Raw genomic sequence first — 60,948 nt, forward strand, 5'->3', positions numbered from 1 at the left:
CTTTTATCATGAAGGGTGTTGGATTTTGTCAAATCTAACTTCTAACGAGAGGACCATCACACCTTAAAGTTTCACGTTTGACTAATTCAGTGTTGAGCAAGATGCGGGCCATCCACATTTCTGTTGACAAAGAGATTTACAATGTTGGCTTTCTTCCCCTTTGCTTTGGTTTTTATTTTATTTGTTGTTAGTTTAGTCTTTCCAGGAGAAAATTTTTTCTTCTATTCGCTTTTTAACAAACCATTATCAAGAATGTGTGCTGGATTTGGCCCATGGCATTTCTGTGAGTTTCGAGGGCATATGGTTCCTTCCTTCCATCTATATGGAGGGGAAATGGCTGCAGTTTTCTGGCATTGGACCAACATGCTTGCACAGAGAAGACGCTGGTTTGGCTTGCTGGCGTTTGTATGGGAGCTCTGCACATACACACATCTGTAACATTGACATGCGTTGCTCACGAAGTCCTCTGTTATCACAGCAGGGAAATATGTGGCTGAGTCTGTCCACATCAGTTCGTCCAGCTCACGGGCACACCTGCAGCCGCCCTTCCCACCGTCGGGTGATCAGCTGCATCTGAACAGCTTCTGCTCACACTAGAACAAGTGGAGACAGAATGGACACGTAAGAAAGGGGTGACGGAGCCACGGCAGAGGCCGCAAGGCAAGAATAAGAGCAGCTAGTGTGTGGGCTCCCGTGAGGAAGAAGAGGTGTGCGACCAAGACGATCCTTGAAGGCAGAGTCGCTGAGGCAGAGGAGAGGGGTTCCTATGCGCATACAGGGGACAGCCTGACTCTGTTGGCCCGCTCTGCCCCCCTCTTCCCCCAAAAGCCTGTTTACTGTATAACAGGTAAATTTACACATTTCAGGAATTTCCTGGGTTGTAACTGCTGTGCACATTTCTTCCACAGCCCCTGCAGACACTCCAGTGGCACCCACTGCAATGGGTTCCAGCCCCTGCCCAGCTCCCTCTGTGGGGAGCCTGGGCAGTACAAGCCTTTCTTGCTCCAGCTTCCTTATCTCACCCACGCAGACCTGCCAGGTCTTCCATGCTCCACACTAATCTTGTCTTAAGCTGGTCTGTGCCGGGATCTGGCTGCCCCGTGCCAGGGCCCTGGCTGCCATCTGTGTGGAATTCTTGGCCTCTCCATTGCGATGATTGGAGGTCCGCTCTAAGCCCCACATCTCTATCAGTTACTAAAGAGGCTTTTCTCACCCCTAATAAGCTTGGCGGGACCGAGAGTGCTTCCTGCTGGATCTGTCAGTTCCGCATGGCTTTCCGTTTTCCTGAGTCCTCGGATTTCTGGTCAGAAGTCAATGTGTGACAATAATAATAATAATAATAATAATAATAATAATAACAATAATATCCTTATAATGTTAGTAACATAACGTAGCATTTGTACAGGAACCCTTTCTAAAACCCCCAGGTTTCCACTGGAGGGACTGGTTTTTGCAGATGGGGAAACTGGGCCCTGATTGGCTGAGAGCCGAGAGCTGACCGAAAGTCTCTGCCTACACCGCCACCCACTTATTCCTACGCCTTCCCTGCAGTGGCCCAGTCGCTTCAACAAGTATTATGACTCTGGTATAAGGGGGACACCTGGAGAAAGCCACTACACAGTCGCCGCTGAGTCCTCTGGGGCTGCTGAGAAGTGCACATTCTAGAGACTGAATTCAGATCAACCAGGCTTGCATCTTTGGGTGGCAAGCTTTTTTTTCTCCACTGAACCACCTCACCGGCACATGCGAGAATTCTTTCTTCTCAGCTGATGGGGGGGGGCCTTTTCCCTTCCTATGTCTTTACAATTCTCTCCATCTCTCTCTTGCTTCAAAGGGGGGGGGGGAAGAACAGGTAGAGAGGGAAGGGAGGCCATGAGAGCCTATGTGAGTTCTGGCGGGAATGACATTGCAGATACTCCCTGGATGAGGGGGGCAATCAAGCTGAACCTTGACTCAGCTTTTCCAGGGGGACATGGTGGAGAGGCAGCTCCGTCTACCATAGGCATACCCTGGGATGAACAGTGTGAGCATGGCAAACCCACCACATGGGAGCCTGGGCAGCACAGTTGGGCGCCAACTTGAGAAGCTCTAGATCAAAGGGAAGAGCTGGGTTCTGCCATGTGAGACATTTCTGGGTTCTGTGTCCAGTACTTTTTCTCCTTTGGGTGGGTTAGGTTCCTCTAAGAGAGGCAGGGTTTGCATTGCCTCATGGCTTGAGGGGATACAGGCATCATGGAGAAGGAGCAGACAGGTCAGGAAGCTCCATGGTAGCAGAAGCATGACCCCTCACCTCACATCTTGGCTGAAAAGGAAGCAGAAAGTGAACAGGAAGTAGAAAGGGCTATAAAATCTCAAGGCCCACCCTAAGTGGCCCATTTCCTTCACCCAAGCTTCATCTAAGGTCTTCGGAATCTGTTTAAACAGATGATCAGTTGGGGATCAAGTGTTCAAATGTCAAACCTGTGGGGACGTTCCCTTTTCAAAAAACCACAGCGATGTCTTCCCGTTCATCCCAGTTGCCCTCGAGAGCAGCAGCTTGTCAGTTTTATTTGTCTTTTCCAAGAACTGGCTGGCTCTTAGATTCATCCATTTTTCTTGCTGTTTTTCTGCTCTCAGCTTAGCTTGGTCCCTCATCTTCATTATTCTCTCTCTCTCTCTCTCTCTCTCTCTCTCTCTCTCTCTCTCTCTCTCTCTCTCTCTCTCCCGGTGTGATGCATGCCTTGCTCAATCCCCAGAAACCAAAGATCGGATCCGTGATCTGGAAGCTCAGTTTGTTTCTAACAAAGTAATTCGTGCTATGGATCTCTAGTGTAACAGTTTATATTTCGAATGAATCTTTTCTTGTCTCCAGTTAAATGCTCCCACACATTTTAATATAGTAAATATGTACTCTCCCCTTCACCATGAGCAGGCCTGAGAGACCTTGTTTACCACAACAAGGTCAAGTGATAGGATCTAGGTGGAGTTACCCACCTTGGCTGCTCAGAACACAGAAGCAGAACTGCCCCTGGGCTTGCCTTGAGACATCTCTGACCATGACCTGGAACGGACTATGGATTATCCCACCCATCTGAAACTAGGAGGGGTTGTGGGTTGGGTCTTCCCCTTTAAATTGAGAGCTGAACATTAAAGCTTGGGGCCTTGATCAGAGAACTTTGTCTTGGCCTCATCTCTTCTTGCCCTCCTTCCCCCTTCAATTCCCAGCCCCCCTTTCAGGTGTACCCAGTTGATTTGTGGCCGCGGGCGGCTACATAAATACTCACTTTAATCCAGCTCACAATATTTCCACTTGAAGTCTTATTCTTGTTTTTGTTGTTGTTTGTTTTTGTAAAAGATTTACTTTTGTCTTTAATTTTGTATGTGCATATGTATAGCTATGTGTGGGCATGTGCATGGGTATACATGTCTCTGGAGATTAGCAGAGAGCCCCAGACCCCCTGTAACTGGAGTTACAGATGCTTGTGATCCACCTGATGTGGGTGAAGAGCACCGAGTGCTCAGCCCTGAGTTCTCCAGCCCCGAGGGTTTTGTTTGGTTGTTTTGTTTTATTTTGAAAACAAGTGTCTTACTCAATTTTCAAGTATTTGTAGATTATTTCAAGTGTTATTTTGTTGTATTCTACTATTTATTATGTACAGAGAACATGCTTTGAATAACTCACTATTTAAAAAGACATGTTAAGCTTTGTTCTAGACCATAGACTATGTTCTGTCTTAGTGAATATTCCACATTCACCTGAAAAGATACATCCTGCTGGTTGGAATGGGGCTATTTCATCAATCATATCTGCCCATCTAATTGCATCTCTCAGGTCATCTCTGTCCTTGCTACCTATGCTGGCTAGTCTTATGTCAACTGGACACAAGCTAGATCCTCTGGGAGAAAGGAACCTCAACTGAGAAAATTCGTCCATAAAATCTGGCCATAGGCAAGCCTGTTGGGCATCTTCTTAATTACTGAACGATAGGGGGGCAGCTCAGCCCATGATGAGTGGTGCCATCTCTAAGCTGAACAGGCCATGGTGAGCAAGCCAGTAAGCAGCACCCTCCATAGCCTCTGCATCAGCCCCTGCCTCCAGGTTCCTGTCCTGTTAGAGTTCTTGTCCTGACTCCCTTTGATAATGAAGCATGATGTGGAAGTGTAAGCTAAATAAGCCCTTCTCTCCCTAAGTTGCTGTGGCCTTGGTGTTTCATCACAGCAGTAGCATCTAAGGCACTGGGGTGGGGGCAGAAGGTTCAACCATGGCTGTGGACTTGATGGTTGGCCTTTTCAGGAGTGTGTTTTGCTTTGTGAATTCTGAGTTCTTCTTCAGATTCATGTATATTGTATTGTACCTTCTTGGTGACCAGTGCTGGCTCCCCATCCCTGCCAATCATTCTGTTCTACAGTCTACTTCACTTGATACCACACAAGCCATCAGACTTCCTTCCCAACCATGTTTGAATCTTTTTCTATATTATGTGTGGGAGCCCAGAGTGTGCACGCATCATGGTCCATGTGTAGATATCAGAGGATAGCCTGTAGGAAATGGTTCTTTCCCTCTACCGTGCTATTTGTGGGGATTGAGCTCAGGCTTGGCAGCAGGTGCCTTTATAGATTAGGCCATCTCTCTGGTTCCATATTTGCATCTAATGTTCTAACCCTTCTGCTTGCACTTTACAGTGGGTTTTCCACCTTATAGTGGGTTTCTTGTTACCAGCATATAGTTGAGTCTCTGTGGCTACCCCAGTTGGACATACTTTGCTAATTAATAGGTGAGTTTGGACTGTTTATATTTCATGCACTTTTGATGTTTGTATATTATGCTAATATCACAGGTTTGATTTTTGCTCATATCTGCTCTCTTGATCTCTCTAATCTGTTTTTATTTTAATTACTTGGGATTTTCAGAGTTCTGCCTTAGTCTATTGAGCTTGTCACCACTCCTCCTTTTGTGTTTTGATTTTCTTGGCTTTTAGTAACTGAAGCCCAAGCTCTCCTCGGTCTCCATCCTGCTGGCCTTCAGACTTGACTTACTTCATTGACTCTTAGACTAGGGCCGCCCCATTCCCTGTTCTCATGCCTGCTCCTGTGCCCTGAAGATTTCAGGGGTTTTGTTGGTCTTCATAATTATGTGTGGTAATTCCTTAAAATAAAATGTCTCAGTAGGAAGACTGGCTGCTCTCTGAGAGGACTCAGGCTCAAGTCCTAGTACTTACTTGTCAGCTTACAACCAACAGATCTAATGTCATCTTCTAATGTTCATGAGCACTATACATATGTGTTGCTTAGACATACATACAGGTAAAAACTCACACACAAAAATGAAATTTTAAAAATCTCTCCCTGTTGTGTGTACATACATATATATAGCATGTATGTGTCAATTTACTCTGTGTGCATCCTACTGGTTCTGTTCCCAAGTGATACTGGGTAGATACATATTTTGGTCCCTTGCTAGAATATAACTGTCTACCATAGAAACCTTGTCTTCATGGTCATGAAGTATGGACATGCATACATGTGCTAAAACATACATGGTAATAATCACACCCTCAACCAGCCCGTAAACAAATGCATTACTCTAGTCATAAACTCAGAGCAAATGAGAATGACTGTCTCCAGAGGAGTGACCAAACATCACATTCGACAGGCCTGGGCCCCTCCTTCAGATGCCACTCTCAAACATTTAGACCCCTCAGGACCTGCCGCCCACACCGAGGGACTCTGGTAGCATGGTGGCAAGACATCAGAGGGGAGAAAATGTCCATCTCTTAGTAGGTCTCTTCCAGCTCAGCCTCAAGACCAGAGACAGTGTGAAGCCTTACTTCCTGACCAGCACAGACTCTCAAATCAGATGTCCTCAGAAACAGCTCACACAGCTGTGTCAGCGGCTCAGTGTCTCCTGGGGGGGGGGGGGGGAACTCTGTCCTTCTCTAGGAATGTACCACAAAGACTCAGTACCTATAGGAGCTCAAAGCCAGTGGCATTTGAAGGCCAGGCAACCTGGAGATGTGACCAACAGGAACAGAGAAGTCTCCGTGGGAGCTCCACAATGAGGCCAGAGACTGGTACTGGGGTCTAGAGAACTGACGTGATGGTTGAGTGGTGGTGCTGGCTGCCTCAAAATGAGTCTTTTTGAATATCTAATAGAAGAATTGTATTTTTGTTATTTATTTTTATGTATTTTTGTGTGTTAACATAGTTACAGTGGTAATTAGCATCTTTGTGTATTTATTGAAAACCAGCACTAAGTCTGTATATTTACAGAAAAACGTGGTAGACACAGATAATAGCACAATTCCATGTTTGTGAACTGACAGTGTGGAAATCCAGCAATTATCACTACAGCTGTTTGTTAAAGTTGACAATAGATAAATAATGACCAGAAATCAATCTTTTCATTAAAATTCAAGAAACAAAAGATATCTAAAGGAATTTCATGGTTTCTTTAAGAAGTCTAGGCTGTTCCGAAAGAAGCAGTTTCTACTGCTGTGGTTCAAAATGATCTCTTTCCACAGATCTGGGTCAGAATAAAAGTGGTATGTTCTGATCAGGGCGCAAAGGATGTGGCTCCGTCTCATGCCCAAGACTCACTGTCCACCTTTCTCCACATACTTTTCATGATTAGGAAGAATGGGCATGCGTGCAGTTGCATGTGAGCCTACATATATTGCTCAGAGAGATGCATTCATATAGTCTCACACACGTGATCACGTGCATGTCCACATATATTTGCACACATCCGCACAGATGTATTCAGTCACACACATGGTCACGCATATGCCCAGTGACATTTGCACACATGCGCACAGATGTATTCAGACACGCACACACATGCCCACTTACATTTGCACACATGCACACAGATATATTCAGACAGTCTCACACTTAAACATACACTCACACAAAGAGATGCATTATAGTCTCAGCGACTCATGGTGCTTGATTCAAAGTGGATACCAGGGTCATTCTCTCTAACCAGAGGAACAATAGGTTTGCTCATGTCTTAGGTAACACTACTCATTCAACAATAAAAACCAAAGGTAAAACATGGACTTTCAGTTCATGTCTTAACTCCTTGGACACACCGAACTCAGTTATCTGCACCTGACATTATCTGTGATGTGGGCTTTTCCAACAGACCCAAATGCAGGAATCACATCTCAGCCCAGCAAGGCAAAGCACGCCTGACTTACCTCCCATGCATCTAGAAGAAAAACCAGAACTTACTGCTCTCAAGCAGCCATAGCAGAGGAATACCCCTGCCTGGGACGCACATCTCCAGAATGGATGATGTCTCTGGGTTCCACTTTCCCATGCTCATGCTCATGCTGGGTACATCCAGAGCCAGATGTGCCCAGAAAGAGCTTGTTGAGGGAGATCCCGGTTTCCAATTTTTTTTTTTTTTTAAACAGGGAATACAGGTACCTGAGTTACAAACCAGTCTCCACCTGAGGGCCATAGCCAGTGCAAGCCATTGCCTCCCAGCAGCCCCCTCTTACCCCTCTTCTCCCACACACACATGTGCTGTGAGATAATGCCCATCCCTGCATACAGACTTGGAACAAGGCAACTGTTCAGGCTGGAAGGACAGGTTTATTCTCACAGCACGCCTCTTACAGGACACAAAGGACTCTCCATTTTAAGGCTGGAGACACTATTAATTTCTCCTGTCTCCTTAAATGGTCCATGCTCTAGATAAACCACAGTGGGTTCACTACCCCACAAAGCCATTTAGAAATTATGGTTTTAATGACCAGCAGGACCAGAAGCATGTGAGCAGTCCCCAAATGGGCTGATGCACACCTCCTGCCTTCATAAGATGGTCCCTGAAGAAGGTCTTCATGTTACTAGACACTGCTACAAACTCCAGGTGAGCTGCACCTTAGGAAGGCCCATCATGGAGGGGCAGCCCAAGCTGGGTTCTGAGAATGAAGGTGCATGTAGAGAAAGGACCACAGGGACTGGTGTTTAGCTTACCATCTAGTTAGCAAATTTCCTAAAGGGATAAACAAAATTCAGTACAAAGCTATTCTTCTGAGGAGTGAGCCTCCCAGACCACCTGTGAAGCTTTGTGACCTACAGTGGACACACACAGGGCACACAATGACCAGATTCCCTGTGGACACTGGCCATAGCTTCTGTGGTCCTTCATCTCCACTTTGCTGCATGACCCCAGCTTATCCACACTCTGGCTTTATTGTGGAAAATTGTCACTGGCCTTCCTGGGCGTTTTTTTCTGACGGAAGCAATGTGGGAATGCTGGCCTGCCAGAGCTTCTACTTTCCAGGTAGGCCTCTGAGACATGCTGGCCAGGAGCAGCAAGCCCCATTCCATTGTCCAGTGTGACGGGTTCTGTGCACGAGGGGCCTCTTGGGTCTGAGCAATTGGCAACTGCTATCCTAAGGTGAACCGAGTCCCGAAAAGACACACTTGGCATCTGGATCCAAGATATCTGTTAGCACATCTGGCTCTGCAGACTTCCCTGGATCAGGTGAAGCCACCCTGGATGGAGTAAACCTGTCTTAGTAAGACTAGCAGCCTGGTAAACAGAGAATCTGGATTGTGCGCCAACAAGGTTTCTTTACATCCAGGGGTTTCTGCAAGCGGAGGGTAAACTATGGAGGAGAAGGCAATCCCAACATCTTTCTCACCCTCCACACTGGCCTCTGCTTTCCAGACAGATGTGGGCAGTGGCTATGAATCTTCAAATCAATGATGTTCTCATGGCATAAAGGTGGGTGCAGCTATTGAGGTTTGGGTGGAAGCATCTGGAAGGGAAACAACATCTCATTTGTTTATAGAAGTACTTATTAATGAAGGTGACCCCAACAGGCTGGGTAACTATACAAATGTTCACTTGCATCTGCCAGTTCTCAGTTTGGAGTCGAACTTGCTTCCACGGATGTAGATACACGGGGAAAGTGGACTTGTGTGATGTCAATGATTCAGACCATCTGTGGTGATACTAGATGGTTTACCTGCAGTGGCCTCAGGTAAGTCACAGAACGCTTAGGGCCCAGAGACTGTAAGAGAGTAAAGCAGGGCAGAGATGAAACTTTGTCCTTTCATTTTTGAAGGATATTTTGTGTTAAGCACAAACCTCCCTGACTAAGGCAGAGGAAGCTTCTTCATATTTCCATCTGCGTTACTGTAGCACTAAGACAGCGCTGTCGGTTTCTTCTGTTCTGAAGCCCAGACACTCAGCATTTTAACACCGCTCTAGGATAAGGGCTTCAAGAAGTTCACCTTCCTGGTTCAGATAGAACTGCATCTCCCTGTAAAATTTTTTATTTTGCAATTATTGAACTTTTTTTTTTTTTTAAATCATCTTCATGCCACAAGACACGAAGTCCAAAATATTTCTGTTCTTGATTGTCAGCCTCCGTTCTCGGAGATGGGGGAAAGAAGGCAGAATAGAGAAGTTGTTCTGTTGAATCAATACAGTGTATTATCACAGCAAGATCATAATTCAGGCCACAATACCTGTGTTCTCAGAGCGCAGCGAGGAAGTCCATGTGTAGAGAGGCGCCGCGGGCGACTAATAGCAAGAGAGTCGTCCAGGCTTGTCTGAGGCAGCAGAGCAGGGGCTGAGTCCACACACAAAACTGAGGCAAACATAACTCCCCCACCCCCCGGCAGCCCAGGTGGGTGTGGAGAACAGTTCTCTGCTACAGACTCTGCAGCTTAGTGTCCACTGAGGCCCTGAAGAAAGCCCAGGCTTCCCTTGGGACAGGGACAATTTGGCTAACAGTGGCAGCCATTGAGGAAGTCAGAGACAGGGCACCTCCCTCTAAGCATACATGTGTCTCTCTCCTTCTCCCCCCTTCCCCCCTTCCCCCCCCCCCCCGCCTTGCCCTGAGCTTCCTTCTCTGCGTGCCTCCCCTGTGGCTGGCTCTGGCCAGTGTGCCCCCTCTTCTGTCACCTGTGGTCTCTTTCCCAGAAACGGTTTTGTAAAAGCAGAAGAAACCTCAGTTGTATATGCTTCATACTGTGTGCACAGAACAGATACGGAACTCAAGGGCCATTTTAATGTAATGTTCAGGTGTCTTTTGACCCCCCCCCCCCCCATCTTTAGAACTTAACCTGCACAGTCACTCTCTGCAAGAGTCAAGTGCAGATCCAGGACAGTGGAATGACTCACTAAAGGTCACACAAAAAGTCACACTAAAGATGCCTGCTGCCAGGCTTCATGACCCAAGATTTTTTTTTTTTTTTAAGATTTATTTATTATTGCTTACATGTACACCTGCAGGCCTGAAGAGGGCACCAGATCTCATTACAGATGGTTGTGAGCCACCATGTGGTTTCTGGGAATTGAACTCAGGACATCTGGAAGAGCAGTCAGTGCTCTTAACCACTGAGCCATCTCTCCAGCCCCTTGACCCAAGTTTTATATCTGGGACCCACATAGTGGAAGGAGAAAAGCCGATTCCAAAAGCTGGCCTCTGACTTCCACATATATGGTATAGCATACACATGCATCCGAACACCTACTTAAGTGTTTGGATAAATGAATAAATGTCATGATTTTATTCATTGCTACTACTGTTACTATATTTTAGTTTTTAAAAAACAAAATATAGTAACAGTATATTTTGGTCTCTTCATGTAGTCCTGGCTGTCCTGGAACTCTGTAAACCAGGCTAGTGTCAGACTCACAGAGACCTTCCTGACTCTGCCTCCTGAGTGCTAGGATTAAAGGTGCGTGCCATCATGCCCTGGATTAGAATTTTCTTAAAGCAGACACAAAATAAACAATGAGCAGGTAGCTGTCCAGCCAAGACTTCGAATATACCCAAATTATGCCCAACCATGTGCCAACAGATCTCCCTTGCACGGCTAGCTAGAGCCTTTCAGGCAGCTGTCATACAAGGACCTGCTACAGACAAAAAGGTCCCAGTCAAATGTCCTAGTTCTCACATATGGGGCCATTACAGTGTCTCTGGTAGGAACCAGCCTTTGTGAGGATCAAGAAGGGATGAGGATGCTATAGAGAACCATGGTTTCCAGCTGCTCTCCAGGCCCTGTGAGGTCCAGCCAGCCTTAGAGGCTGAGCTACCTCAGTTACCTGAACAGAACACAGCACATACTGCCTCAGCAGGGACCCAGAGGAACCCAGGGCTCTGCACAGGTATAGTCCCCAGCTCAGTATAAGTACTTGAGGTAGGCTATGAGTAGAAATTGGAACTGGGCTCTATAGAGCCAGCCACAGGCCTGGAACCTGGTGCTCTACCCATGACACTGACATGGACAGGAAACAGAAAAAGATAGCAGGTGGGGCGGGCTGGGGAGAAATGGTAATTTTCAATCACAAATTACTGGGTAGTAGACAGCCCACTTTCACACTTACCTGAACAGTCTCCTGTTTAACCTCATGGTCTATCTCATGCCTGTCAACCTGCAGGACCTGGTGCCTGGGCCCAGATGGCCCCCTCACATCCATGCACCCACCACTCAGAGCCTCCTTCACGCTTGCTTCCTTGACCAGAAGTTTCCTGGGCTCTTGGCCCAGCAGTGAGGTTCTCCAAGGGTCTCACATCCCTTAGGGGGACTGTGGGAAACAGAAGGACAAGTGGACACTGTTAGAGAAAAGGAAGGGTTCTTGTTGGCACATGCTAGGGCAGAATCCAGTCTTGGAGGACACACATGGCCCACAGGAAGGAATTAATTTTAATTAAAGCTGCTAAAAACAGGGCCAAAGAAACCAGGGTTAGGGCAGAGCGTGGCAAAGGCGAGGCTCATCTGCCTCCTGCGAGCCACCCGTGTGGGGCAGCTGTGGGGCAGGGCCTCCTGGAAGATTTCCCAGCCCAGGGAAAAGACCCCGCTGAATCTCTGCTGGATCTTTCAGGCCCAGGCCTTTAGGTTTCTGCAACCTCCTTCTCCCTCCCCCTCCCATCCCCCCACCTGTGCCTCTCCTCAGAGTCCAATGTGTTCTTTGTTCCCAATCTCCACCTCCAGTTACCAGCTAAGCTTTTCCCAAGCCATGTTCCACAGGAGAAACTGAGGTCAGCCTAGGGTGTGTGGTCCCCACAGCACCACATGGAGAGACGTATCCTCCTCCTTCCCCTCCTCCTTCCCCTCCTCCTTCCCCTCTTCCTCTCCTTCCTTCTCCTGTCTTCCTCCTCCCCCCTCTCATCTCCCACCCACTTCCCTCTCATCCTCCGTGCTCTTCTCTGCACCCCCACTCCCCAGAACTTGCAGGCTTCTGGCCCTGGGAGGTCTCTGCTCAATTGCGATAAACGTTTGCATTGGTTGGATGTAAATTAGACCCATCTGGAGAAACTGAGGCTGTTTCTTCCTGGATCGAGATGGAGTCAGGAATCCTGTCATGCCCCTGAAAGTCAGGGTGTGAACCTAGCACACTGGAGTGTCCTGGGGCTGCCCTCTGAGGCAACTGAGATACTGGAGGCCATGTTGGTTACAATCACAGGGAACATGCTGCTCCCCAGGGGCTAACCTCTGCTCAGTTACAGGATGCATGCCACTGAAAACCTGTTCTGTCTGGAGCAGAAGATTCCCCAGCCCATCCCTGGCAGTTTTAGGGGCTTTAATTTAATTAACTTTAAAAGGCCCAGAGCATATTGGTAGAAGGTACTCCCTGGCTGCAGCCATAGGACTATTAAGAACCTGCCCAATTATGGGGGAGGGGCGACCCCTCGCACCTGGTAATTAAAATTGCTAATCACCAGCAATTATCCAGCTGAGCCTGGGCAGGGGAGAGACCATTTGACCCTTTACCCACCGAGGGAACAATGTTTGCAGTCCATTGCCAGGCGCTCAGCAAAGCTGTCCCCGGCCCCTGCCTATTAAGTGCCTCTAATAGGAAAACCAACAAAAGCTCCTCGACATCTGCAGGACGACCCGGGCCCCAGGTCTGAGAGCACAGGTGCCGGCCACGGGGCTGCCAGAGAGCGGAGAGCAGGGAGATGTGTGTGTAATTAAAGGAACTGTACTCTGCAAAGCTGGCAGCCCAGGCCCAGCCCGCCAGGGCCGCTGGTAATTAGGTCCCACCATTGGGGAGAGCCAAACCGGGAGGTGCCCTTTGTCATCAAGCCTGGGATGGGGGCTTTTTTTTTTTTTTTTTATCTTTTTCCTTTTAATGAATCTTCTCCCTGCTCCAGCATAAATGAGAGATGTCTGCTTTAAAAAGAAGTCTGCTGAGAGGGTCTTAAGTGTGTAGCCTTTTGTTTGCAGTGAGGTAGGGCGAGCTCTACTCTGATTCCTGGAAGAGGAGGGAGGTTGTTGGGGAGGTTCACAGAAGGGGCAGCCATGACCCCGTTCCTGGGACAAGTTGTATAACAGACCAGGTTCCCACAGGGCTGCTTTCTGAGGGCTCCAAGGGCTTACACCCCAGTCAACCCTGTCATGGTGGCTCACTGCCTATAATCCCAGCAATAGAGGCTGTCTTAGTCAGGGCTTTATTGCTGTGATGAAACACCATGACCCAAAAGCAAGTTGGAGAGGAAAGGGTTTATTTAGCTTACACTTCCACATCACTGCTCATCATTGGAGGAAGTCAGGACAGGAACCTGGGGGCAGGAGCTGATGCAGAGGCCATAGAGAAGCGCTGCCTACTAGCTTGCTCCTCATGGCTTGCTCAGCCTGCTTTCTTATAGAACCCAGGACCACCAGCCCAGAGATGGCACCATCCACAATGAGTTGGGTCCTCCCCCATTGATCACTAATTTAGAAAATGCTTTACAGCTGGATCTCATGGAGGCATTTTATCAACTGAGACTCCTTTCTCTGTGATGACTCTAGCTTGTGTCAAGTAAAACCAGTCAGTACAGGGGCTAAAGAATCAACACCAGCTATCTAGAAAGTTGGAGGCCAAGCAAGACTATGAGGCCAGGTTTCAATGAATGAATGAATGAATGAATGCATGTATAAATAATTCCCTTGACCGTTTCCTCAGATTCATAGGCTTTCCTGACTTTTAAGAATGACCTGGTCAGGGCTGGAGAGATGGCTCAGCAGTTAAGAGCACTAGATGTTCTTCCAGAGGCCCTGAGTTCAATTCCCAGCACCCACATGGTGGCTCACAACCATCTGTAATGGAATCTGTGATGACCTCTTCTGGTGTGTCTGAAGACAGCAGCAGTGTACTCACATAAAATAAATAAATAAATCTTAATTAAAAAAAAAAAAAGGATGACATAGTCAAAATTTAGAAGCACATCCTGGGTTCTATTTCACATGTAAAAATAATGACAAGGAATTGAGTGGAAATAGGAAAAGGACTGAACAGGCACCTGAAGAAGGTCCAAGGCAGATGTGTCAAAAGAGTCAGGAAAACGCCACTCTGACTTGAGCCTGAGTGAAAGACCCCATGGCTGTACAGTCCTTGGAGCTTTATGGAGAGGAAAAAGGGCTAAGGTTTTGTTGTTTCGAGTCTGCGTGCTAGGGCCGGAGGTGCAGCTCAGTTGATAAGAGAGAGAGTGCTTAGCATGCATAAAACCCTGGGTTCCGTCCCCACAACTGTGTAAGCCTAACACAGTGGTACATGCCTATAATCCTAGCACTCAAGAGGTAGAGCCAGGAGAATCAAAAGTTCAAAGTTATCCTCAGCACGTAGCAGATTGGTGGCCAGTCTGGGATACGTGAAAAGCTTTCTCAGAAATAAATGTATAGGAACCCGGTGTGACAATACATGGTTTTAGTCTCAGTGCTCAGGAGGTAGAGGCAGGAAGATCAAGTTGAGTCAGTCTGAGAAAGACAAATATAATATGGCTCTTCTCGTGCAGATTTTGCACAGATGCATAAAGTCATATGCACATATGAGACAGAGGCAGAAGTTAAACTAAGGGGCAAACATGGAGGAGTGGTAGGGAAAAAGAGGTTGTAGGGGCTACTGGTGGGAATGTGTTCAGCATACAGTATATACTAGCATGAAAATTTAGAAATAAATTTGAGGCTGAAGAGACAGGTCATCAGTTAAGAGGACTTGCTAGTCTTTCAGAGGACCTAGGAGGAGGAGAGGCAGAAGCCACTTGGCAAAACAGCATACGTTCTGAGTTTCGTTCCCAGCCTGTGAGTCTTGGCAGGACAGGATTTGTGGGCATAGTCTGTGCCCTCAAGTTCACATGGGCAGCCTTGCTAAAGGCTCTGCTGGTGCCAGTTTAGAGCATTGGTCATGTATTGGTGAGAAGTACTGTGTTTGCCTTCCAGACTGGCTCCACTCATGCAGTGGGACCTTTACCCAGGTTAGGTCAGACACAGAGAGAAAATACTAGACTCCTGCTAACACTTGCTAGTCTAGTTATCCCTCCAAACTATCAAGGTCCCCAAAGGACACTAGAAATTCAGAGTATAAAATTACCAAACAGTCAAGCTTGCCCGCAGTAGATGGGCTTTAGAACAGTCAGAATGGAACCTGGGGCTTTTGTTGAGAAAAATAAACCCAAGCCACAGAGGGAAAAATAAGACCTAGAGGACATGTAAAATTGTTCCTTCAAATGAAGGAAGTGTCATATGTTGGCGTTCTTAATGTATTCTCTGCACTCAGTCAGCTTGCTTACCTTCCTGGCTGATGTCTGACTTTGCAAGGTCATAAAGCTCTACTTTGGCCAATCTGAGTCTACAGTGTTCTCATTATCAAGTGAGAATGTTCTTATTAAGTGTGGATCTTTGTTTCTTAGAATAAAGTCCTTCTGGGCTTGGGGTGGCGCTGAGCGGTATAGCACGTGACTAGCTTGCCCAAGACCCCAGCTCCTACATCCAGCACCACATAAAGAAAGAAAAGCATTCCTGCTACAGACCTAGCTATGACTGTGGGGGTGGGGGTGAGTTGCCAGCTAAACTAGCCACGTTTTCACAGATGAACTTCAGACGAGACACAGACAGTAGAGTTTTTCCCAAGATGACAGCACCGGTCTTTCATATCAAGAGCAATTGCAACAGGAATTGTTGTCAGTGATAAAATTTGAGCTTTCAAGGCAACATACAAAATGTGGATCTGTGGCACAAAGCCTGGCAGATTAATTTTTATAGGCTTTCCTGACAAGGCCAGGGTGAAGTTAATGGATGTGACTTTTAATACCACATAACAGGATCTTTTGATATCACATATCAATACTTGGAAGCCCTCATAGCCTAGCATGCTGGCAAACCAGGCATGCCAATTCTAAGAGAGCAATGTATCTAAGAGTAACATAGGTAAGAAAAAAAAAAACCTTTCGGATACAGTGTTAGACACTGCACTAACTAGCCTTTTAGAAGTTAGCATTGTGACACTTTGGTGTGGCATCTGTGATATGCTTATTTGATGAAGCAAAAATCATGTTTCTGGTTCACATTCTTCAACCCAAAGAAGGCACAGACTCAGTCTGGCTTCTGTGAAGCTATGCAACTTGGAAGTGAAGGAAACTTACACAGCTAATAGCTTAGAGACTTAAATTTTTCATAAGGCTCCTTTATATAAGAGGTTGTATGAGACATAAGCAATTTCAGAGCTCCAGGAACCACTCACAGATTTAAATTCCAGAGCCCCAGGAAGCAGATTGAAAGTTAGGCAAGAGACACAACTTTCGTCATCACCACATTCCCGCTAGAAATGCCAATAAACTCACTGGTTCACTAAGCTAGACATGGGTAGAATCAGCTTCTGATCAGTTGCTGTTGTCCTACCTGGGGCAAACAGATATTAATTCATATTTCTCCAGGAAAAGTCACACAACAAAGAGCCAGAATGAAGAACACCTAGTAGGTACACAATGGGCCTCAAGATACACAGTGGGATGGCTGTCCCAGACTGGCTCCCCTATCACAGTATAGCCATGAACCTTGGCCAGTACCCCAAGTCCTCTGCAGCCCAGTTACATTTTCACTGATGCAAATCCTTTGTGGGATTGTTGTAACAATTATAGATCAAACATGTAAGGGAGATAACACAGTGTTTTGCTTTCCAGGATGTTCAACAAATGACTGCTGTAGATAGTCTAATAGCTAGCCAGATAGCACAAGAGTCTTCTGCTTTTACTATACATAGTCTCTGTGTGTGTGTGTGTGTGTGTGTGTGTGTGTGTGTGTATACACATGCATGCACATGTGTCAGGAAAACAGAGAATAAATAACTGGTCTGTCCAAGTCCTTACAATTGCTAGTCAATCTCCCTGTGTATGTATGTATGTATGTATATGTATATACATATATATGTATATATTATCTATCATCAATATATCATCTCTATCTTTCTATCATCTACCTCTTTTCTATCATCTATCTATCATTTATCTATCTCATTTATCTATCATCTATCTATCAATCATCTATCATCCACCTATCTTCTTATCTATATTTATCATCTGCCTATCATCTATCTAAAGGCTTTTCACCTATCTGCCCCTCTCTGTAAAGGTGACCTCCGAGCCACTGAAAACACAGCCCTCTGGTTGAAAGAAGGGGAGTTTCTATGGTGTCAGCTTCTTGGCACTATGCTGGTTTTCTCTTTAGGCAGACGAGCTTTTGGTTCTGTTTCTCATGTTGCCAAGTATTTCTCTAGTTTACCATTTGGAAAGAATGTGACTCCTGTTGCCCTGTAGGCGTCCTTCAAACCACTCCTCTCTGAGGGGCTGGAGAGATGGCTCCATAGTCAATAGCACTGCTCTTACAGAGAATCCTATTTCAGGTGGTGGCTTACAACTGTCTGTAACTCCAGTGCCAGAGGATCCAGTGCCCACTTCTGGCTTCAGTGGGCACTGCATGGTGTGCACATATATGCATGCAGGCAAAAACACTGGAATACTGTTGGGAGCCGACTTTAGTAGAAAGCGGCTAGATCAACTTTGCAGCCATCTGGAACCATATACCCTGATGAAAGACTTGGTTGTCAAAAGCCTATAACAGCTGAAGCACACTCTGATAAATATATTGTTTATCCCACATAGCTTGTTTTGCTGTTTAGTGACCTCAGCTGTATGGTGCACGTGGTAAAATGTTTTCACCTGTGTTCTCCTGCTTGTGTATATAAATACCTCAGAATTCCCTTCAATAAGAGGGAGACTTGAGAAAATAGAAGAGACTGAATCACACCCTGTCTTGTCTCCATTCTTCGCGTCTCTTGCCCCAAGAGCCCCACTCTCTCTCTCTTGATCAGAGCACTTAGCCCCAAAAGTGTTGAGGCAAAAGCATTGAGGCCGAATGTGGCCCTCAACAGAATACATAAAATATATGTGATCCCTTCTCTTCTTTTTCTTCAGGTGCCGACTTCTAACCCATGAGTTAGAGTAAAGCAAGCACACATTTTTGTGTATAATGTAGTTCCTGCCCCTCAGCTCTTCCAGCATCCATTCCTTCCCATCATTCCTCTCTGCTCTACCAGACAGTTCAGGATGACCAGAGACCCATCTCAGAATAATGGTAGAAAAGCATAAGGTGAGACACCTGCATATATCCTGGCTTCTGACAAACAGCAATGCACACAGTTATGTCTTCAGGGATGGAATCTTGAGTCTGAGGGCTCTCCTACTCTCATTGGCTGCCTTTTAGAGCAGAGTGATGATGCCACAGGTGAGTCCTACACAGAGTGCTGGGCCCCCAAAGAGAGTGCACAGATTTGTCACTGTGTTGAGGAGGTACCTTCAGATAGGCTCGGAGACTGATCACCTCATGTGATGAGCATGCAGTGGACCAGGTATGTCTGCACCAGACTGGAGACAGTTGTTGCCAGTGCCAGGCCACATACCTGCCTCTTCCCATGACCCAGTGAGAGTGTTAGAAGAGCCATGGAATGCCCCCACTTGTCCCCCTACCCTCTGCAGCAATAACTAAAGAGAAAATTTCCTACATTCAAAGGAATGATGTCCATAGCCCTTGCTCGTTGCCCACAGCATGTAGCCCTCTTCAATCCCAACTTGGGCCTTGGCCAACAACACACTTGCATTTTGGGGGAGGCTCCTCAGGCTAACCGTGAACCAACACTGTGGTTTCCAGCTCCTGCAATGCTCTGAGATCCACAAGCCTTGCTGTGAGTCGATCACCTAACTTTTGGGAGTACTTCTTAATCATGGTAAAAATCCACTAACAAAAGTTACCACTTGGCCTGTTTTTAGACACCTTATTCAGGACCGTTGTTGCCCAGGGACCTCCAAACCTTCTTATCTTGCAAAACTAAAGCTCTCCCCACCGGACATTGTCCTACCTCCAAGCCTGGTAGCCATATCAGGCTTGAATTTTTTTAAAAAAAATATCAGACATTTGTCAAAAGAACACAGACAAGACCATGACTCAAGGAATTGGTGATATAATGAAGGACACGTCTCTGTGTATTCCTGTGTGCCCCACATAAAGGGACACACACATCCATCAGGGACACTCAGGACCACGCGGTGAGGTCAGTAGCAACTACAAAGGCCTTCCTTTGTTGATAGCTTGTTTGTCTCCCTTCAACTTGAAAGCTCCAAAGACTGCAATTGCAGGTGGACACCACCATGCCCAGCTTCCATCTATCCTTGGAGGGATTTATTCTTCAGTGACCATCGTTGCTCATCTCCTGTTCAAGGGGGGAAGTACTTATAAGATCATGATTTCCATTCCATTCTGTTGCTGTCCCCCAGGTAGTGTCAAGTATCCCGGGATTGCTGGCTTCTGCACAACATAAGCTGAAGCCAGCAGCTCACGTGAGCAGACGTCTCAGGCCCCCATCTCTACACTGATTCATCCTACCTAAACTTATAGCTTTGGAGGCACGCAGCAGTTCTGTGTTCTTTCCCCAGGCCAAGCACCAAGCAGCCATGTTCGTTTTAAGCGTTTCACGGTGACATGTGCTCGAACACACACACACACACACACACACACACACACACACACGTGCATGCGCACACGCGAACACTCGCACACGCGCACACATGTGCGCGCGCACACACAGATGTATATGATGGTTAAACCAGGCAGCAAGATCACTTCTGTGGAAGAATGAGATGGGCTAGCCTGCTGCATTCTAGACAGGCAGCCTAGTCCTCAGCTTTGACTGTGCAGCCCCAGCAGAGAGGCTTGGCTGGCAGCACCAAACCCTCAGAGTATGGTTGCAAACCATAAAATTCACAATCCCACTGCCCCAGGCCCTTCACACAGCCTGATTCTGTAAGCACGTTTGGGATCTCTATGCCACAGCTGTACCCAGACAGTGGAGGGTTGGTCAAGCCAGGCATTCAGACTGTGCCAGGAGTTGTCGTATTGGATGACTCTTGGTCACATTCACCAGATCCCAATGAAGACCCCAGCAACAGTGTCCTTTCTTCCCCACAGCGACCGTGGTAAGTAATACAGAAGCCCCGTGTCCCTGGTGATAGTACATTTCTGCAGGGTTATATGGTGTGTCCCATGGCTACAGTAACAGACCCCTTCTGGGGAGGCTGGGGTATGGCGCCCTCCTCTGGCTGTGCGGTCTTACCATCTGTCATCAAGGGCTACAAAGAAGCCACCCTCCACCCTAAGCTGAGGAGCCTGAGGCAATTACCTGTGATTGATAGCAGTAAATATGAAACCGCATGTACCTCATCTGGGAGGCATGGAATCAACGGCACGTTGTCAGTGGGGGAGATGAATGGAACCCAAGATAACCTTGGCAAATTAGACATATGTTAGCATGGAGCTTTGTCAGTAAGCAGGCTATAAATTACAGACATATTGTAAGTCCATAGACTCTTCTAAAGAATTGAATGGCGGTGGCCATCGAGCACGGAGCATACCGCTGGACCTTCCTCAGAAGTTAGCCCTGGGGCCTCTAGCAGGCAGCCAGCTGATGCATTGTTAAGTAGTTGCTAATACTTCCTCAGAGAGCTTGGGCCACAAGACAAAACGGACTTCTTGGTACTTTCTGCATTTTTAGAAACAAAAGGGCCCGTGTGCGATTCCATTATTTTATAGTTTTTGAGGATCTTCCCCAGGACACAATCATGCCAGTGCATGGAAGTCCAGCTCCTGCGGGCTGTGCATTTTAAGGTGGGCACCATAAAGGGTGTGAGGGGCTATAGCCAAAGGTTCTGTAACCCCAAACCAGGACTGGAGCTGTAATTGCCCACACGGACGCTACCCGTGGTATCACACAGTGGCAGTGAAGTGAATCTATAAACATTCAGGACATAACTCCGATGTTTTCCGTTCCTTTCTGACAGAAGGAGGACACAATAGCAGTTAGAGCAATCCCCCAGTTCACTCCACACCCTAGTTTACTTGTGTGAAGTAACAACTGACAACTCTGGGTTGCTCAAAAGCAAACTTTAAATTCAAATGGGGACACTAAAGGGTGACATACCATTATGTGAAGTGTGTTGACACAGTAAAGAACATTCTCTGGTTCTTATTCAAATGGAGGCAAAGCAAGCCAGAGCCTATGGATATATAATTGTCATATAACACAGGTGTACCTGCTGGTACCAGGGCTAGAAAACCAGACTTTGCAAGTGACTCACATCTACTGTATATGTTTCCTGTTTTAAAGGGTCTGCTAAGTGTGGGTGTGAATGGGTCACATCACGCACTTGTTTGCAGGCTGCTGCAGCCCTCTCTGCCTGTGGTAGATCCACAGCTCACGGTTCCTAATTGATATTTGGCAGCTGCAGGTTTTACAAGGCAGATCTGAAAGACGATTTTCTCTGGTTATAGATGAAGGCATTTAGAAAAATCACCGTTGAAATGAACCCACGGTGCTTCCTATGCCAATGGGAACATGAGTAACAATGATCTGGCCCCCTTCTACCTCTAGGATGGTCTTCGGGGACTTTGAAGGACATGCCCTAAAACAGCCCAATTCAGTAATTCACACACTGTAAGCACTGGGAAGATCGGAGCGATTTACTTAAAAAAAAAAAAAAATCTCATCTAAGAGCTATGAATAAGAAGCTGAGTGGCGAGCCCTAAGTCTTCTCACTGCCTTAAGCTTAGGAAACATAGATAAAACGGAAGAGGGAAGAATGTAAGACCAAGAGAATGGGCATTGCACCCCCTAGTGGGCATTGCGCCCCCTAGCGGACATTGCGCCCCTAGGATTCTTAGAAGCACGAGGGAGTAAAGTTGAGAGGTCACCCATGGCTCAAAAGGTAAAGCATTTGCTGAGCGAGCATGAAGACCAGAGTTTGACCCCCCAAACCCATGTAAAAGTCCAGTGCACACAGGTAACTCCAGGGCTGGAAGATCTCTGGAGCTCAGTTGTCCAGCCAGCCTAGCAAATCAGTGAGCTCCTGGTTCAGAAAGAGACCTTGAGGAAGACACTCAACGTTAACTTCTGCCCCCATGTGTACATGTGTGCACATACGTAAACACATACACAGACAACTCTACTCACACACAAAGAGATCACGGCCAAATCTTATGACCTCTTCATTAACAGACCACTGTGCTCAGACTTTGGTTATCTTGTGAACTTCACTGGTTAGAGTCTCAGAGGACGTGGTACCTGCCCTTTGTTCTCTGGTGGCACTCAGAGTAATTAGCAGGCACCCCCTGCCAGCCAGGGGCTCCACGCACCCTCACACTCAAGGCAGAGAGGAATGGGGCATCACTCCTGTCCTCTGGAAACTAGATGGTGTTGGCATTTTGTGTCTGACCTGGAAAACGGGCAGAGAAAAGGCCATGGCTAGCTGGTCCTGAGATCCTTACCAGCATGGACCTTGACCTGTACTGTGATTCACAGGCCACAACCCCAAGACTCAAATCCAGGGGACTACAGAGGCTATGCTGTCTTCTGAGTCAGCATTCCAGCATTCCAGGCAAGGGGATGCACATCAGGTGTCTCCAAGGACTCTCTGCATCAATCTTGCTAGCGCAATACAGATGGTAGACAAGGGGACTCATTTCTGAACATGGCTCTCCTGGTCTGAGGCAGGACCACAGCATCCAGACATCCCTTCCTAGCAGATAACCTGCCCAACATCACTGAATTCAGGACCACATCGAGACATTGCTCACTCCACAGGCACTGAGATGTGCTGGAGGTGAGGCTCGGTCCTCCTACAGGCTGTCCTGGGCTATCCATGTCCTGACCACCCTGCTGTGGCCATAGAAACACTTCCTCTGCCTTCTACCTGCTGGTCCCTGGGGCACGCTCAAGCCAAAACAGCCAGGACAGGAAGACCCTTTGGCACTCCAACCTCATCTTGTCTCCTTATCTCTTTGGTGTTCCTCACACATGACATCTATTGAGTGTGTCCCATGGGGCTCCTAACAGGAAGCCCTCATGCCCAGGCCATGCTGGCTTTGAGCTGTCACCAGCCATTGCGGTAGCACCTCACAGCCAGCTCCCCTGTACTTGGTAGCTTGGACCCATAAAATGGCCATATTACCAACACAACAGACCCACCTGTACTTGGGTAAACTCAGGAAGGAGGAGAACGTGGTCCAAAGTCCACCCTTCTTACACAGGTGCCTCAGACGTATCAGATTTTACAGCTCATAATAATGACATACTTCTGCCTCTCACAGCCCTGGACTCAGCTCAGTGGTTCCTTCGGGAAGTGGTTAAGGAGTCTTTGTTGACTGTCTGGGCCGAGCTGTGATGTCCAGCAGAGTGTCACCATCAATCAATCAATCACCACCACTTTCCGTCTGTCTAAAGGACAGAAGCATTTGCTCCGTGCTGTGGTTCAGTACACTCTTGCTTGTTTGTATGCTTGGTCTCTGAGGCCCTGCAAGCTGTGGATTGCAAGAATGTGGGCTGCTGCTCAGGTGGACGAAGTAGAAACATTCTCCAGAGACCTAGTGGATCTGGCGTCTCCCTGCCACAAGTGCCAAAGGGACAGAGGCTGCAGCTGTTAGCCAAGCATGCCAAGTGCTTCCCTGCCCACTCAATCCCAGGAGGGTGTCTGCTGTGACTCTGTGATAAGCCTGCAAGATGGGGGGGGGGGGTCTGGAAAGTTCCAGGTGTTAACCACAAGTTTAAGGATGTGTCCACCACCTCTTAACGGGGACCCCACCTATGCAAAGATCAGTGGCTTCTCAAAGAGCAAATGGCCAAGGGAATGGGGGTAGGGTGGGCAATGGGGGGCAGCTCAAGGACTTGGAGAGGGGACCTTCCTCAGACCCCTGCAGCACCTGTCACATCCACAGGGCACTTAGAATTGTTGAAGGAGTGGCTCGCACATCAGAGGAGGCTGAGAAACACTCTGGGCCAGTGTGGATTTGTGCGAGTCTGCTGGTGATCTGACTGCGGGCGGTCGGAATCTCACAGTGCTAAGCAACTTCCTCTCACCCAGCATAGCAGCAGGGCTACCAGCAATGTGTCTCAGGTAGTGAGCGCCTGGAGCCTTTAGTCCTCCCTCTGAATGAGACTCTAGGCAACACGCTGCTCACATCTGTCAAACGTAAGTTTTCCTTGTTTGTTTCCATGGAGCTTTGATGAGTAGTTTAAACAACCCCTAAACTTCTAGCCACGCAGTGACTCCCTGTAAACGAAGACAAGTTGGTCCTTCCTTCCTTCAAAATATTGCAGAAGCAGTTAATCATTTAAGGAAACCACAGCCCAGTCACAAAAGGCCATCCGTGGCAGTAGATCTGAAGTATGGATGGCCCCACTGTTGTGTGTGTAGACACTGCATGTCTCCATACTCGGCCTCCTGAGGGATCCCTCCATCCATCGGCATGCAGAAATACAGTCTGTGAGTCACTCCTTCAACACAGATAACATGGAATGCCAGGGACACTCAGCAAGCATGGCCTACACTTGCTTAAATTAACATCTTCTGTATGCCTGTGGCCATGCTGGATATTTGCACACTGAAGTATATGCTATTTTGAAATTAATTTTGCCATTGCATGTTGGAGTTAAATTCCCATGTTAATTTCAAGGTGTTTTCAGGTATGTTGACTGGTGAACCAGCCGTGACCTTCACTTCAGGTAAAGGGAAAGGATGACCTTCGAGAAGGACAGCAGTGCCTCTGTTTGGGATGCAGCCAGTGTGTTAGTGACTTTTCTGTTGCTGTGATAAAACGCCACAGCCAAAGCAACTTAAAAAATGAAGGATTTATTTAGACTTATGGTGCCGGGGGATAAGAGGCCATCAGCATCACAGTAGGAAGTGTGGCAGCAGACACACATGATTGGCACCGCTGGGAGCTCACGTCTTGAGCCAAAAGTAAGCTTACACACACACACACACACACACACACACACACACAGAGACACACACAGAGAGAGAGAGAGAGAGAGAGAGAGAGAGAGAGAGAGAGAGAGAGAGACAGACAGACAGACAGAGACAGGAGAGAGAGAGACAGAGAGAGACAGGAGAGAGAGAGACAGAGACAGACAGACAGAGACAGGAAAGAGAGAGAGACAGAGAGAGACAGGAGAGAGAGAGAGACAGAGACAGACAGACAGAGACAGGAAAGAGAGAGAGACAGAGAGAGACAGGAGAGAGAGAGAGACAGAGACAGACAGACAGACAGACAGACAGACAGACAGAGACAGGAGAGAGACAGGAGAGAGAGAAAGAGAGAGAGAGAGAGAGAGAGAGAGAGAGAGAGAGAGAGAGACTTTTGAAACTCCAAAGCCTGCCCCCAGCAAGGCCACACTCCTAAGCCTCACAGACAGCACCATGACCTGGAGACCAAGTGTTCAAATGCCCAAGACATCTCATTTTCAAGCCATCACGTCTGAAAACCGCAGCTTTGGAGGGCAAGGGCTTACCCTGTGCCACACTGAGGAACAAGTCAGCAGATGAGTAAAAAGGTACTCCAGATCTGTCCAGGAAACCCAGACTTCTGGTGACAAATGCACACGCAGCCCCTTAGCTGAAGCAGTGAGACAACCACAACTCCCTCGTGCACTGGCTTCCCAGAGCTGTAAGCTCCTGCACTCTGATGCCATCGTCCAAACAGCAAATACCCAGGGGTTTGTCCTTTAGCATAAGGGTCTCATGGATGGCATTCTTGGAGACAGGGAAGCAGAACCACCAAGAGCCTATACCCACGAAGCTGCAGAGCATCTGTTAGATGCTTCCCCGTGGCCCGAGGATCGCTGGCTCTGTGAGAGGGCACCAAGCTTGATGCTTCATCAAAATCCTCATTTTCTCCAAAGAATTAAAAACCTATTTCCAAAATTCATGTTGGGAGGGCCTCTGAAATGCACATCTCTCTGCCACTTCTGCTGATGTCCCTGTCACACAGGAGCGGGAGGACCCTGCCTATCCACCAGAGCCCAATGTGCAAAGGCTTAGATTTTGCTTTCAGAAGAGTGAGATCTTCAAATGCTTTCAGGTGATTCACATTTGTGGGCAAGAGGACAAAGGACAGCGGGGGTGACTCCCCAAGAATACAAATAAGCCTCTTTGTGAGTTTCCTCAACCATGAAGGTGCACCCTGAGGCCTTCCTGGATGGGGCATCAGGACCCTCTAAAGCGCTCTGCACTCCTATATCAGCTGAAGAAGCACCAGCCTGGGCTTCCAGAAGTAATAGCATGCAGAAGCCCAGCCAGGTAGGATTAGGTTTGGTATAAGACCCATCTCTGCTGGTATCCAGGGTAGAGTCATGGAGGAAAAAGTCCCCAGGTCCTCAGGATCAGGTCTAGCCACTTGCAGTAGTCACCAAAGCCTAGTCAAAGAAGCAGTCTACAGGTCTGCGATCTGTGCCAGGGACATGGGACAAATGGCCAGAGGGACAGCAAAGCCCCATCTAGAGATCCCAGAACAAATCAGAAACTCTGGATCACTGCATGGCCAGCACAGCATCCTCAAGTGGTAGTGACCAGGGACCTACCGTCTGTGGCTCTGCTCAAGTCCCTGATGCCAAGGTCTCCCAATGACAATAGGAGGAAAATAGTCAGCTCCTCCTTTGAGTTTGGCCTCTTAAAAAACCTCTTCTGAGTTCAATATCATCCCCACCCCCACCTCCAGCCGAGTTGACATTCCCTGGGTCACTTGGCAGAACCATGAAGCAGCAAGTCACACTGCAGACATGTACCCTTCCTTACCTCTTGTTTCTGAACACTGCCACCATCTGGAGCTGGGCTCACTGTCTCACCAGACAAGAGAAGTACCACAGGAAGAGGTCTACGTGAAGGTGTAAGCCACAGGTTCTCAACCTGTGGGTCACGACCCCCTTGGGAGTCATATGTCAGATATTTATTTACATTTACGAAGTAGCAACAAAAATAATTTTATGGTTGAGGCTCACCACAACATGAAGAACTGTATTGAAGAGTCACAGTATTAGGAAGGCTGGGAACCACTGAAGACAATATGATGAGGGACAGAGAGTGACCACATCGGATCCTCCACTGTCAAAGTGCTTCTGAAGAGCTCCTATAAGGTGGTGTTATGACTGAGTGTGGGGCCTGGCAACTGTCTGTGCTCCCAGAGTCTTTGGGTGCAGCTATACTGCTTGACATTCTGAAGACTAGAAATTCAAGATCAAGGTGTTAGCAGATCCCATGTGCGACGAGACGGTGTCCTAATGTAGTAGAAGGGCACAGGGGTCTCCGGGGTCACTTTACAGGGGCACTAGCCTCATACATGGGGCCCTGGTCTCAAGTACTCATCTGAAACAAATCGATTTCTGGAGGCCCCACCTCGCAGTGCCACGCCCCCGGTATTGTGAGGATATGAATAGCTCCTTTCCCAAGGCCTCCGTTATTTCCTTTCTCTGCCAGGTAAGACTCTTTCTGGTCCCTTCTTTCTCCATCTCTGGCCGGATAGCTGGGGACAGTGTGCATAGCAGGCCAGAGGGAAAGCATCTCTGGGGACCAGAGTGATCCCCAGACCAGGTGCACAGTGTCCGGTTTCTTCAAAGCTAGCACAGCAGCAGTCAAAGCTGTACAGCGCTCAGGCACAGCCTTGGAGCAATGGTTCTCAACCTGTAGGTCGAGACCCCTTTGAGGATCAAATAACCCTTCCACAAGGCTCACATATCAGATGTCCTGCATATCAGATAATTCCATTATAATTCATAAGAGCAGCAGAATTACAAATTACAGTATGATTCATAATAGCAACCAAGTTACAATGTTACAAGTTACAACAAAGTTACAAGTTATTATGAAGTGGCAATGAAATAATTTTATGGTTGGGGTCACCATAACACGAGGAACTGTATTAAGGGGTCACAGCACTAGGAAGGTTAAGAACCACTGGTCTAGAGGTACTGGGCACACAGAATAGCACATCATCATCACGTGGAATTTGCATGGCAGAGAAAACACCTAAAAAGAGCTCAGACAAAACTGTGATGGAGTATAATATATAATTCCTTTCACAGCAAAAAAAAAAGAAAAAAGAAAAAAAAAAAAGAAAAGAAAAAGAAAAGATTTGAAAACTTTCAAATTAAAAAAAAAAAAAAAACCTTTAAGCCAATTTGAGTTTATATCCTTATGTAATTTCTTCCCCTAGGGTTAGGATCGTATGACTGCAGATGGCCATCTGCAGAGGACTCACACTCCAGAGCGCTTGCCCAGCAAGGGTCAGACCTGTGCCCCACCCGGTTATAATGTGAAAAATGACAGCACTTTGAATACCCAAATTAATTTTTTAAATTACATGCTATTACTTTAGATCAAGGTAGGTGAGGCCATGCAAGCAAAGATGCCTGAACCTTTCCACTGTTAGATGAGAACAGTGCACAAGCCCCCATGGTCTTGGGTTTCCTGTAGCCTCAGCATCCCAGGCCCTGCTCAGCTGTGCTCAGGAGCTAAGAACAGGGCATGCACCCCAGTATCTATGCTCAGAAGCCCAGAGCAGAGCATGGAAAGCACTGACACTTGGCCTTGGTCTGTATCCTGCTAAGCTTTGGGTACCAGTGAGATCCTGAGATGAAATTAGCCTGGTGTTCCTCATCCCAGGGGGAGCCATCCAGCTCCACCGCTCTTGTCCTAATGGCTTCCTCACTGCAAAGCCATCTCCAAGACGTAGAATTAAATCTACTAGTGTAAATCGATGGAAAGGAAATCAAAACCGAAAGGCTGGGTTCTTTTTTACAAATCACCCTGTGCAAGACAAGTTTGCATGGAGCCCCCTGCTCACCTGGAGACATTCAGCTTCACGTGGCATGGTGAGGCACACCAATGGATACAAAAGCCTTTGAGAGCAGAGGTTAGGGGCAATGGAATTACAGTTTAGTCTGCTCCCCTCCCAGAGTGACTAGACAGCAGAATGAGGAAACAGCCCCACTGAGTGCTTAATTTCAAATGGAGATGCTAGAGTAGTGCCTGCCCCCAGAGTCCCTTGTCACACACCTTTGTGTATGTGAGGTTTAGATACCCAGAGCCTTTAGCCCCACAGAGACAGTGAGATAGTCAAAAGGCAACTGTGGAGGCTTAAAGTTGGGTGCCACAATGTTAGGAGCTAGCCCAAATCTGTGCACCGAGCTCAGTAAGCCTATTGGGGGGGGGGTGTCTCAGGGTCTTGGGTTACTCTCTGTTTTCTGCTTTCCCATTACTTCAGACCTGCCCATCCTCCACAAACCCTCTCCATGGAAAGCCATTTCCTGAGTTAACTCATTCTTTGATAGCAAGGCTGATCATATTATGAATTGCTACCCTTTCCCCAAAGCATGTAATTTCTCCCTGGGGTGTGTGTGTGTGTGTGTGTGTGTGTGTGTATTTAAATGTGTGTGGTGTACGAGTGTGCTGGTGCATGTGACTATAAAGACCCAAAGTTAACATCAGGTGTCTTCTTCAGTTGCTCCCCACTTTATTGAGGTATAAGATGTCTCACTGAACCCAGAGTCCACTGACTCCATCTGGTCTACCTCTGGTTATCAAGTGTCCCACCTGGCCAGGATGACATGGGTTTCAGGGACCCGAACTGCAGTCCTCATCCTGACAAGACAGTGTTTTATCCACTGAGCCGTATCTCCAGAAAGCATGTGATTTCACAGCTATTTCAAGCAATAGGAGCCGTTAAATGGTGAGAGCCACCTGAGCCTATGAAAAAGGCCCCCTCTGAGCCTCTGCATTCCAAGGAGCTGTGTACTGTGTCGACATCTATGGTTGGTTCTGTGAACTGCAGAATCGCTGCTGAGTTGGCACTCTCCAGAGGGTCAGCAGGAACCAGGGCAGGCAGCTGTAAACCCTCCTGGTACCTCTAAGTCAGTCCTCTAGTCCCGAGGCTGCAGACTCTTCTTCTGCCCTGTTGTAGAAACAGGGGTTCCCTAGATGCAGCGAGAACTGATGGGTGGTGCTGGGTGTGGTTTCAGGAGGAAGAGAGAACAAGACCCTTGTGCCATCCTGGGAGGTTAGCCAGCCAGTTAGCTAATCCTACAGCCTCTGTTCACCATGAGGCATTATCGGCAGGCAGAACAAACTTTCCCAAGCGTCTCTATGGGACATTTGATCTGTAGGGGAAAGATTCTACCTCTTTCCTGTAACCTTGGAGTTGAATAAATTTACCTGAGGAGCAGAAAAGAGCTGGAGAGGGAATATGAAAGAAACCGATATGCCAGGCTAGAAAGAAAAGATATGAAATGTACATTTGTGTGTATGTGTGTGCCTGTGACATGCATGAATGTACATGTATGTACATATATGTGCAACAATGTGTGCACATGTGATATGTATTGTGAATGTGTGTGCACATGCATGCCCATGCATGTGTGAGTGTACATGTATATATATGCATGTATGTTCCTGTGTGTATATGTGCATGTATGTTCAAGAGTGTGCATATACATGTGTATGTATATTGTGAATATGTGAGCCTGTATATATATGAATGCATGTGTCTGTCTGTGACAAATGACCGGCTCCCTGTGTTTTGAAATGTAAGATGCTTTGAAAACTGTTCTTCCTCTGGGATTGCAGTCTTTGTTCCTTGAGAACTTCAGCAATCATGACATCTCTCTTACGATGACTTCAGGAAGAAAGACACATTATGTGTAAAGTGGAGGTCTATGTGTGACATAAAACTTTAGTACCAGTGGACATACACACCTCAGTCAAAGTTCCTCTCTGCTGGCAAGGCCCCAACCACAGAAACACACAGCTAGGCATCCCCTTAGCCCCACACATTTCCAGCACCTTTGTTCCGAGTTTTAAAGAACCCTGACTAATTCACTTCAGCAGAAAGCTAATCCTACACTCTAAGGCTAAGTATAAAACAAGTGACGTTCTCAAAGGGGTGACAAAAATGAGCAGGGAGGGATCATTAAGTGCTCGTTAGCTGCGTGTTGTCACGTTAACTATGGGGTGTAACACCAATTTTCTCTTCTTTGTCACTTGCCAACACTATCCCCCTTCACAAAGCAGTCTGGCAACGAGAGAAGAGACCCTGCCAGCTGCTCATTCTCCTCTGCCCTGTGGAGGCCCCTGAGTTTTGCCTCCATGAGTCCCAGGCAGGGTAGCCACCCTGGACCAGTCACTGCCAGATCTGCTTGTCCAGGAAATGGTTACATGTTGGGAGAAAGAAAATCCTCTGAAGCTTCTACACTACAATGTGGATTTAATTTTTTTTTTTTTTAAATATTCTTTGAAGGGCTGGAGAGATGGCTTAGCCATTAGAGGTTAGGCTCACAACCAAAAATATAAAATATTCTTTGGGGGCTGGAGAGATGGCTCAGCAGCTAAAAACTGCTTGCTGTGTTTGTAGACGACCCAAATTTCTCTCAGCATCTACACTGGGCAGCTCACAGCCATGTGGCTATCTGGTACTCCAGCTCCAAGAGATCCCACCTGCCTTCACCCTCCTTGGGAAGCTGATGCTTATGTACTCATCCAGGCTCACACACATACACAAATATATATATATATATATATATATATATATATATATATATATATATATCCACAATAAGTGTGCATGTATGTGTGTTCTTGTGGGTGCAAGTGCACATATGTGTATGCATGCATACTTGCGAGTGTGTGTATGCACATGCACATGTACATGTGTGTGTATAGCCCAGAGGTCAATATTGGGTGTAGGGCCTTAGGCAACTTTCACTTTTGTTGTTGTTTTGAGATAGGGTCTTTAACTAGGAGCTAGGGTCACCAATTATAACAGGCTGGCTGGTTGGCAAGTCCCGGGGATCTGCCTGTCTCTAATCTTACCATCCTTGAGATTGATTACAAGCTCCCACCACCTTGCCCAGCTTTTTAAATGTGGGTTCTGGAGGACAAACTTCAGGCCCCTTTGCTTGCATGGTAAGCACTTTATCAGCTGAGCTATTTCCACAGCCTTACAGTCTTAATCCTTACTCACCATTAGTCCCAATAACTGGAGACCTGGCACTCTGAGTCGATGCTGAACACCCCAGAGGACATCTGAGGGGCTAGCATGCTATGGTCTGGCCCTCTGAGTCGACCCCCCAGAGGACATCTGAGGGGCGAGCATGCTATGGCCTGCTCCCACAGCTGTAGGACTAGAAGGGTGAATCTCTGTAAGCCGAAGCTGAGAGAGCACTTTACTGTCAGCTGCTTGAACTCTGTTTCTCCTTCTCATTAACAATGTTCTGAAAACACACACACACACACACATACACACACCCCAAAACACAAAACTGGGGACTGGAGGGATGGTTCGGTCAGCTAAGCATTAGCTGCAAAAGCAGGCAGACAGGAGTCAGGTCCCCCTGCAGTAAAAGGCAGAGTCCCATGGCACTCCGTTATGGTCTCTGCACGGAGAAGCTGTCATTCCTCAGGTCCTGTCCACTTTTTTTTTTTTTTGAGTCACTGCCTCTCACTAGAGAGGCCAGGTTGGCTGGCCAGTGAACCCCAGGGATCCGCCTGTCTCTGCCTCCTTCCCAGTGCTGAGATTGCAAGCATGAGCCAGCACATCCAGGGTTTGGTTTGCTGTTTTTAAGATGGGTTCTAAGACAGGGACTCGGATCTTTATGCAAAGCAAGCACTTTACCAAAGGACCAAGTCCCAGCCCCCGAGTGAGTGAGTGCCTCTGAGGGGTTTTCACCCACTCTAATCTCCCTCACTCCTGGCTTTCCACTGCTCACTGCATTCTCTCAACAGTGTCTTCCCTCTCAGCAGAACCACCCTTGCACGACCGCTCCATTGTGCGCTGCACACCCATGAGCCACGTCCTATGTTTTAGTGAAGGAAAGGCTGTGGGGATAGGCTAGGTGGCCTCAGGACCCCCAGCCTGAACAAGGACACTCTAATCGCCTCAGAGCGATGGCAGCAGCTATCACACCTCACCCCTGGGATGCGTCCAGGTAGTGACTGCATTCGATTTTGCTAAAATTCTTTCTTACAGCATTATTGTATCCCTTATTTGAATTTTAAAAAAAGCCAACACCAACAGCCCTAGATAGCATAGGCCTGACCACCGTGAGTGTGTCTGCCAGCTGCTGGGCTTAGCCTGAAGTAGCTCCCACACTGGTGGCCCTGGGTGTGTGCCACAATGCATGATGGGTGGTGTTGAGAAACTAGGGGAGAAACTGACCACTAGTCTAATGTCCAGCGAGATCAGTGAGAGCTCTGAGCCTGCCGGAACTGTACTCCATGAATAAGTGAGCAAATGAATGAATGGACACGGAAAAGTTTTCTCTGCTTAGGAAACCAGTCCCTGTTGCTTCCCCATAAAAGCCATCCTCCTCGATGTTTCCGTCACCAAGTACAGGAGGCCTTGGAACAGGGGGCTATCATGGTTGACTGAGGTCACACCCTCATTACAGAGGCCATAGGTTCTGCGGGGACTCCCTTGTGACCCATCCTGGAGGGAATAGGCTGTCAGTTACAACCCTACAGTGACTGGTGACATGGAGCTGGTCCCTCCTTCCTGCCCCAGCCAGCATCTTTGTGGTGGCCCCACCTCGCCAGGATTCTTTTGCAAGGCTCCAGAACTCTCACTGACACCACACATCATCCAGGGAGCTCTATTTAAAGCTCTCTAAAGACAAAAGTGAAGAAGACAATTATACAGATTGCAGGGACCAGGGGAAGGAGCTCCAGAGAAAGAGAAACTCGGAGCCAGTAACAATGTAACACAAACAGCTCCGCAAATAACAGAGCAATTTCCAGCTAATAGGACGGAACACCTGAATCCATTCACATGCCTGATTAGACACCAACAACGCACACCCATAGAGGAAGATTATAAGTTGTAATATGTCTTCCCAGAAGCAGCGTCTTAACCACTGTTTGTATACTTCTCCAATTACATTCCTTTAATTCTTCCATTTAGAAAACAGTTTACATTATAATAGCCGGCATCACTTCTGTTTTTAAAACAATTGGTTGTATGTATATTGCCAAATTATGGGTCTGTGGGATATTTTCATAAGTGAAAACAACACAAGGGGGCTTTGAGAAGGATCTTTGGGTGGGAGTCTGTGACCGAGGACCTGCAATGTAACGGGCAGCCCTATGCGCCCATGCTCGCCCATGCTCGCCCAAGCTCACCCATGCTCGCCCATGCTCCACAGCCCAGCATTCACAAAGGGACCCAGTGGAGCCATAGGGACCATGCTGGGCTTTGTTTGGAGGGAAACTGAGGCAGATGTCTGCTTTGCTTTTCTCCCACGGGTACCATGCACAAAATAATACCTAGCTTTAGAATGTGCAGGGAAGCAGGAGGCAGGCTGGGATCCCCAGGAGCCATCAGTCTGCAAGGATGCTGTCCCGATGCCCATAGATCATGACCTGTAGCGGGGAACCTGGATATTTTCTAAGCTGGCATCCCTCTGTGTGTCTATTGCTTGAGTCCCCCATGGTAAGTACGTATTAAATTCTTTATTAAAACAACACACTGCTCCAAGGTGCTGTCAGTGATAAATGTCTGAAGTAAGGATGACTATTCTCTTCCTTCTTTCAACTTTTCTGAATTCACATATTTCCAAAAGTTAAAGCAATAAAGAAAAACATGTTTATTGCGAGAGAGAGAGAGAGAGAGAGAGAGAGAACGAACCATGGGGTAAGAGTGGCAGTTCAATGGTTAAGAGCATTGGGTGTTTGTACAGAGGATTCAGTTCAGTTCCCAGCACATACCCTCTCTGTGAAGCTTCCTTGAGTCTGGCTGAGCCTATGACTTGTCTGGCCAGTGGGTTTGATGCATGAGACAGGAAGGACTTGTCTCCTCAGCAGTGACCAAGCTCAGTGAGCCACCACAGGACAAGAACCAGAGCACAGCATGTCAGCTGCATGAAGCCACACTGTGGACATCCGTGCAGAGCTAACCTTCAGTTACACATTAGTTGCTCTAGGGGCCAGGTTTTAGGATGACCATACAGACTGACTTCTAGAGTGAACTGGGACAGGTTTTCTGGAGCTTCTTCTGAGCCATCCCTGATCCTAAGTCCTCATGACCAACATAGAAGGATCCACTCCCACACCAGGCCTGGCATCTGACTTCCCAGATAGTTATACGGGTAGCAACTGACAACTGCACCACTGACCAGGCTTGTCCTCTGGCCATGTCTGTCTTTGTCTCTGGTCATTCAAGTGAGTCACAGCCTGAAGAGATGTGGCCACATGCCTGGATCCTATTCAGACCCTTTCTTAAGTCATAGGGCTTAAGTCACGAGGGCTCTGTGCCTTTATGGACGTCGGAAGAGCTAGAATACTCTTCTCACTCTCTGAGGCTGACATCTACCACAAAGGCCTCACACACCATCAGCTCCCTACAGCGCCACAGAGGGAAATGGAGCCCACACAGAGCAGAACCCCAGCTCACTTCTGAACCACGGTCTCACAGATCCACAACATAACGTATACACTCTAACAGGAAAGAACCCAGGTCAGTGCCTTGTGGTGATGTCACAGGTCCCCCACATTCCACGTATCCAGGAGTCCAAGGCTGGGGGAGCTGAAGACCTTTCAGGGAAGGGCCTCCTCCTTGTAACTGGAGGGACCATGGCAGTGAATAGGGGAGTGGAGACCTTCTTATCTGTCTTCCTGCTGTGCTGCTGGCAAGGCACTGAGCTACAGCCAGTCAAGACAACTTCAGGTAGGTTCTGTGGACAGAAACCTCTGGCCTGGAGGCCGTAGAGAAAGCCATCTTCTTTGTGCTTCCCTCCTTCGTTGGAACTTGAGAAGGAAAAGGCTCCCCATCTTTGGATGCCTCTCATGCAGGAATGCTGGAGAACAGCTTCCCACATCACACACATAAGTGTTTTCTTAATGGAAATGTTCCACCTCATCCCAAGGCAGAGGAATAGTGTCATAAACCTCCATGTGTCCCTCCTCCATTTTTAGGACTGCATGTTTCCCAACTTGTTTTTATACCTACATACGTGTGCATGTACCACACACATGTACATATATATAAAGTCACACACATAAAGACATGCACACATATACACATTGATACATACACACACCAAGTGCTCAAGTGTATACACGATCTTCTGCATAACATTTAGTACTGTCCCAATGTCTTGCTACTCTGCGGAGTGGATAAAGCATATTTTTATATGTTCATTCTTGTCACACTAACAACATTAACACTAATCTTTTATTGCATTTAATACCAGTGTAAGACACAGTATTCTTTGTGCTTGTTAGTGATGGGCAAGTAGTCAGATGTACGTGTGTACACCTTTACATCTCAGCACTGGGAGGCAGAGGCAGAGGCAGAGAGAGTCAAAGAAGAGGCAGAGAGGCAGAGAAGAGGCAAAGAGGCAGAGAAGAGGCAGCAGCAGAGAGGCAGAGGCAAAGAGAGAGAGAGAGAGAGAGAGAGAGAGAGAGAGACAGAGAGACAGAGAGACAGAGAGACAGAGACAGAGACAGAGAGAGGCAGCAGCAGAGAGGCAGAGGCAGAGAGAGAGAGAGAGAGGGAGGGAGGGAGAGAGAGAGACAGGGAGAGAGGCAGAGAGAGGCAGCAGCAGAAAGGCAGAGGCAGAGAGAAAGAGAGGGAGAGAGAGACAGAGACAGGGAGAGAGGCAGAGAGAGGCAGAAAGAGAGAGAAAGAGGGGCAGAGAGAGAAAGGCAGAGAGAGGGGCAGAGAGAGGGGAAGAGAGAGAGAGAGAGAGAGAGAGAGAGAGGCAGAGAGAGAGGCAGAGAGAGAGGCAGAGGCAGAGGCAGGGAGATCTCTGTGAGTTCGAGGCCAACTAGGGCTACATTAATCAGGGCCAATGCCTCCGTGGTGGTTCATAGAGGGTGTGAGGTTCATGTCCCAGAAAGGACAAGGAAGAGCCACAGCCCAGGATCAGTCAGAGTGGCAGATGGAAGTCACTGGGAGGTTGAGCAATTCTTTGCTCACAGACTTCAGGGTATTCTGTAGGGAGACTGGTGGTCAGTGTGGGAGGGCCCACATGGTCAGGAATTGCAGGTGATCTGACACTGGGGAGGACTTCCTGAGGCATGACTCTGTGGCATGCCTGGGAAGGCTAAAGCAGAGCCTAGGTCAGGCAGGCTTGGTTAGAAAGACCTGGCCAGAAGCAGGCCGCGCAGTCAGCCCTCCTCACCCTGTGCCTTTTGAATAGTATGGTAGCTTTGTGATTCCCCTATGGGATTTGCTGTTGCACAGCCAGGAATGTAGCTAGGACAATTTCTATGAAAAGGAAAGGAGAAACAAAGACAAAAACAATATCCATACACACAAATGTTTAAAAAACTTGAAATGAACCAGAAATGGAACCTGGTGGCCCACACCTGCAATCTCAGCATTTGGGAGGCAGAGGCAGGAGGATCAGGAGATGTAGAGCCCAGTAGAAAGGATTCCTAGTTACCAGGCCAGAAGCTGCTCTGGCCAACAGTGAGGGTGGATGTGGCCCTGGCAATCGTGTGAACATCAGTATCGGCCATGGCCGTGCCCTAGAAGTGCACAGAAGAGACTCCTGTGTCCTGAGTTTCCCTGAATGGTCCTCAGTAAGCAGCAGACTTCAGCCATCAGCAGTGTGTCCAGTCAGGAGAGAGAAAAAAAGACAGCTGGGAGAAGAAGAGGAAGACTCTGCTCATGGGGACACCAGAGAAACCCAAGTTCAGGACACAATCCAGATTCATAGACTATGACCAAAGAAGGAAGAGGAGGAGGAGGAGAAAAAGAAGAAGGAACAAAGAAGAAAGAAAGAAAGAGAAAGAAAGAAAGAAAGAGAGAAAGAAAGAAAGAAAGAAAGAAAGAAAGAAAGAAGAAAGAAAGAAAAAAGAAAGGAAGGAAGGAAGGAAGGAAGGAAGGAAGGAAGGAAGGAAGGAAGGAGTAATAGTAATAGCTCCAGGTCAGGAATGGAAGCAGAGAAAGTTGGGAATGAGGAAATTGGAAATGAGATAGGAACCTCAGCTGAATGCTACAATTCCCCCATTAAATCCTAATTTACAATCCAAGATCAGCAAAGTGATGTCACTCCTGACTGTAAATCCCATCTCCTGGCTTCTTCCTGCTCACTTGTAGAAGTGCCCTGTGATTCCATCTTGACCCTGTGATTTGGGTGTGCTTTTTTGGTACCTTTCCTAGGGAATCCCAGATTTGGCTTCTCCAGACCTCTGGGAGGTTAGGTGCCACCAGTGGTGGACTCCTTATGAATCCTGGGGATGTGAATGAATTCCCCTCTTCTGTGAGGTTCTTAGACTACTGGGGATTGACCTTCCCACCTGTCTACAAGATTGGAAGCCACTGGCATCCAGGTGCCAGGTGGGATGGTCCAGGCCACAGCCTTAGTTCCTCACATCTAAACTATTTGGAGTAGGAAGGTCAAGCTGATGTCATGGTCATGTGACCAGAGTTCCCAACAGTGTTCTGTTGCGAGGAAAATAGAATCATGGAGTGTGTGTGCCTGTGTGTGTGCACATAGCATTCATGCTTGCAAGTGCATGTGTGTGTGTGGAAGCCATGGGTCATTCATCACCAGATGTCTTCCTCATCTGTAGTAGATAAAGTACTATCTACTTTATTTCGTAAGAAAGGTTATCTCTTACTGAACCTAGAGTTCATTGATTTGACTAGACTGGCTAGTCAGCAAGCCCTTGGATCCTGTATCTCTCCAGCACTGGGATTACAGACATTCGCCACCGTACCCCATGTTTATGTGAGTCCTGAAGATCTGAACTCAGTCCTCATGTTTCTTCAACAAGCACTTTGCTGACTGAGCTATCTACCTGGCCCAAGAAGAATAGCATCATGGGGCTGAAGAGATAGCACAGGAGTGAACATTGGCTGCTCTTCCAGAGTTCAATTCCCAGTACCCACGTGACAGTTCACAACTGTTTGTAATCCCAGTCTCAGGGGATCTGAGACCCTCTTCACAGCCTTCCCGGGTACCAGGCACTCAAGTGGTTCATAGACATACCTGCAGGCAACACATCCACACACATGAAATAAACAAGGTATTTAAAAACTAAAAAGAATAGCATCTTATTGGACTTACGTAAATACATGGCTGTAAAATGAATGAATGAGATTCTGGAGGGATCAGGTGGAGAGAACATAAATCTTCTGTTTTTATTCATAAAAGTGTAATTATAAGGGGCCGGAGCACCCATGTTGGGTGGTCACAACCACCTAGAACTCTAGTAACAGCCTCTTCTGATGCTACAGGCACACACACACACCCAGCATACAACCACACACAGATAAATCTTTAAAAAAATAAACATACTTTTAAAAGTATAATTTCAGGCTGGGCATGGTGACACACATCCTTAGCCACAGAACCCAGGAGGCAGAGGCAGGTGGATCTCTGAGATCAAGGCCAGCCTGGTCTGCCTAGTGAGGTTCAGAATAGCCACCACTATGGAGAGTGATCCTATCTCCAAAACCAAAGAAAAAAGGGTAATTTCAGAGCATATCTGAGTTAGTGGACCACTGTCTTTGAATATGCAAAACACGTACAAAAGCATTGACAGTGCTTCAGACAGACACTCTGAAATCACAGCTACCCTTGACTCCGCGACACCTCGCCATAGTCTGTACACTTCAGGGACCCGTCTGCTTCTTCCTCTATCTGAAAGGGCCCCCACGAGGCCATCTTGGAGACATCAAGAGTGTTATTCTAGTCTCTTGGTCAGAGTCCTGAGGGTCCTTGAAGAGAACCTTGGACTATCGCTGACTGTGCCTGCTTTCAGAAAAGCATCAGAACAAAACAGGAATTGTCTGCAAAGAACCCAGGCTCCAAGCCCTGCCACAAGCCCGCCTTCTGTGGTCAGCAGGGAGAAGTGGTCATTCTTACAACCTACAGTGTTTAATGTCAGTAAGTGCAACGATGGTCAATTACACTGTCCAGGAACCGATCGTGGAGAGTAAAGACAAGGCAAATCTCTGGAAATCTCATACCTCTCCTGACACCTGACATATCTTCACAGAGGTGTAATACAAAGATTCAGAACTGCTTACTCCACAAAGCTTCCCCGTGTGATTTCACATAACAAGTAAGCTAATTAGCTTAAGATCTGTCTTTCACAGGATGACAGAACAAAATCCCTAGAGGTTTTCCAGGGGCCTCTGGGAAATTTCAAAGTTAGCTTGAGGTCAGAAAGACTGCATTTAGACTTTAATTCAGAGGTGTCAAAAAATGTCAGGAGCTTTGAAGACTTGACTGAGATCACAGGTTACTATGAAACAGTACAGCTAACCAAGATGACAAGATTTTCAAGGAAAATAGAGGAAGTAAGATAGTTGTTAACGGAAAAAAATAACCGACCTTCACTCTCAATATTGAGAGGGTTCCGCTTTCTTAAGTAATAAAAAGTTTGAAAAGACAACATGAGGCACAGGAAATTATTTTGGTAAGAACAGAGCCTTTGTCTACAAGAGAGGTTACTCAACAGGTAAAGAAAACACTTATAATCTCTTATTAAGAGGCGGCCAATAGTCCACTGAACTCTGTCCTTTCAGCAGAGAGAAGCAGGGGCCGTTCCACATGGCCGCACGCCTGATACCGGAGCTCATTTCAAAACCTGACAATGGCCGTCCATTTACACGGCCCGACCATGGGAGATTAGATTTCTCTCTCCTTTTCCTCATAGACTCTTTGCACCTTACCCTACCCATTTAGGCTTTTTGTTCCTTATTTTTTCTCTTCTTTATTAAATAACTTTTAAACTATTTATGACAAAATGACTTTCTTCTTTTCCTAACAATGGTCGTTCCTTCATGTCTCTCGGCTTCCCTTATCAAATACAGACAACTTTCACTGAAGCCTGCTTGCAAAGTCAGTCTCTCCCTTCTATGAGTCAGAGGAGGTTTCATTACACACATAAGTAGTGATTTTAATGAAGAACACTTAGAAGCTATGAGTTATTGGTCACATGTTGGCCCTTGGTGGCAGGTGACCTGGATCTCCATCTTACAAAGCTTACAGCCGTTATTGGAGCATTTTAGTAGGTGTGGGTGCATGCCTGTGTGTGTGTGTGTGTGTGTGTGTGTGTGTGTGTGTGTGTGTGTGTGCGCACACGCGCATGTATACATAAGCATGTGGACCTCAGAGGACACCACCAAGGGCTGTTCCTCAGGTGCCTTTCATCTCTTGTCCAAGACAGAATCTCTCAGTAGCCTGGAACTTTGTTATATAGGCCAAGCTGGCTCGCAGGCTCTTCAGAGTCTGCCTGTCTCTGACTTCCCTCTTTCCATTGCTGGGGTTATAACCACATGCCATTGTGTCTGGCTTTTTCTGGTTCTAAGGGGATCTGAACTCGAGTCCTCATACCTGCAAGGGAAAACCAATGAATCCATCCCTGCAGCCCCATCACCCATAATTCTTAATGTGGCAGAAACAGCATGATATTAACAGACCCAAACTATATTTAGTCTCTCTGTATATAAGAAATAAGAAAGCCGGAGTGTAAATGTAAGCTTGTGCTTACCAGCGAATGTCTCAATAGTTTAGGTTATTCAGGAGTTCTACAAAACGGCACTAATTGTGGTAGCATCAAGCTGGTTAGAAATCGTCTTTATGTAGCATCTTTCTTTTTCTAACACCCAGAGCCCAGACTGGGAAGTCTCAGATGTTCGCAGAGCATCATCACAGGCCGTAGAACTCAATGAGTGTTGAGAGAGAAGCTTCAGAAAGTGAAGGGAACTCAGGAGCACAAGGGGGCGTCGGCTTCTCAAGGCAGCCTTGAGTTTAAGTGTCTTAATAGTCACTCTCTCTATGGCCACGGTAGCCTTTACGGTTTCTTGTCCAAAGGTTGTCGTCTGCCTTGGTACACTTGCTTTTCTCTACAGGATTTTTGTTAATACCTGAGATGGTGTTAGCCCCAAGTGTTAACAACCATAGCCAGCACTGGCCTGGACAGGACAGCCTGACCTGCTTCAATATTTGTACAAGAGCAAGTGGTCTCCATGGTCCAACAATGGTATGAAATATGTCAGCTTTTCTACTTCCTGTTAGCGTCTGAAGATCCGGGGCAGGGAGCACAGGAGACACATCCTCACTGATGTGTCTGCTAGAACTATGTGTCCATGCCTATGTCTAGCTGCCCAGCCCAAGAATGTTCAGCGGGTATCTGTTGTGGGGCTTGCTGCTGCTGCTGCTGCTGCTGCTGCTACCGCCACTGTGGTTGACCTATATAATTTCTTAAGCCTTATGACATCCAACATCTTCTCCAGCTTGAGACCGTGGGTTTTTTACAAGCTTAAGACCTGAGTGAAATCTGAGTGTCTCTCAAGGTCCTCCCCGCTTGAGACCTGGTCATAACCCAGTGTGACTTTCAAGGTCCTTCCAGTTTTAGGCCTTGTCATAGCCCAGTGTGACCTTCTGAGCCTTCTTGAGTTGAGAGGCCAATGAAAGAGCAGTTTCCAGGTTTCCCTGAGGAGGTGATCTTATCTAATCCTGGGGTGTACCCAGTGCTTGTCCCTCACATGGAAGTGATGGCCACTGAGGACAGCAGTTTATATGACCCTCATAGTAGAGATGGGTATTCACTCAATTAACCTAAGTGAACTTAGAATGCAACAGTCAACTTCAAGAAGCCAGAATGTGCTGATGTGGTCACTGAGAGGACATCCAAGTGTCCTGACCTTGTGGGTGTATGCTGTCTAGAAGCTGTGACCTCCCGAGGAGGTTGCAACAGGAAAAGTAGGTAGAGCAGCTACAGTTGACAATGCAAATGAACAGGCACAGCCGACAGGAGCATACACACCACGCATGTGCACACGGCTGACTTGCACAATGCTCCCATTGTGATGACGGGACAGACAGGAGATGAAAAGAATATTTTTAACAAAGTGCTGGCGCTGCGCAGCTGTACCCATTCGTAATGATCCATTAATGTCTCGCTCGAAGAGAAACCGTACTGTTTGTTTGGTTTACCAAGGTCAGCACACTGAGAAGCAATTGTCATCACCACCACAGACCTCCTTACATATTTCCCATTGTTCTGAGCCATGCAGATGAGCACATTGGGATGCAGATTGTCCGTCATTAAAGCCTTTGAGAACAGCTTTGTCATTGGTTTAGCTGCAACTTTAGTTCTTCCCGAGTTCTGTGCCTCAGAAAGGAAAGGTGCAGTGGCCCTGCTTGCCATCTTGAGGGTCCCAGGACCTGGGAGCTGGAAGGAGAGGCCAACCTTGAGCTCAAACTAAAAGATGTACCAGATCAAGAGACACCACAGTCCCTGATAAGAGAGGTCATGTCAGAAGGAGGGAGCAGTGGTGGAAGCTACAGAGAAGAAGTCAATCCTCATAATTCCCATGGCGTCCAGATATAGCTAAACCCCATATGCCCAGCACACATCACAGATAAGAGCCCTGGGCCCTGGAGACAACAGCCATCCAGAACCCTTGAGCCCACTCATCAGAGACTCCACTTCTTACCTGCAGACAGATCACCCTGGAGGCTCTGCTCATGCTGGAGGGATGAGGTGGCCAGTCTCTGGTCTGCCCCATAGAACCTCGGGTAGCACAGCGAATGTGCAGGGCCACCCGGGGCTCTCAGAGAAAAACATATATGAGGTGTCTTCACACAGAACAAGCAAGTATTTGGGTGGTGACATGGAAAGCCCTAGTCAGGGGCTGGGTAAGTGCTTCTCCTCACTGGTACTGAGCTGGGCCTGGGGCTGCTCAGGTGGAATCTGAGGCTGGAGCTTCCCAGCCCCATCCAGGTGATGTCACCAGCAATGCAGGAGGCAAATCGCTGCTTCCCACAAAACAGAGCATGTGACCCTCTTCCTTCTTCGGTCCCCGTGATAGAGCTTGGTCTTCCCTGAGCACGGACACTGTCTTACCACCCTTGAGGGTGACTCCAGTGACCAGGAAGGCAGGCTCTACTCAGGGTGCCAGGGGAAATCCTGGTTTCCACAAACACAGTGGCTCCATGGGTAATGCCTTTTCCATCATCCATATGAGAAGCTCAGGTCCCAGAGGGCTTCCCTCAGCACCCATGGGAAGGAGCAGCACCCCACACTGGGTCCTCTCTGTAGAGTAGACTGGAGCCGTCTCTCCAACTATCTGTTCACAGAGAGGTGGCTGAAAATGGAAGAGTGTTGTTAAATTATAGATTTGTATCCTCTCCCCTCCTCCTACCCCCCCCCCCGCCCTCCCACCTTCCACCCCACCCACTCCCACCCCACCCTCCATCTTCCAGGTCCGATTACTGAAGGTTCACTCAACTCAACAACTGAAAACATACCTGAAGCGTTAGGTTAGAATTCCCCACATGGAACCTGGTGCACGGTGAGAGAATAGGTGGGTGCTTCTCAAGAGACCTTCCCCAAATAACCTGTCAGGAATTGCAGACATTGGGGAAACTGAGTTGCTTTGAGGCCACGGACAGGTTCTCATACGAGGCAGCTTTACTGCTATCAGAGTCAAAATTGCCCTACAGTGTGAAGAACATTGATCTGACCAATGCTGTCCCCCAGAGATGGGGTATGGGTACAGGCAGTGCTATACTTTCTGCTATCCGTATTGCAAAGAACATGAAAGGGACACTAACTGTAACTACAGACTATCTGAACCAGGCTCTGGACACTAGATTGGGAAGGTTAACCCTGGGCCCCAGGTAGCTAGCTCATTAGCAAAACAGGTCTTGCTGTTTCTGGTCCAAAAAAAGCATTGTGATGCAGAGAAAGACTATTTCTAGATGCTGTTTGTTTAGCTCCCGCAGTGATCCTGTACCATACAGGGTAGTTAGAAAAGCCATGGGCTAAACATGTCACTGATGTTTCAGAAAGACCATTGACGGTCAGAGATGTAAGAAAACCATTGGAGATTATGCCTGACTGAGAAAAGAGCCAGATTGAGTGTGGGTTTGTTTTATAGCCAGGATGGATCCAGCCAACTCCTACACACTCAAGGCTTGAAAGGCTAAACTTATTTGAGAATACAATGCCTCTGGGGCACGTGGCTCACCATTGGGCTGCCCCTGGGGCACGTGGCTCACCATTGGGCTGCCCCTGGGGCACGTGGCTCACCAGTGGGCTGCCCCTGGGGCACGTGGCTCACCATTGGGCTGCCCCTGGGGCACGTGGCTCACCAGTGGGCTGCCCCTGGGGCACGCGGCTCACTGTTGGCCTGGCTGGGAAGCTGCTCTCCTGTACTCACTTCACAGCGCTCAGTCACCTAACACTAAGATGCCAGTGCTGCCAGGGTCCAAGTGGGCCCGGTCATTGCTCAAACTGGCAAATTACTGGCTTCATCCACATGATGCTGGCTTTGTGGACATACAGTTCTGTGGAAGCTTCCAACCAGATTTCAAGGAAAAGCCTGAGAAGGTGGGGCAATACGTATCACGGTCATGTTCCCTGTAAGAGAGCATGTGATTATAAACTTTAAGCTGCAGTAGAGACCCAGGGACATGGGATATCTGTCAACAAGAGACAAAGGGAATGAGTACAGACAGCCCAAGAAAGAGGCCATGTGGATTGCAAGCGGCCAGGCCATAGGTACAGAGCCACCCAAGCTCTTTGACCTCGTGTAACACTGCTTGCCCCAGATGCCAGAATGGATCCCCAGGACTTAAGTTATATTGTGGTCTTGCTTTGGTGCGCCTCCTCTTTGCTGCTTGGCTATGCTCCTGTTTTCCCTCGGGGAATGAAAATGTGTACTCGGTGCCATTGCATTTGGAAGCAATCTCCACAGTTTTATGTCGACTTACAGATGAGAGCTGCCTTCAGCCTCCGAAGTCTTTGTGCTTGGACTCTAGAGTGTGAAACTGTAAAGATGAGGGGACTCCTGAGGACAGGCTGACGTGTTCTGTAGTAGGTGACCAACATGAGTCTTTTGCAGGTCAACAGTGGAATGCTATGATTTAAGGAAATGTGTTTGGATGTGAAGTTAACAAAGGATTTGTTTGTTATGGGTAATCTTAACTGTCAGATTGACTGACGGAGGCTGTATTCCTTCCCTGGGCAGACAATACCTAACTCTTCCTCATAAGGTTCCAACACAAACTGAAGCTGGACTCTACCAAAGCTCTCCCGGAAGGGCAAATAAGCTGAGTTGGCTTACGGAAGATGGGTGAGGGGTTCCTAGCAGAAGTCTCAAGTGGCCAAAAAGCAGCACTGAGAAGTCCAGGGTAGATGGTGGTTTCTACTACTCAGGTGGAACTCACTTCAGTGTACGTCCCTTGGCTATATTACACTCTAGCACTTCCCCAGGAATCCAGCGGCCATGTGCAATTAGTGCAGAATTGCACGCAAGTGGTGGGATACTGAGCTAAGACAGCAGTGACTCTTCCCACCCCTCTTTCCATGAGAGAATGCCAATAGTCAAGGAGCCCAACCAATAACCATTGTGAGGAGCGTGGGTTGGTCAGATGTTTTGCTTGGAGGGTTGCATCCTACAAGAGAGTCCTAGGAGATTGGTGAGGCACACCTCTGTGTGTTGTGAGATGCATTCCCAGAGATGGTTAGACCATGAAGGATGTGTTACCATGACTTCTTTAATCTGCCAGTGGACTCCAAATTTGAATCGATGCTAGGATGTGGTGGAACTGTGCTGGTGGGGGTTGAGATGTGAATTGGAGGGAGTAGGCTAGGGATCACTCTTTCCCAAGTTCCTTCCTGGTGCTCTTCACTCTGCTTCCTGGCTGCTATGATGTGATGTGAGCAACTTTGTGCAAGTCACGATGGACCCAAACCTCTGAAGTTGGGAGCAAAATTGGTCCTTCTTCCCTTGAGAGGAGCAAAATTGCTCCTCAGGTATCAGGTCACAGAGCCAACAAAGCTAACTAAAACATGAGTGTGGAACATTCAACATCCAGGATACATCGGGAGCAAGATGTGGGAGATATCCAGATGGTGGTCACTTTTCTGAAATTATTTAGGGAGGCAATGGCCAGTCCATCCAAGAAGAGGTTCTCTAGAGAATCCACTAATTCCTTGGGTTCCTGCTTTCTACATACAGTATTCATAGGCTGCCTGAAGTAGAAACTGTGCCTAGGAAATGTGTCCACCCTCACTGGCTCTAACATGTTCTTATATGCTTTGTCAAGATGAAATGCTAGCCAAAGAGATTTTGGAGCCAAAAACATCAGCAGTGTCTGAAACATCACCAGGAACAAGATCATCGATACCAACGACAGTACATACCAAGGATATAAGCAAGTATACCCCCTCTACCCTATAATGGCACATACTCCTTAGGTTAAGGAGCTCAGCACTACCATTGTGAAGAGCGTAGGTTGGTCAGATGTTTTGCTTGGAGGATTGCATTCTACAGGAGACTCCTAGCAGATTGGTGAGGCACACCTCCATGTGTTCTGAGGTGCATTTCCAGAGATGGTTAGATCTAAGGTGTTGACTATATGACTCTATTTGAGCATTACTTGAACTAGCTGTGGATAAATGAGAGAAGCTGTGGTCTGAAGTCACCTCCGAAGCACAGGTGGCTTGCTTCACTCTGGGGTGATCTCTTGAGTTATATTCATGCTCATTCTGGAGTTCTGGATTGTGCAGGAACACAGGCTTACAGGAGGAGCCGTATCATTAATCCACACCATCTCATGCATGCCCCTACAGCTCCTGAGGGAGTACAGCCCTTTTCCTACGTGGCCAGGGTAAAGCTAAGGTCCAGCTTACAATGTGCCCAAGATCAAGAAGAGCAGTGGCTGTTAAACAAAGTAGACACTTCGCAAAGCACAGTTCCACACTGCAAGATTATGCAAACAGATGCTGTGGTGGGCACTGGGCAGCAGAGAGCTAGGTTAAGAAGTCCTCAGGCTCCATAGGAAATGCACTTAAAGTCAGGCGGTCTCACCACTTCCTGGGAGTTTTATGTTCAGATGAGACTACAATTGTAAGTGTTTGCTCCCTCCACCTATGCCTAGATATAAACCACTGGGTTCAAAGTAGCTGGATGATGTCTGACTATTTAAATATTAATTTCCCAACATATACTTTCAAGCAGGACTTGAACACTCTGACATCCTTCCAGCCCAACATTGTAAAATACGGTTTAGCCACCCCCAAATGCTCACAAGGGTGTAACAAGGAAACCCTTTCTGGTTTCTTTCCACCTTCTTCATCCAAGATGCTGGTATTGATGAAAACTACCAAGAGGAAGCCTTTGACAACTACCATGAGTTCCTGGAGAATTTAGAACACTCGCCTACGAAGAAGGAGAAAAATGGCAAAAATGGTAAATGTAATCTAGTGTCTCCTCCGCTGAGCTTAGAGCTACCAGGGAGCTAGCATCAGATACACCCAGAGCTACCAGCATCAGATACACCCAGAGCTACCAGCATCAGATACACCCAGAGCTACCAGATACTCTACTCTAGTCTACTCTAGTCTACTCTAGACTCTACTCTACTCTAGTCTACTCTAGTCTAGTTTACTCTAGTCTAGTCTACTCTACTCTAGTCTACTCTAAGCAAATCTAAGATAATCTAACCTAAGATAAACTTGAGACAAAAAAAGCTGGATCTAGTAGTAGTAGCCTAGAGTTGAGTAGCCTAGAGTAGAGTAGACTAGAGTAGAGTAGGGTTAAGACTAGAAAATGGGTCTGTGTAGAGTGTAGAACTTAGATGGATTACTCCGAAATGTAATTCACATACAGAACCAGAACAAGCATCCAGAGCATCGTGGCCTCTGGCATGGGGCCGAGGGGGTCATCAATACATACTCCTGGGCCCACTATACAGATCTGTCTGGGCCCTGGATCCTGCATTTACCACCTGCTCCTCGCATGGCTTCTCCAAGGACTAGCCTCTGTTGTTTGGATGGAACTAAGTAATAGTTTCACAGTGTAAACACAAAGGAGACTCTGTTAAAAATGAGTGTTTAACAGCTCTGAGCTTGCCCCCACTTACAGGTTTGAATATATTGCCTGAAGGTTTGGTGTAGTGTTTGCCCAACAGCAATTCTTTTACTTAATATCATTTAGCAATTAGGATTCTGATCAAGGCAGAGGCCGCCACTTCTTATTTACTCAGGACTCTTACACAGTTACTAATGTTGGGCAATAATGCCAACCATGGCCAATGATAACTCACATGGAGTTACTTCTGCCTGTGTTGACCTCATCATCCATGTGGCCTTGGGAGCCATTCCTGTTCCTTGTCCACCTCCAAGACACTTGTGGCTTATCTGGTACCTCCTTGCCCCTGCCTAGCTTTGGCTAGGTAAGTCCCCCTAAAAGACCAAGAACCAGGTATGATGACACTCCTTAGCAAGCCAAGCCAGGAGGCCTGTTAATAGTATTTACAAGCAAATGTGGCTATGGTGAATGACCTGGAGCTTAGGGGTTTTCATATATTGGAAACGTATCCAGGGACGGAGGAGTCAAAAGATGAATGCAGAGGACATATGCAATCTTCACATGGTGACTTCTTAGATGTGTTTTGTAGATAAAGCTCAGAAACAATTTCTGAGCATTTCAAGATTTTAAAAGAAAAGCCCGCCCCACCCCAGCATTTACTTGTGGGTGTATCATTCTGAAAATATTTTCCATTTTTTCCATGTTCTTCGTTAAAGACAGAAGTACGGTTGAGAATGTTCATGTCCATAGCTCTAAAACCAAGCTTGAGCCACACGTGTCTCCTGAAGGTGAGAGCGGAGTCCCCAGATCTGTCCTGCCTGCCTGTCAGGCAGGAGCAACATGGGAGGACAGTACAGTGTGAGGCAAAGGCTTCTCACAGCCTCCCTTGTGGTGTGTGTGTGTGTGTTTGTGTGTGTGTGTGTGTGTGTGTGTGTGTGTGTGTCTGTGCACCCTCACATGTCCATGGAGGAGGGGTGCTCTTTCAAGGTCGCTCTCCTTTGCAATTCTCTAGTTAAGAAGGACTTTCTTTTCTATTTAAAGCCCACTCTTCTATTGAGTTTTTTTAAGTATGTTTTTAGGTGTGTTTTATTTTGCGGGGGCGGGGGTAGCTGTTTGACATGAAAACAAATCAAGTCTGTTTTGTTTACCTGTTGTAAATGGTTTTTTTTTTAAACTTGTCAGTTGACTTTATTTTTAAGCTTTATTTTATCCACATGTATGTGTGTTTTGCCTGCATGAGTTTATGTGTGGGAGCCCAGGGGATCCAGATGGATCCCCTGGAACTGGAGTTACAGGTGTTTGTGAGCTGTGATGTGGGTACTGGGAGCTAAACCTAGGTCCTCTGGAAGAGCAGTAATAACTCTTAACTGTTGGGCCATCTCTTCAGCCCTGATATTTTTACTTTTGATGATGATCGTGATTTTTTTCATGCAAAAAACCCACCATTTATGTAGTCATAATGAATAATCTTTTGTTGTTTTTAACATAGCATTAAACTATATTTATATATTATAGACTGTCTTTATTATGTTACATCTAATATAGCTATAAATTAGGCTATTTTTAGCCGAGAGAAGTTGCTGTTTTTCTGCTACATTTCCATCACTTCATTGGCCCATGTGGTCTCTGTTTTGGAGTTTATCTCTGAGTAACACTCTCTTAACTTCATCTCTACCTATGGCTACCTACATATTGTAGCATGACTTACTCAAAGCCCATCCCACTGCCACATTTGCAGACCCACACTTACAATATGCCACACCCCCAGATGTGTGCATCCCCAGATGTGTGCATCCCCAGATGTATGCATCCCCAGTGTGTGCCTGTTTTTCCCGATTATGCACAATGTCGGTTGTTGACCCCAAAGTTTCATTCTGGTCTGCTGTAGCTTCTGGGTTCATCCCTTCTTCTTCTGGTGTATATTCCCTTTTTCTTCTAGGGTACATTCCCTTCTTCTGGGGTACATTCCTTCTTCTTCTGGGGTATATTCCTTCTGGGGTACATTTCCTTCTTCTTTCAGGTACATCCCTTCTGGGCTATATTTACTTCTTCTGGGAGACATCCCTTCTTCTGGGGTATATTCCCTTCTGATGTACACCTCTTCTTCTGGGGTACATCCCTTCTTTTAGGGTACATCCCTTCTCTTAGGGTACATCCCTTCTTCTGGGGTACATTCCTTTCTCCTTCTGGGGTACATCCCTTCTTCTAGGGTACATCCCTTCTTCTGGGGCACATCCCTTCTTCTAGGGTACATCCCTTCTTCTAGGGTACATCCATTCTTCTGGGGTACATCCCTTCTTCTGGGGTACATCCCTTCTTCTAGGGTACATCCCTTCTTCTAGGGTATATCCCTTCTTCTAGGGTACATCCCTTCTTCTTCTGGGGGTACATTCCCTTCTTCTTCTGGGGGTACATTCCCTTCTTCTTCTAGGGTAATCCCTTCTTCTAGGGTATATCCCTTCTTCTGGGGTACATTCCCTTCTTCTTCTGGGGTACATCCCTTCTTCTGGGGTATATACCTTCTTCTAGGGTAATCCCTTCTTCTAGGGTATATCCCTTCTTCTGAGGTACATTCCCTTCTTCTTCTGGGGTATATCCCTTCTTCTGGGGTACATCCCTTCTTTCCCTTTATTTTTCTGATTGTTCTTGGGTTTTTGTGTCTAATTTCCTATTTTTAAAAAAGCTTGTATGATTACAATTATTGTATTACTTTCTAGAAAATAATTGAGGAAAAAATAGACCATTCATAATGTTTAATTGTTCTTTCCAAAAACATATGGTATCTTTTTATTTCTCAAGTTTGCTTTCATATATTATGGGAGTACATTCAGTTTTTCCTTGTATAGGTTTCGGGCTTTCATGTTATATTTATTAATAAGCATGCAATGTCTTTTGTTTCTATATAAAGAAGAGGTTTTCTCTGCAGTTCATTGTAGCTGACTTTCATCTGTAAAGAATTTTTCTAATATCAAACCAACCTTGCATTCCTGGAATAAGCTGCACTTCACCACATTCAACATTTTCTTACAATAGTGTCTAATTTGTCTAGTTAATGGTTTATTAGTAGTTCTGAATCTAAATGAACAGATGACATTAGTCTGTAGGCTCTTAAACTCTGCATCAGGTTGCAGTATCAGGGTGATACTGTTAATCATCTTGGGGTTTTTCTTCTTTCTTTTTTCTTCTCTCTCTTTTCTCCTCCTCCTCCTCCTCCTCCTCCTCCTCCTCCTCCTCCTCCTCCTCCTCCCCTTCCCCTTCCCCTTCCCCTTCCCCTTCCCCTTCCCCTTCCCCTTCCCCTTCCCCTTCCCCTTCCCCGTCTTCTTCTTCTTCTTCTTCTTTTGGGACTCTCTGGGGGAAAATTTATAGAGCATTGAAAACATCTGGCTCCATTGGGCAGTAGTGGCACATGCCTTTAGTCCCAGCACTTGGGAGGCAGGTAATCTCTGGATTTTGGAGTTTGAGGATAGCCTCATCTACAGAGTGAATTTCAGGAGAACCAGGGATGTTACACAGAGAAACCCTGCCTTGAAAAGAAAACCATAAAGCAAATAAAATAATAAAAAGTATCTGGTTTCAAGATTTATTAGAAAAGCCCCATGCAATGGGCCTAATCTGGCACTATCTCCTGAGGAATCGCTGGGATGACTTTATTTTCTTTAGAGAAATATTTCTTAGCTCAAGTGCTATTCCTAGTTGTCTGTACTTTCTTGGGAAATTATCCATTGTTCTTAACTTTTCACTTATATTTTTGCAGAATCTTTAGAGTGTCTCAAGACATATGCCATTTCATTTATTTTTATTGTTTCTCTACCTTTACATTTTTGCATCTTTGTTTTTCATACTTGGCCTTTTTCTCCCCCTCTTTTGGTTACGTCACAATGGTTAGCCTCACCAGGTGCTTGCCCAGCAGTCAGGGTTTTGACCTCCTGACCCCACTTCATTTTGATCTCCACCCCTAGCATCCTTCATGCTTTGTTTATAGTCACTTATCCTTTGCTGTGCTGTTCTTGTCCCAGTTTTGGGGCTTGAGTAATTCTTTGATTACCAGTAATTGCCTAACACCATTCATTGTTTAATGAGTCCCACGAATTCTTCTTCACGATTCATCATCGCTTTCCAGACATTCTATCGCTTTTGTTTGTAGTTCTCTTTCAATGGAAACTGGTTTCCTAGTAAAAATACCTAATATTGTTTTAAAACATAATGTATAGTTCCATTATATCATGTTCAGAATGTATCGTTTGTAACAGGGCTACCATATGAATTCATTCGTAGCCACCAAGCACATGATCGATTTTATGACTATCCCACAGTTAAATATGAACAATTAAAAAAAATGTACCCTAATGTCACCATGTACCTAATGTCACCATGTCCCTAATGTCACCATGTATGCTTGTGACTTCTACTTTATTGATCACACTGTTTTGGTCTCTGCTCTCATTTTATCCATTGAAGCTTCTGTGGAGAGTGAATATGGTTATCACATCAGAAATGTCTTCTGCATATGCCTCGCTGCACTTCTGTAGATTTTACCTCCTATATGTGTTATCTGTTGTTTTACACATGGGTTTTCATGAGTGTTTTGTATCCATTGTAAGTACTTCCAGCTCTTAGTACTAAGAAAGAACTTGCTTGGTGCTTAAGGCTTTAGGGACTGCATTTTGCTTTCTCTGGCATAAGATTTGCGCCCTCTACTTTCCGGTTGTCTTGCTTTGTCTGATATAGTCTTGTTCATTATTCAACATTTTAAATGGTTTGATTTTTTCTTCATTAAAATACCTACATGATGAAATTTGCTACCACAATCATTTTAACTGTATAGCTCACTGGTATTATATACGTTCACCATGCACAAAATCACCACAGAGTCCCCACGGTTCTTCTCATCTTGGAGCCTTTAAATAACAGCTCCCTGTCCCCTCCCCTCTGCCCCCTGGAACTACCAATCCTACTTTCTGTGTTCCTATGAGGGTGTCTGGATAAGGGACTTAAATAGTCTTGTCTTTTTTTGCAATCCTCTTACTCCGCTTACCACAATGTTCTTACACTGATCTATGTTGTACTAGATGACATAGTTTTTTCTTTGCAGTGCTGAGTAACCTACAGGTCATATTTAATATAAAATGGGTAATTTTTAGAACACTCAGAGAACCAAAACTTTACATAAATAGCCCAATGCAAGATTGGCGAAGGACTGAAGATAGAGTTCTCCAAAGAAAACACACCGATAGACTGCAGCCACAAGCAAAGTCACCAGCACCGTTAGTTATCAGGACGTGGGGTTCAGAACTGCAGCAGGGGTGACATGGGAATGAGGCTCCGTTTGCCATCACTGCCTCAGGATATAGAAGCTGCTCTGAGATGGACAAGGAGCTGGAGATGGAAAAAAAAAAAAAACATGATATTTGAAGCCCCCAGTGGCTGAAGGCATGTGGAAGGCAGCTCTGGAAAAGATCCAGGTGGCTGGAAAGAACAAACAACATGTGTCCTTTGTATTCACAAAGAGCATCACACCCTAGGAAACTGTCTGCAGTTCATGATCAAGAAGAACCTGGAAGTAGAATTTTGTGGTCAGAGAACACAGTTAATTTCAGACCTGGGGGACTCTTTCAGCTATTGGGCCATTTCAGAAAGTCCTGAAAGTTTATGAAGCCAGCGGTGTGTTTTTGTCCCATGTGTAGGACGATAAGGAAGACTGCTCTTGCGATGATGCGGAATTCAGCAGTGGAGTCCGTGGCTGTCACCCACTCTGCTCACAGGAGAAAGTGGTTCTAGCTGTTACAGCAGTGGAATCTTACAAGTGTATTCTCTTGTCAGTTTTTCAACTTCAACAAGGTATCATCTTTGCCACCAAAATGGTGAACAATAGGAAGTAGGGACGAAAATGTAGAGGGATGGAGCTGCAGGCCTTGTCTGTGAGCAGACACAATGGCAGAGCAGCAGTGGAATAGTCATGTACGTCCTCAAAATATTAGGATGTGTCAATCGCTGTAGGGTGGCACAGACACAGTTCTGTGCGTTCATCCAAAATAATGGAGCAATCTGGAAGAAGGTTTTGCACACACATGTTCACAAAACCACAACTCACGACTGCTCTGTAGACCGCTGAAGGGATGAGCAAGGCTGGTGTGTCCACATCTGCCTTTCAACCGCTGAGCTTCTCCCTGAGTGAAAAGCATGTGTTTACGTCTCACCCTTCAAGGGAACTATTTTGAGGATTAATGAATAAGCCATTTCTATCTGCACTGATAACTGACTACAGCCTTGTCTTAATGTCACGTGTGTACTGTGTGGATTTGCTGTCGGTCTGTGTGGGTGTCACACACTGTAGGGGACGATGGACCCAGTGTCACCAAAATCAGAAGATAAGAATTCCATGCCCAGTGACAGCATCTTTCAAAGGTTTTCAGGAAAAACATAAGCATCATTTGCAGGTCTGTGGGATTAGAAATATTGAGATGGAGGCTGAGATGTGGACACACAGTTACAAAGGTGTCAAAGATAGATAGCCATCGGCTCTTCCTCTCTGTACCAGTATCACCCCTGCAGACATGGTGAATGCTCCTAAGGCCCGCCAGACATTCTGCAAGAACTGTGACAAATGCCAGACTCACAGAGTGAAAGAATACATACACAAGGAGCAGGGGTTCTTTGTGTATTCGGGAGAGCGGCAGATGACAGGACACAGAGCGGCTATAGTGGGCAGACAAAGTCTACTCTCCACAAAAAGGTGGAACTAGGAAGATTGTGCTGCAACTAGACTATGTCGAGCCCACTGCAAGTCTGAAAGAAGGCTGGCTAGTAAGAAATGAGAGCCTGTGAACTGGGAAGCCAGAAGAAGAGAGAGAACCACGGTGTCTAGTTCTAAGCCACCTTTGTCATGAAGATAATAAAATCACAAGCATTTACTCACTTCAAGACAAAGATGGAGATGGAAAAACACACAGTTCCTGTTTACGTACAAGCACATTAATGTCTCATTCACTCACCAAAGGGGGAGAGGAAAAGAGAAGGAAAGGGGAGGGAAGGAAGTGGGAGGGAGAGCAGGAAGGAAGGAAGAAGGGAGGGAGAGAGGAGGGAGGAGGGAAGGAAGGAGGGAAGAAGGGAGGGAGGAGGGAGGAAGAAAGAAGGGAGGAAAGAGGGAGGAGTGGAAGAAGGAGAGAAGAAGAAACAGAGGAGGGAGAGGACAGAGGGAGGAGGGAAAGAAGGAAAAAGGAAGGGCAGAAGGAAGGAGGGAAGAAGGGAGGAGATAAGAGAGGGGGAGGGGAGGGACAAGGGAGGAAAAGGTGTAAGAGCAACAAACGTTTGTCCCCACAGCTCAGAGGAGCAGCAGCAAATCTTTTTAAGATGATACATGGAGCAACACCAGGGCTTGAAGGCAGGTAGCCATGAGTTACTGTTGTGTAGTAAAGGCTACGGTCAACAGGAAGGGTTCAAGGTGTGTGTAACTAGTCAGCAGAGGAGATTAAACGGAATTGTCAAAAACAAAAAAGCAGTGCAGGGGCAGAGGAGGAGAGAATGACTAAGAAGAAGAGGAGAAAGAGGAAGGAGAGGAAGAGGAAGAGGAAGAAAGAAGAGGAGGAAGAGGAAGAAAATGATGAGGAAGAAGAGAAAGAAGAAAGAGGAAGAAGAGGAAGAGGAAGAAGAGGAAGAGGAAGAAGAGGAAGAGAAAGAAGAGGAAGAGGAAGAAAAGGATGAGGAAGAAGAAAGAGGAAGAAGAGGAAGAAGAGGAAGAAGAGGAAGAAGAGGAAGAGGAAGAAGAGGAAGAAGAGGAAGAAGAGGAAGAGGAACAATCCTCAAATCTAGACTGTTCTCTGACTTAAGAATCTCATTTTTCACAGCTGCATGTGAGACACTCACCAGCACATGTATTGTCTAAACCATAAAACCAGCGGCAAACAATTTAGAATAATTAAACACACACCCCAAACATTCTCTGGACACAACAGAAATAAATGAGAATCAACGACATAGAGAGACATGGGGAAATTGCCTAAATATTTGCTGATTTACACAGCACGATTCTCAGTGACCCGCTGAGCGATAAAGTCAAAAGAGAAATTTGGAAATATTGTTAATTGAATAAAAATGGAAACACGCTGAAATTTGTGGGAGACAGATCAGTGCTTACATGGAAACATATTGTATTAAATGTTTGGACTGAGATGTTTAAAATTATTCATACATGAGAAAAAAATTGAAAACAGAAAATATAGAGGCCCTGCAATGTAGAAGGCAGAGGGACAGTGGCAGCCAGCTGAGGTGTGCTCTCTCAGCATGGCTCAGCTGAAGTGTGATCTCTCAGTGTGGTCCAGCTGAGGTGTGGTCTCTCAGCATGGCCCAGGTGAGATGTGTTCTCTCAGTGTGGTCCACCTGAAGTGTGGTTTCTCAGCATGATTCAAATGAGATGCGGTGTCTCAGTGTGGTCCAGCTGAGGTGTGGTCTGTCAGTGTGGTTCAGTTGAGGTGTGGTCTCTCAGTATGACCCAGGTGATATGTGTTCTCTCAGTGTGGCCCAGCTGAGATGTGGTGTTTCATTGTGGTCCAGCTGAGGTATGGTCTCTCAGTGTGGTTCAGCTGAGGTGTGGTCTCTCAGTGTGACCCAGGTGAGATGTGTTCTCTCAGAGTGGCCCAGCTGAGGTGTAGATTTTTAGCATGGCCCTGCTGAAGTGTGGTCTCTCAGGATGACCCACCTGAAGTGTGGTCTCTCGGGATGCCCCACCTGAAGTGTGATCTGATGGACAGGCTGGGTTGTAAGGCAGCTTTGTTGGTGCAGGAGGAAGAATAGGACTGAGAGGTACAGAAGCCAGGTTGAACAAAGACAGTAGATGTGAGGACATACCCTAACAAGTATTCCCCAATCAAAGCAATAACACAAAGTTGCCCTCATGACGGCCCCGTAGCAGTGTAGCTGAGCAAGCTCTCCCCGTTGATTCTAAGCCACTGTTTCGCTAATAACGTTCTCCGCATCCTTGGGCCTCAGGCTCTGCATCAGAGGATTCAACCAACTGGGGATCAAAAATATCCCCCTAAAAGAATGTTGTTTGAATGCACACAGGCCCCTTCCCTGTCACAGCTACCTCATTAATACAATAAAGTATTTGTATAGCATAACATATCGGTGCTTATAAACCATCAGGATGTGCTTTCGAGTATCAAGAAAACCATCAACTTACACCAACACCCCTGGAGCATCTTTGAGCCCGGGTACCAATGGGCATCCAGGAACCGCTCTTCTGTAGAAACTGAGAGCAGATGTTCCACTGTCTTTCCCTCGCCATGGCTTTCCTCCCCTTTAGTCCAGAGAGATTTTGTAGTAGGGTGATGGGGTGCCCAAGCCCTGGAGTGGTCTAGACTGCCTGTGTTTCAAGTATGAATGAAATGACAGAACCCACAGGGCTGATACATCCCCAGTGATATGCTCAGTGGGAGGGAGCATTGAAATGGAAAGGAAACTGACCTTGTGTTCCACACCATCCTTCAAGGGGAAAGGTCAAAGAGGCAGAGCCTTCAGCTCCACCCGGAGTCTTCCTTGACCCAGCGTTGGCTATCACTGTGTCTCCTCTGCCTCCCAGAGCCCAAGTCACGCCTCATAATTTTTAGAAAAAAGCTAAACAGGAGTGAAGCAGCTCCCAGCTTAGCTTGCTCCTAAAAATGAAGAGAGAGCTATCAGGTGTAACTCGGGGCCACTGGGTTCCTAAGTACAGAAAGGAGTCTGTTCAAGCTTCCAGCTAATGTCTGCTCCCTGGGGTGTGAGCACCCTGTGCAAATGGCCGCCTATGGGAGCTGGAAGCTCTTCCCTGAGTCCCTGAGTCAGCACAGGCTTGGACCATGGGCTAAGTGGATGAATAAGCAATCACACTGAGGGGCAGGTGGGGCTCTGGGGGCAGCACTCACTCTGGGGGGCAGCACTCACTCTGGGGGGCAGCACTCACTCTGGGGGGCAGCACTCACTCTGGGGGGCAGCACTCACTCTGGGGGGCAGCACTCACTCTGGGGGGCAGCACTCACTCTGGGGGCAGCACTCACTCTGGGGGGCAGCACTCACTCTGGGGGCAGCACTCACTCTGGGGGCAGCACTCACTCTGGGGGCAGCACTCACTCTGGGGGCAGCACTCACTCTGGGGGCTATTTAAAGGCCAGGCAGAGACACGTTTGTAAGAGTCTGTAAGAACATAAGCAAAGACAGGCCCCTAGACTCACTGCCATGATGAGAGACAGCTCCACCCTGTGTCATGATACCTGTGTGTCACCCACAGGTCATCAGGAGTGCACAACCAGGAAACAGCACACACTGGGAGGCGGCAAGACCCCAGTGTGGGACACAGACCAGGGAAAGCTTTCCTCCACATTCACGAATACCACAGGAACTGGAGCAGAAGGGCTCAGACAAAGAAACCCAACAGCAGCAGCTGGGCTCCAAACTGATTCTACTCAGCTCATAAAACCCGCTTAATCGACTCCAACATGTAAAAAGAAATGGGAACACTGGTGGGATGTTGGCTTCAATGGCAGGAGAGTGGATTTGGTCAAAGCATATCTTTCTTACCGTGAATTGAACCCAAAGAAAGTGGGGGTACACTCATCCGACTCTTGAGTCACTGAGATCCCAGGTATCCACCAGGCCTGAGATCCCAGGTATCCACCAGGCCTGGGAAGCCTTCTCACAGAGCCACCTACAAATGGTGACAGCCTCTGTCACACTCTGAAGTTGGGACAACCACCAACTTAGAGGGACCACACTGTCCTGTTTACACTGGAGGCCACTTGATTCTCAGGAGATTGTTCTGTGTTCCGCATGTAATCAAACATTACATTTAACATGGCCAGTTTATCAGTCATGTCTGTGTTCTGGGGTAGTCCTAATAAATTTCCACATACTGTGTGGTTTAATTCATAGAAATGCACTCTCCCCTATTCTAAGCGACAGAAACGCCAGAATGGGTGGATGGTTGTCCTGTGGCTAGCCCTGGCGTTCTGTGTCTTTGCACGCATCACATAATCTGTTTCCTTCCTCCTCACTCAGCATTCTCCATGGGTGTCTGTGGCCAGATTTACCTTTTTTATAAGGACACAGTCACACTTGAGTGGGGCCAACTTTTCCTCTAAGCCAGTGATTCTCAGCTGTGGGTGGCGACCTCTTTGGGGCTGCATATATTAAGACACTTATGATTCATAAAACGGTAGCAAAATTACAGGTGTGGAGTAGCAACAAAATGTTGTGGTTGACGGTCACCACAGCAGGAGGGGCTGAATTAAAGAGTCGCAGCACTGAGGAGGTTGAGAAGCAGTGATCTAAGCCCTCATCCTAATTGATGATCTGCAAAGAACCTGTTTCCCGGAGGGCGGACCACAGGTTCCGGGGTCAGTACCCAAACTGTGATTTTTCTCATTTTCTTTCACAGGGTCTTAGATGTTGTTTTGTTGTTGTTGTTGTTTTATTTTGTTTTGTTTTTGTTTTTTAACTGTTGGTTTTGTGTTGCCATAGAATAAGCTCAGGGTTTCATTAATGCTGGCTTTACCCGTGAGCTGAAGACTCAACCCGAGTTCACCGTTTCTGAAGTTAAACAAAAAAAACACTGTGGTGTGCTTCTCCATCAGACTTTGATCACAGTGTATTTTCTTTCCCCCGCAGAAAAGAAGAGTTCAAACGATGATGTGTATAGGAAACTGTCTGTTCTGGACAAACTCCTTGAAAACATAGGACAATCTGAAGGCAGCCTGGGGCTTACAGGCAAGTGGCCCCTGGTCAGCAGGTCCCCTGCCGGGCTGAGGCTCTTAGCTGGAGCTCTGTGGGGGCATCTGACCTGACAAGTCTAAATTAAGGGATCCTAAGCCAAGTCACTGAGAGGCTCCGTCCATCCTCAGCCAAACCAAATGTGTGGTTCCCCCTTTCCCAGAAACAGTTAGGAAGGCTTGGTCTCTACCACTGTGCTTGATGGTCCGCCCCTTCATGACGAGGACATCTGTTAGGCCTGCTTCTCACTGGGAAGGACACCTCCCCTCGGGACTGGGTTCTGCTGCT

General features: G+C 46.9%; 1 protein-coding gene across 1 annotated transcript; it reads left to right on the forward strand.

Annotated features, from left to right (window-relative positions):
• The first annotated feature begins 35,576 nt into the window (after positions 1 to 35,576).
• LOC117722018 (sperm acrosome-associated protein 7) lies at positions 35,577 to 60,657 on the forward strand. Its single transcript, XM_034520951.2, has 6 exons — positions 35,577 to 35,796; positions 44,306 to 44,362; positions 47,156 to 47,263; positions 48,193 to 48,300; positions 49,642 to 49,709; positions 60,559 to 60,657. Exons 1-6 carry the CDS (start codon positions 35,604 to 35,606, stop codon positions 60,625 to 60,627), a joined length of 603 nt encoding a protein of 200 aa, XP_034376842.2. The 5' UTR covers positions 35,577 to 35,603; the 3' UTR covers positions 60,628 to 60,657.
• Positions 60,658 to 60,948: the final 291 nt, after the last annotated feature.

Source organism: Arvicanthis niloticus, chromosome 16 (assembly GCF_011762505.2).
Source record: "Arvicanthis niloticus isolate mArvNil1 chromosome 16, mArvNil1.pat.X, whole genome shotgun sequence".
Classification (NCBI taxonomy): domain Eukaryota; kingdom Metazoa; phylum Chordata; class Mammalia; order Rodentia; family Muridae; genus Arvicanthis; species Arvicanthis niloticus.

Bases quoted from the DNA above. Each gene is read 5' to 3' on its own strand.
- LOC117722018 (XM_034520951.2), top strand. From the start codon at position 35,604: ATGTCACAGGTCCCCCACATTCCACGTATCCAGGAGTCCAAGGCTGGG. The intron at 35,797-44,305 runs GTAGGTTCTGTG...TCCATCTTCCAG, and splicing joins GCCAGTCAAGACAACTTCAG to GTCCGATTACTGAAGGTTCA. The intron at 49,710-60,558 runs GTGAGAGCGGAG...TTTCCCCCGCAG, and splicing joins GCCACACGTGTCTCCTGAAG to AAAAGAAGAGTTCAAACGAT.